Here is a 67,927-nt window from a genome sequence, read left to right on the forward strand (position 1 = left end):
ACAGTTGGGTCCATAAATATTCCATAAATATTTGGACAGAGACAACATTTTGCAATTTTGGTTACCACGGTGAACTTTAAATGAAAAAACTCAGATGCAGTTGAAGTTCAGACTTTTAGCTTTAATTCATTGGGTTAAACAAAAAGCTTGCATACAAATGTGACAACCTAAAGCATTTTCTTAACTTAATCCCTTCATTTTAGGGGCTCTAAAGTCATTGGACAAATTAAATAAGTGAAAATAAAATGTTAATTTCTAATACTTGGTTGAAAACCCTTTGCTGGCCAATGACAGCCAGGAGCTTCGCAGAATAATCTGGGTCCCAAACGCCATCAGCTTCAGGTCCCACAGCTATGTTAGCATAATATAGCCACAGTGAAGTAGGAGGACAAACGCTAACTTTTTTCAACTTGATAAAAATTAAAAATGTATTAATATCAATTAAATTGCATGGGAGGATCCTGTAAACGGACCAAACTTCAGTCAGCAGAACAACTGAGATAATCCATCCACAATACGAGGTTAGTCACTAATATACTGCAACAAACCTGGCCCCACCTTGTCATGTGAATTCCTGAGGTCAGACACATGACAAGGTGGGGCCAGGTTTCACAATGGGCTCACCCGAAACCCTGGCTGATTAGGTCCCACACCCGCTTTCACACCTTGGCGCATGTGATTAGAGGATCACCAGGGGGTCCTTTGTCCCTCCTTGGGGGGATACTCCCACTGGGTTTAAATCTGGGACTCTCGGCCATTTGACCTTAGAACTGAAGAAGCTTCTCGGATGAGAGGTGAAACGTCTTCAAGCAACTTAAAGAAGTACAGACGCTTTTTTCTTTGCAAACTCCTTTGACTACGATGACCTGGATGACTGAGAATCTTCACAGACAACATATGCACTCCAGTGCACAAGGGGAGTTCATTGATCACTAATGTGAAACCATCAAAATTCAAGAGCTGATTAAGAAAATTAAATGCTCCACTGAAATCTTTGTAAAAAGGATTTTAAAACATATCTACATAAAAACATCACAAAAAAGTAGATAATGTGTCAACTTAGAAGTCACTGACATTTCACTGGCTATAGGCCATTCATTTAGGAACAACTGATTGCACTGAGTTTTTTATTTATTTCACAAACATCCATTCATTTATGATATCTAAGAAAGTACAGGGATTTTTTGGAGACATAGAGGAACATTTGGCACTTCACACATCTCACATGTTTCACTTTTGCACCCAAGCATTCTGCACCTGAAAGGCCTTGGGCTGTTAACCATTTCAGGCAAGTGGAGTGCACTATATTTTCTTACACTCTCTTCTGGTTGGGGCTTCCTTTTCTTGATTTCTGGAGAGAACTCTTCATCACTGGTATTATTCAGGTCTTGTTCACATGTTTGTCCCTTGTTTATCAGTTCTTCGGCCAAATGGACCTTGAAATCCACTGGGAGCTCGTTGCATGGCCTCGCTGTCTTGTCGATACTGAAGCCATGAGTTGGTGATGGCCAGATCAATGAAATGAAGTATCGTCCGACAGTCCACTTCTTGGTCCGGCTAAATATTCTATAGAAGCTGAGCATGCGATGACATAGGTCAACCCCTCCCATGTTGATATTATATTTTGCAACCACCGCAGGTCTTGGGACTTGGATTTGTCTCTGTTCTTTCTTTGACCATCTGGAACAGGTATCCTGGGGCTCAATTCCATGAGCAGTTGATGCCATGAAAACAGGCTTGTTCTCCATCCACTTGGTGACTGCTAATTCATCAGGTCTCCGCACAATCATTCCTGACAAAGCTCTTGGTTTTGAGCTCAGGATGTTGTCAGCAGTGAAGTTTCACTCTTTTGGGATTCGATTCTTTTGAATTGTTCCTGTACCTAGAAGGCCCCTTTCTTTAAGAGCATCCACAAGACTGATGGTGGCAAAATACTGGTCAAAATAGACTAATGATCCTCTAGGAAGTGTGTCTGTTAAACGCAGGACTGCATTTCCACTTATTCCCATCTGTTCAACTTGAGTGAAGGTGTTCTTTCCCATGTAGGTTTGAAAATCAAGCACTAAACCATGTGGACTGGCAAGAACAAACACTTTTAATCCTGTTGGATTTGGCTTCCCAGGTACAAACTGATGAACTGGACAACAGACCGTGAATGGAACGATCTGTTCATCAATACAGAACTTTGTTGGCAACCTTGAGGCAACAGATTGAGGCAACCTTGGAGGACTCTCTTTAGAACTGGTCTGACTTTCCACAGGGGATCCTTTTTCTTTTTGCTTTCTGGCACACTGAGGTCGTCAACCACTTTCAGCCAGGACATGATCTTGTAGAAACGATCACGTGTCATGGAATCAGCTACAATTGCGACTCTTGTTTTGGCAGCCCAGTACATTCTAATTCTCGGATATCCAAAGCATGCCATGTAGCAACGTGCTTGCACGTGGGTGAATGGGCTTCAACAGACCTTACATGCTTTACCTCTCTAGTAACTTTTTCAATGTTGTGGGTTGTATGAACACTGTGCTTGTGTATGATAAGGGCCTTGTAAGGTTGAAGAAGAGAAGGTGCATTAAAGGACAAGCACTGTGGAATTCCCAGTACCAGTGTGGTCGTGAGTTTTTCTGACTGTCCTGTTAAGTGTTTCCACTGCTCCTCTCAACCACTGAGTACAACCCACATTACAACACCTTACAATAATATGTTCACTAAAGTCTATTGACCAGTATAAGTAAAGACATTACACATACACAAACACATGGAAACATTGGAAATCTGTTTTTAGTGCAACAGCGGTCCCAGCTGCTCGCCTTTATCTAGACTGGCTCGGCTGCTTATCTCAATATAATCAATGTTTAAAGTTCTCAGTGTTTCTGTGTTGCTTCGTATAGGATCTCCCAGCATCATCACTGTGCTGTCCAATCATTGTGTGCTAGGTTACCCTTATAGTGCAATGTGTGTTTGCACAAAGAGAAGCATGTGTGTCAAATATAAATAAGCACAGAACAGAAAAAGCTGCGAGTTTCTTCTATTTAGAGTCAAGTTAGTGTTTTGTGTCTTTATTTGAGGCCTAATGTCAAGCAGAGGTGTGTGTAACTGGACTGCTCTGTTATATGGGTGAAATGTGTGCTTCAGCATCATCTTCATCACTGCTGATTCCTTTGTGAAATCATTTGTTGAGAAGAGAGAACAGTTATAACGGAGGAGCAACAGGAAGCCCTGAAATCTGCATCCAACAAGGAATGACAAGTGTTGGCTCACCAGTGATCCCAGCAGAGCCCAGTGGTTTGGCTCCGGTTGTTATAGATGGAAGATTCAGTGATGTTGTTCCTACAGATACATGTTAGCATCTTTATTGTAGTAAAGTCTTGTAATGTGAAGATAGAAACAAGGCAGCAAACAGCTCCATGATCTGATCTTAATGATGTTGTTTTGGTTTATTTCTGTCTTTCAGAACTGGATTGGAAACTATCAAAGGTCTAAAAACAGCCTCAACCCTCCCAAAGAGCAAACTTTACACACGTCATCTTTCAGCTACAATCTTTGTTGCAGGGATCTTCTGCCAAACAAGGCTGAGAGAAGATTTCTTACAGCTGTCATGTTGATGCTGTTTCAATCTTTTGGCAAACACACTCATATATTAGGGCTGATATCAGGGCTGCACAAGTTCTTTGTGTTTGTGATCATGAATAATAGAAGTGTGCCTGTTGAAGATCATGTTTGCTACATGATTATATGTCCTGTTATTGTTCTGTATTATATTCAGCTTTCAGCATCCTTTCCCAGCCCCTGTTACACCATCCATACAAAGCCAATCTGACTGTGAGCCAATGTGTTTGATAGTTTGTGTTGGATCAATAGATTTGACAGACTTGGTTCTCATCCAGAGGGAAACAGTCAAAATTCAGATCTAATGAAATGATGGAGGCTGTTTCCTACCACGGTGCTAATGTGTGACTAACAAGGCTCATGGTCTCCAGCAGACAAGCGCCTGGAATGAGGTGAGCTGAGTGTTGCTTTGGTGGGTCTGTGCCCACGTCATGCATCAGGATTCATATTGGCAATAGTTCATATCTCTGTTCTTTAGCCTTCATCACAAAGCTGTGAAGGAAAAACAAACATCTAACAGGATTTGATGGATGCAAAGTCCACTGAGCTCTTTGTCATTTAGAAACTTGTCCAACCAACAAGAGCACAGATGAAAAACACAGTGACAGTTAAAGGATTTTGCCATATATGAGCATAGATTACTTTCATATAGATTTTCAATGCAGGCTTTTGGTGAGCCGCTGGGTTCTGTCTAATAATCATCTCACAATAGAATATCTCTTTATTAGCTCTTCATTTATTGTTATTGCACATGAAACAAGGAAGCTGTGTTTCTCATTGGATGTTAGTTTCATGTTAATCATGATCATTTTCTAAAGAGCTGATATTTAGACCATTTACTGCACTGGCTGCACATTCTGTCTACATTTCTCTGTATGTGCTGTGTTTGTCTTTCATATTTCTCCATATTGACACAAACAGTGAACAGCAGTAGATCTACTCTTCATCTGTTTTAGGCCCAGTGAAAGATCTGAAGCAGAAATGGTGTCATTAGGAGAAGAAGAGAAGAACAAGTCCGGCGAGGAGGCAGCAGCTCTTAAAGATGAAACACAACTCTGTCTACATTTCTCTGTATGTACTGTGCAGTATTGGTCAAGTTACTTGAAAAAAGTAATCAGTAACTAATTACTGATTACTTCCCCCAAAGAGTAATCCCATTACTTTATTGATTACTTATTTTCAAAAGTAATTAATTGCTTAGTTACTTACTTACCTTTTAAAAACATGATTTACAACCTGAATAGGTAATAAAGCAATAGATCTTTTAGCCCAATTCTACTTTTTCTGCATAATCCATCGCACAAAATGTAATCAAATGGAAAAGTCTCTTTTTAAAATTTGTTTTATTAGTTTTAATCTTTTAACTTTATGCATCAAGCAAAAATTAAATTATATGCAACATTCTCTGACTGGAAGAAATTTGTTTAACATTTAAACCTATTTTCTGCACATTCCAGCACATAAATACAGCCTATATTTCATATAAACTCCAATATGCCACCTGCCATCACGTTTTCAGGGTTAATTCAGTGTTGGAAATGTAGGACAAAACAGTAGCACATGTTATCTAAATGTCTGCAGTCATTTTTAAATGAAGCTGATACTACATGAGACATTTTCACTAGGGCTGCAACGATACACAAAATTCACGGTTCGGTTCGGTTCGATAATTTGGTGTCACGGTTCGATATTTTTTCGATACAAAAAAATGTTCATGCCTTTTTAATTTGTCATTTATTAAAATTATAAATATATATTTTAACTCAAAAGTACCGTTTTTAAATTTAATGTTGCTGAAACAACAAAATAATAAAAAAATAAATCTATCTGATCGAGAAATCACTCATCTTTGGAAAAGAGAGTTTATTACAGAGAAATGGCTCTTTCCAAAATAAAAGGTATACTTTACGCTTCTTCTGGGCTATACTCTCAGCAGGTCCCCATAAGGAGAATCATGTGCTAATGGCTGTGTAAATGACTCGGGTAAAGTTTGTAGCATGCGTGCTTGTTGTTTTTGTCTGCTTCCACTTGTCTTTGCGCTAGGATGATGTCGGTGTAAATGTGCAGTCATATTCATTATGTTCCCACTAGTGCTGTCAGCGTTAATCTCGTTAAAATGACATTAACGCCATAACACTGCAAATCTCTGTTAACGAGTTACCGCGGATTGCCCCGTGTGTGGGGCTGGACGGCGTCAACACGTTAACGAGCTAACTGCGCTAACGCACTAGTTCCCACCAATGTAATTGAGCATTGCGTGGCACATCCGACATACTGTTTTACTTTTGTCCATGACGCTTACCTTCAGGGTCATGCTTCACATGAAGACCAAAATAGTTCCAAACGCCAGATATGAATGAGGGTGGGGGAGGTTCAATTTCGGCTAGCGTTTATGGTGTGGTCTGCTGGGGCGGCAGCATCTCTGCTGGGGACAGGAAGAGACTGAACAGGCTGATCCGCAGGGCCAGCTCTGTTCTAGGATGCCCTCTGGACCCAGTGGAGGTGGTGAGTGACAGGAGAATGGTGGCTAAGCTGTCATCCCTGTTGGACAACATCTCCCACCCCATGCATGAGACTGTGACAGCACTAAGCAGCTCCTTCAGTGGGAGACTGCGGCACCCACGGTGTGGGACGGAGAGATTTCGCAGGTCTTTCCTCCCCACTGCTGTCAGACTCCACAACAAAGACTTTAACTGATCAAACACACACATCCACAAATGTGCAATAACACTAATGTGCAATAATCTTTTCTGGCATCGTTGTATTTTTACTCAGTTGTATATAGCATTTGTATTCTATTTTTATCTTATTGTATATTTTATTCTATTTTATTCTACTGTATATAGTATTTTATTTTATTCTGTACAGTTGTGTACTGTATTTATTCTTATTTTATTTTATTCTAATTTTTGCCTCATAACTTTTGCACTGTCCACTTCCTGCTGTGAGAAAACAAATTTCCCACGTGTGGGACTAATAAAGGTTATCTTATTTCTAGCGTTAATTGAACGTCAAAACAGAGCTACCTAGATCACTTAAATTACACAATTGAAAGCATATGTGTATTGTTTGTGTATTTATACACAAGCACATACATATTCAAATAATTTAAAAAAAAAATGTTCATTTACCTGTTACTACCACACACCAAATCCGGTCGTTGGCACTTGCTGGCTTGTGTAGCCACTAGGTAACAAAAGCTCAACATTGCCCCTAGCATCCTGGAACACTTCTGTTGTGTTTTATACGTGTTTTGGAGTTTTTACGTGCTTCTGAGTTTTTATGTGTTTGGGAGTTTGTATGTGCTGCTTTGTCTCTAGGGACCACTGTAAATATACTTTTATTTATTCACTCCACATAAAATGTAATAAATAAATCATATAATACAAAAACCAACTAGTCACAGTTCAACATTTAACTATTTAAATTTTCAGCTTTTTCCTTTTAAACAAATGTAAAGTGAAACAACACAAAACACTGCAAACCACAACACAATTAAATATAAATTAAAATCTGAAAACAAAAAGAAGATGCATATTCTCTGTCATATGGGCCTGCATGAATAAACTTTCTGAATCCTTTATTATCTGCAACTGAAAATAGTTGTGGATGATTACTATACCTTTCTAATGTGACGTTGTTGTCCCTGGCTTTCTTTCTCTCTCTCTCCCTCCCGCTCTGTTCCTGTGCTACTGAGTGTAACTACCGCCCCTCCCCCCTCTGCCCAGCGCAAAGCACAAGGAGTGAAGCGGAAGAAAAGTGCGAGAGAGATAAGGAGCCGGCTCGCGTCGTTCACGTCAAAGATCCGGCTCTAAGAGCCATTTCGTTCACGACCGACACATCACTCCTCCTGTTACAGTCGTGGATTTGCTTGGACAGCCTGATAGCGACTCCCTGTCCGTCTGGAACAAAGCATTTACATTAAAAAAACATTTACAGATTTCAGTCTTACTAAAGAAAGATAAAGATCCTGTACAGTGTAGTTCATACAGGCCAATAAGTCTTCTGTGCTGTGACTATAAGATTTTAACCAAAACTCTTGCACAACGGTTAGACCCTATCATTTCCACCATTATTAATGAGGACCAAACAGGCTTCATTCCTGGACGGCAGTCATTTTTTAATGTGAGAAGACTATTTAATGTGATATTTTCTCCCCATTCAACAATACATCCGGAAGTTATTCTGAGCCTTGACGCTGAAAAGGCATTTGATAGAATCGAATGGTCCTATCTTTTCGCAGTTTTAGAAAAATTCGGCATGGGGCCTACTTTTTGTGGGTGGATCAAACTCCTATATTCAACACCTATGGCTGCAGTCAGGACAAATGGTCTGATTTCGGAATATTTTTCGCTCTACAGGGGAACGAGGCAGGGTTGCTGCCTGTCGCCCTTCCTGTTTGACATTGCAATCGAACCACTGGCAATTGCTATCAGATCTGATGGGAGGATTAAAGGTATATCCAGGGGTGAAATAAACCATAAAACTTTGCTTTATGCTGATGATCTCCTTTTGCAGATATCAGACCCAATTGAGAGTATGCCCTACCTTCTCCACTGGCTACAAGAGTTTAGTAACATATCGGGGTATAAAGTTAATTTGTCAAAATCTTTATTGTTTCCATTAAATAATCTGGCAAAACAGATCACTTATGAAAATTTGCCTTTTAAAATTGAAAATGACAAATTTACATATCTGGGAATAGAAATAGCTGGCTCAATTAAGGCTATTTTCCAGTATAACTACAGGTCTATCTTAGATCGTACCAAAACTGATCTGGATAGGTGGTCAAAAATTCCATTCTCACTGGCAGGACGGATAAATGCAGTGAAGATGACTGTAATGCCCAGGCTTCTTTATTTATTCCAAATGATTCCCATTTTTCTCCCCAAATCCTATTTTGCTCAGCTGGATCGCTTTATCTCTTTGTTCATATGGAACAAAAAACCTGCACGTATAAGGAAAGCAAGCCTGGAGAGAGCTAAATCTGATGGTGGTTTGGGTTTACCCAATTTCTTATTTTACTATTGGGCAGCTAATATTGTCAAGCTGACATATTGGATAACCATGTTTGCAGATAAGGAGGGTCCAGTCTGGACTGATATGGAACTGAGAGCTACACTCCCAGTTTCTCCGATTTCGATCTTAACTGCCCCTCTCCCACTAAATATCAAAGCACCTGAGCTGAACTCCAATTTGGTAGTTCAAAATTCGATTAAGATCTGGTGTCAATTCAGGAAACATTTTAATTTGACAAATACATGTAGCTTCTCTCCAATAATGTTTAATCATCTTTTTGCACCATCTCAAATAGATCATTCATTTGCAGCTTGGCACAGAAGTGGCTTGGTCTTCTTTCGAGATCTCTTCACTGAGGATGGCTTTGTTTCATTTAAATCTTTATGTGAAGACCATAATTTACCTAAGTCTCACTACTTCAGATACCTTCAGGCTCGGAGTTTTGCCTCTAAATGTTTCTCAGGGTACCCATCTCCACCCTCTAAAGACCTACTGTATTTAGTTCTTAATGTGAGTCAACCCACTAAAAGAGCAATATCAAAGATCTATGCATTAATTCTTGATAGCTGCCCTCATACATGGGACAAAATTAAGGCAGCATGGGAAGGGGAGGTCGGAGAAATTATACCAGAAGACACCTGGAAAAATACCATACAGCGTATACACACATCTTCTCTCTGTATTAGACATGGCTTGATTCAATTTAAGGTTGTCCACAGGTTGCATTATTCTAATGACAGACTGTCTAAATTATACCCTAATGTTGCACCAAACTGTCCTAGATGTGATTATTCTCCTGTTTCTTTGGGGCACATGTTTTGGTCATGTCCCTCTTTGTATGGTTTCTGGTCATCAATCTTTCAATCACTGTCAGCTATATCTGGCGAAACACTGCGGCCTGACCCTTTGATAGCTATCTTCGGTGTAGCTCGTGATGAGCTAAAGCTCTCCCACCTCCATAAAAATGCAATAGCCTTTGCCTCGTTGCATGCCCGCCGTCTGATACTGTTGAACTGGAAGGCGACGAATCCTCCTTCCTATGTCCATTGGATTAGAGAGGTGATGTTGGGATTAGCTCTGGAAAAAATTAGGTATACAGTGCACGGCTTGGAGGGTAAATATGACAGAACCTGGTCACAGTTCATAACTCATATCAAGAGTCTGCCTTTTGCCTGACTTATTGTTCTTTATTTGTTGGTAATTTATGCTCTCGCTCTCTTCTCTGACTGCCGTCCCTAGTCTCCTCAATGTCCGTACTTTGACTGTTGGGATTTATTTATTCTTTGTTACTTCTCTCATGTGCCAGAGGTCCGGATGTTGGTGCTATAATGATTGACACAGATTGGTTTGAGTTTTTTTTTTTTTTTTTTTTTTTTTTTTTTTTTGTATTGTGTTTTCTTATTTGTGGGGATGCCACCTGGATGGGGGTGGGGGTGGGGTTCACAACTTTTGTAAGAAATGCTGAACTGTTTTGTTGAAAACTATAAATAAAGTTGTAAAAAAAAAAAAATTAAAAAAAAAAAAAAAAAAAAAAAACATTTACAGAAAATACAAACACCAACAACACATGTCAACATCACATTTTATCATTTATTATATTATATATTATTATCATTTATTCATATTTATTTTTCAATGAAGATGACAGCCAACTGCGGCTTGAATCACTGAATTTACACCAAGCACTGCAGATATATTTTAAGACTTCTATGTTTTATAAATAATGAAAAAAATGCTTTGGTTTGTCAATAGAGACACATTAAACCAAACTTTGCTAGATGACAATAAGCACAGTTAAATCAGTACAATACGTATGGAGCCCTTCCTTCAGAACGTGTCTGTGTAGGTTCTAAGTCATCCAGATCATGGTAGTCTAAGAACCAACCACACCATCATCAGTTTTTCAGCAGTTATGATATCAGGGGCAATCTAGACACGTGTGACAAAACTGAACATGTCACATGACACACCTTAATAAGCATGTGATCCACTCTCAATCTGCACTTTCACTCATTACTTCAGCATGTTAAATGAGCTTTGAAGAAATATTCAGTGAAATAAAGCTTTCATCACAGGATTCATGTGAGCACCAGATGAACTTTACAAAGATTCAGTGGATTTATCTTCTGTTTCAGATCAACTTCGATCACTTAGCGCCAACTAAAGTCCGTTTTTTTTTCTAACTTCTCACTCACTAACATCTCATATGATTTCAGGTACCTGCTGTTCCCCACCTGCCCTGTAGGTGGCCTCAGTGTGCCTCAAACCATTTACAGATGATTACGTGTCGTTCACAGTTCATATTTAAATAGAAGACGTGGGACGTTGAAGCAGTTTAAACACGTCCATCCATCCATGAGCATGTAAGAAATCAAAATAAAGGTTTGCTTCATGTCTAAAATATGTAGAAAATATTCTGGCTATAACAGTTTGGGTCAAAGTGCAGATGTTCTGCAGTCTCTCTGTGTTTCATGTTAACATGTAGATGTTGTACCAAAGTGAAGTTTTTTGATGTGACTGCAGGAATCTGAAGTGTAACTCTGAGCTTTAGAAAATGACACTAAATGGATTTTTTCTCCTTTATTTATAGGAAAGTGTAGGAGAGCAACAGATGAACAAGTATTACTGTAACAGGAAACACAAACATGTCATCAGAGGACCTTTATGTTCACCATCATTACTGTTTCTTTGTTCTGTCACAAACAAACAACACTTCCTGCTCTCTCTTTGATGGCTCTGATTGGCTGTTTCATTCACAGGAGGTCAGGGCGTCGCACAAACAGCTTTAACTGCACAATGACACACTTTAAATCATCTACAGACAAACTTGTGTGTTTGATTTATGAAGAAATAATAAAGAAGTGTTCTACAGCTGTTCATAAAGCAGCTTCTCACACAAACTCTGACACTTCAGTCACTTTAATTCCTGCAAAGCTGCGTAATAAAGAGCTGTGACTGCTGTGAACTGCTTATGATGACTGCATTTAGATTGCTTATTTATGGTTGGTTTACACAGCTTGTGTATGTTTGTGTATGTATGTGTATGCATGTGTAGCAGCATATATCCACATGCATGTGTGTGTGTGTGTGGGTGAATTGTGTTGCTTACATTGTTGAGATATACACTGCTGTGCTTGAGAGTCACCATCTACCGGAACCAAATTCCTTGTATGTGTCTGTGCATATACATGGCCAATAAACGCAATTCTGATTCTGATTCTGATTAAGCTCTCAGCTGAAGTTTCATTCATTTATTTTAATGTTAATGTCGCCTTTTTAAGTCTGTGTGACGATAATTTTATTTTAAATTTTCAAAGTATAACACAGAAACAAACCCCGCAAAAATAATAAATAAATAAAAAAGACGCAAACAGGCTCAGGTGCGTTACAGAAAAACCAATTAATTCAAACAAACTTGCACTTCATAATATATGTATATATACATATATATATACATATACACATACATACACACATCTACATATATATACATACACATACATATACACAAAAAGCTGAAGTTGATGAAAGTTTACAAATCTAGTTTAGCCCAATCTGGCTTTTGCAAAGTGTTCCAAAAAGGGGTTCCAGACATTCAGAAGAGAGTCTTTTGAGTATTTACTAAACCTTTCCATTTGTATTATGGACATCCTGTCTGTTACCCACAACTGAAAGGAAGGAGGGGTGGGGGACTTCCATTCCCTCAGTATTAGTCTCTTGGCAACAATCAGGCCTAGTTCCAGTGGCCTCTGCAGTTTAACCGGGAGTAGCTCTGACGTCGGAGAACATCCAAAAATTACAAGTTCAGGTTCAGGCTGTAAAGGTTTCATATATGCCTTGGAGTACCAGTCAAATATTTTAAACCCAAAGCCTCTTAATGAGGGACAAGACCAAAAGGCATGAAACAAGGTACCTTCCCTTTTAGTTGACCAAATGATGAGAATTTATTATCAATATACATATCTTTAATAGACACTAAACCCTTATCTCTCCAGTCATGATAAGTCTTGTCATGCCAAGGAGGCTTAAAATCATGATTAAAACATATTGGCGTCAGTACAGATGTGTCTGGCAATGCCAAAAATCTTCTAATCTGATTCAAGATTCTAATGGTTTGTTTTAATACAAAACCCAGACGAGTCTAATTTTTCAAACTTGGTAAATAACATAGCCGACAGAGAGGAATTTTTCACTGATTCAGCTTCCAGTCTAACCCATAATGGGAGCGTCGATGCCTGGTTATCCGGAGAGTCCTGCTGCCAGAACACTAATGCTCTGATATTAGCAGCCCAGTAGTAATGTTTAAAAACTGGCAGACCCAGCCCTCCTTCTCTCTTGGTTTTCTGCAAATGCACTTTAGAGATTCTAGCCCTTTTGCCATTCCAAATAAAGGACTGAATGACTGAGTCCAAATGTGGAAAAAGGCTGCTGTAAGATAAATGGGGAGATTTTGACATAAATATAAAAATTTAGGAAGAGAAATCATCTTCATTGAATAAATGTGTCCAATCATTGACAGAGGTAGTGTTTTCCAGTATTCAATGCTTTGCTTTAGACCTGACAGATACTTAGTGAAATTCAATTTAAATATTAATTTGGGATCTCTAGGTATAATCAAGCCAAGATAGTTTAGATGATTCCTAACTACTTTGAATGGAACTTGCTGCAGAAATTCTGGCGAGCTGTTGTTGGAAAGAGGCATAAACTCACTCTTTGACCAATATCCTGATAGTTTACCAAAAGCTGCAATCAGGCTGAGGAGCAGAGGAACTGATTGTTCCGCATCCTGCAAGTACAGTATTACATCATCAGCATACAAGCTAATTAGTGATTCAACACCTCCAACCTGGAGCCCCTTGATATCTCGATGCTCTCTTATAGCCACAGCAAGAGGCTCCAAAACAATGGCAAAGAGTGCTGGGGATAGTGGACAGCCCTGCTGCACCGAACGCAGCAGAAGGAATGGGGCAGATTGGTTGTTATTTGTCAAAACAGAGCACATTGGTTCTGTGTAAATCAGTTTCAACCAAGAAATGAAAGATTCACCAAACCCAAATCTGCGCAGTGACCCAAACATGTAAGGCCACTCGACCTGGTCAAAAGCTTTATGTGCATCCAAAGCCAAAACAGAGGCTCCCTTAGAGTTTTTATAGTCAGAATAGATGGTATTGAGTAATCGCCTAACATTAAAAAAGGAAAGTCTACCAGGGATAAACCCCGTCTGATCAGGATGAATAATGGGTGCCAAGTGTTTATTCAATCTTGTAGCCAGGATTTTTGTAACTATCTTACGGTCAAAATTTTGAAGTGCTATTGGCCTAAAATTAGTAGGGTCAGTCTTATCTTTTCCCTTTTTCAAAATGAGAGTAATATTGGCTTGACATAAAGATTTAGGCAATTTTCCTTCTTCTTTTGCGTTGCGCAGCATCCTAAGCACTAGTGGTGCAAGAATGTCGCAAAATGTCTTATAAAACTCTGGACAGAAACCGTCAGGTCCCGCTGTTTTGCCGTTAGGGAATGATTGTATAACCTGGATAACCTCTTGAAGAGTAAACTCGGAATCAAGATAATCCCGGTTAATTTCCTCAATTTAGGCAATGGGAGAGGGTCAAAGAAGCCGTTAAGATCAGATTGTAACACATTATGCTTAAGAGAATATAACTCACTGTAGACCTCACTAAAGCGACGGTTTATATCAATTGGGTTAGTTAACAGAGTTCCTGTTTTGGATTTGATGCTGTGTATTGCTCTTGCAGCTTGAACACCCTTCAGCTGTCGTGATAACAACATACCAGGTTTATCCCCAAGCTCGAAATGCTTTTGTCGCAATTTCCAAAGTAGATTACTGACTAGGCCACTCATTATATCATTATATTTGTATTTTAATTTCACTATCTGTTTATAATCCACAGGAGATTTAGAAACTTGATACGTTCTTTCCAGGCCAGGAAGAACACTATTGATTTCCGATAGACGTTTCTCTCTTTCTTTTTTAAGAGCTGAAGTGTAAGATATTATTTCGCCCCTCAAAACAGTCTTCAGTGCTTCCTATAAAGTTGAATCGGATACCTCACCATTATCATTTAGTTCTATGTAATTCTACCTGTAATTCTAACTAGACAAAAATGTCATCCTTAAGAAGGTTAGCGTTAAGTCGCCAAGAGTAAACCTGTTTTGGAAGTGAAAGATTTAATGATATTGTTAAGGGACTATGGTCTGATATCAATATATTATGATACTTGGAGTTGATGACTTGAGAAATGAGATGTGAGCTCACTAAAAAATAATCAATCCTGGTATAAGATTTATGAACATGTGAGTAGAACGAGTACTCTCTACCTGTAGGATGTTGAATCCTCCAGATGTCTACCATGTCCCTAGTTTTAAGAAGATTGTTTAAAAGTTTTGAAGATGCTGTTTCTGACACTAATTGTGTAGATGATCTATCTAGGAAGGGGTCAAGATAACAATTAAAATCTCCAGCTACTATTATATTAGAATCATTATCTGGGAGCAGATCAAAAATTCTCTTAAAGAAATTCGGTTCATCTGTGTTTGGGCCACATATATTGAAGAATATTATGGGGTGAGAATTTATGATACCAGAGACCATTATGTATCTACCTAGGGGATCGGTAACCATAGAAGTCATTTGGAATGGGACATTCTTCCCAAAAAGTATTGCGACACCACACGCATGCGAGGTGAATGGTGACTGATATATCTGAGATACCCAGTTGCACTTTAATCTGTCTTGTGTATCTTTTTTAATATGAGTCTCTTGCAGAAAGATAATATCTGCCGATAAGGATTTCAAATGCTTAAAAACTTTGCCCCTCTTTATAGAACTACCTAGCCCCTTCACGTTCCATGAGATCAACTGCAGATTTCCCCCCTCTGCCTTCACACCGCCCTGGACATCAGTCATTATAATTATAAGTGATCAAATTCAGTAGTTTAATCTTGCATAGCATAGAAAGAATAGAATACACGCATCTGAGCCACAAAACAAAAAACAGAACAAAGAAAAACAAACAAACAAACAAAACCCACCCTACCCCATGCGTCTCCCAAACATGACGTGGATCTACCCCCAATAAACAAAACCGAGGCTGCTGGGCAAATTGCGAACCTCACTTGTCAAAGCCACAATGCCCTCCACCGCAACCAGCCGCTTATTTAACTAATATTAATTTTTGAATATTCGAATATATTACAGAGCTGTGACACATTGCCAGATGGTTTTGATAAACTATGTGCTTTTCGAAATAGCCGATTAGCGCCACAATGCATTAATAATTAACATACAAATGAAGAAAACAAAAACGTTATAAAGTCAAATAATAGGAGCAACACAGTGCAGTCTGATAGTCCACAGCGTGACGCACGACACAAACTGAAAGCTCGCTCACCTTATTAAACAGGGAGAAAAAAAAAAGAAAGGATGTGCAATCTCAACCAATACACACATTACTCCTTCTCTGTAGCACTGTGTTTCTTCTGCTGGTGAACCGCCTCTGCTTGTGCTGGGTGATTGAAGACCTCTGGAGCATCCCCACCTTTCCAGTACACACGCAGCTTCGCCGGGTATTGTAGCTGGAATTTTATTCCGTCTTCTCTCAGGGCTTGCATCACGTTCCGGAAGGATGGCGCTGGCTCATTACTTCGCTGGTGTAATCTGGAAAGATCAGAACTTTATTCCCCTTGTACTCCATCATTTGCATCCTGGCGAGGCGTAGAATAAGCTTTTTCGTCTGAAAGTGATGTATACAAGCGATGATGGTACACGGCTTCTCTCCCACTGCTGGCATAGGCCATAGAGATCGATGAGCACGGTCGACCTTAAGTGGATGTGGGAAGTGTTGCTTACCCAGTAGTTCAGGGATGAGATTGGAAATAAACTCTGTCGGTCTCCCTTCTTCTGAGCCCTCTTTGATGCCAACAATTGTTATGTTAAGTCTCCGAGAACGGGCCTCCAAATCTAATAACTTAGGTTGAAACTGGTTGACAAGTTTTGCCAGGTCCTCACATTTGGCTTCAAGCGCTCCCATTCGCTCGTCCATCGCATTAGCCACTAGTTCCTGACCTTCCATGCGGTTCTGTAAGTCGGCCTGTACGGATAGCACCGACTGGAACTTGGCCTCGAAAGCATCAAACCGCTCATCGAGTTTCTCCAGGATTGATTCAGATATTGTCTGACATATTTCCTGGCATATCTTATACATTTCACTCTTGTCATCTGGAGTGACAACTTTAGGCTCAGCCAACGCCCTGCTGGTACAGCTGTCATTAGCATCAAGCTCGCTAACATTGGCGTTGCTAATGTATCCGTCGATAGTCTTATTCTTGCCTAATGAGGCTTTCTACGGTGGTGACATTTTAAATATACAATGCAATAATTAATCCACAAGTACGAGTCGGATTTTTCAGCTCCTAAATGATTTTGTCATGATATCCTGCGTTTTGTACAAAGCTGCGGTGGAGAGCTCTAGCCAACGCATCTACATCGCACACATACGCACTAGCGCCTTTTTTTTTTTTTGTGGGGTTTGTTTCTGTGTTATACTTTGAAAATTTTAAATAAAATTATCAAAAAAAAAAGTCTGTGTGACGATTTTAATGACAGACACTAAAGGAGGTTCTTTGATGACAACCAAATTCATGTTGATTTTCAGCCTGAAATGATAAAAAGATTAATAATTTTGTTTATAATCATCAACCTGGAGACTAATGAAAAGTATAATAGTAATACAAATCCTTTATTATTTGAGTAATGCCTGAATCTGCTCAGAGACAGAGACAACACAGAGCTGTTGATGACAGTTTGATATTAACTGAATTAAAAACAAAGTGCTCTTATTGTGAAAATCCGCCTCCTACTTGCTTCAAATCCTTTTTATTTTTTTTTTTAATGTCACAGTGAAACATTGAGGCATTAAATCTGACACAGTTTCATCAGCAGCTGTGTTTTCACAGACATTTCACTTTGATTTGTTCAGATTGAGCTGAGAGAAGTGGCTCTCTGTGTCCGCACTGCTGATAAAAAGAAGCTAATTTCTGGTCTGTTTCATGAAAACAGTGTTATGGAGGAACAAGAAGTTCAGCTGGCCTCTAAACTCTCAGCATGAGGACTGAGTGAAGAGTTTCAGAGCAGAGAGTTTTGGCTCACAGCTTTTAGCGTCACACAAAGAGTCGATTACGCACTCGTTCTGAGAACATCTCCATCTCCTAAAAACAAACTCTCCTACTAGCAGCTTTCACAACCACAACAGGCAGAAGACTGGATTTCGTCAGGCTCAGATTTCATGCAGTTTGCAGTAAATTGTGTGTCACAGACTTTGTAGTTCACATTTGTGTGACTCATTGTCAGGAGTTTTCCTGTAATGCAACTCAGATTGAAATAAATGACACTCAGACAGGTTTTACAAATTAACGTGCACGGGAGAGAACTGGACAGGCGCCGTTCCGTCGCTTGACCTCAATTGCTCTCCTCCGCTCTCCCGTAACACTGCTCTTTTATTGTGGTTACATGAATATGCATAGTTTCATTAACATATGACGTATACGACGTATATGACGTATACCTTGTGTGTGTATGTGTCTGTATGTGTAAATGTGCATCTGTGTGTGGGGGTCAAACTGTGACCCCAGGAAGACTCCCCAAAGCTGGTGCCAAGAGTCTAGCGGTCCATCTAAACAAAAGGCTCTTAGACTCAAACAGATATACGTGTGTTTGTTATACCATATATCAGCAAGAGAAGATACGGCCTCTCCTAGGAGACGTGTGATCTATGCCAGAACACTCTGAGGAGGAGTGAACACACTCCCCTCTTCATGCTACACAGAGTTGCTACAGACCTCCTAGGATGAGACATTCTTTCAATCTACAAATGATTATATACTTCTAAGCATATATGAGTAAATATTTCTAAGCATAAATGGCAATAAACAATAAGACAAGGTGTGACCTCTCCCATGCTCCCAGGATGTGGGTGTGAAAGTCAGAGAGCTCTGGAATGCACACAAAGCTTGCACAACGTAACTTCTCTAGTAAAAAAGAGCAAACACATCTAGAAAACCTTAAACAAAATGTACTTCTAAACATAAACATAATAAAATCTTTCAACATTCCCTCCTGTTGTTTGATCTTTTCTCCTATATATATACATAGCAACTCACTAACACTGTATCAGTCTATGGCCACTTGTAAAACATTTTTAGCCAGGACATCATTAATTAGTGGGTTTTGTGAGTATGTTATATCCAAATGTCTATCTCATTATCATCTTCTTCATTCTGTGGTAGGGTGATGTAAGCATTAATTGAAGCAGTTACCATTTTTGACACCATGTTCTTCAAACAAGGTATGACGCATGAAGTAGAAAGACACAATAACAATAGTAGAACCAACTAAAACAAGTCCTTTAAACAGCAGGGATTTCCAAGAGCCGCTTAACAACCACGTGGGCCAGTCTTCTGTGTTTGTGACGTAGTCTTGTTGTTGTGCATCCCTGAGTTGTCTAAGTGTGTTCAGAGCATCAGTCATGTTGGATGAGTGCACATTATCTGGAATGTATGTGCAGCATGTGTTGTTAAAGAGTATACAGAGTCCTCCTTTTTCAGCCAGAATCATGTCCAGTGCGACTCGGTGTTGCATCACAGTTATGCGCAGGGCATCAATCTCTTCATTTTGTTGTTTGTTGATTTTGCACGAGGCATTCAGGAACAGTCCAAAGCGGTAGTCCAAAGTTTCAATTCTTAACATGTTCTTTCCGGTGCCCACCCATGGAAAAAGTGAGTGCAGGACCTTTTGTCCGGTGGTCCAAAGCTTAAATTCCTCTGGCACATCACTGCCATAGATGGGGTCATGTGGTTGCACTGCGGAGACGTCTCGTCGTCGTCTTGTATTCTGAGAGCTATTTACAGCTGACATCCTGAAGGTGTGATCTGAAATGAAGATTGGGGCACAGGTGCCCGTCCATCCGGGTGGCAGTATGAAGTAGGCACGTTTGTCCACACACCCAAGCTGTCCCCTGGACCCAATATGTGCCATGCTTAAAAGTCATAGCTGCATCGGCATTGTCCTTCCAGATTAACCAAACTCTTTGTTGAACTTTCCATATAGCAACAATAAGTGTCCAACATTTGAGAGTTGTCTCACATGTGTCAGGTAAGACAAATTGGCTTAGATTTAAAATTGAAGTCACTGCATGGGGCACTTTGATGATTAAAGTGTATCCTAAAACAATGTCAGCTGACTTTTTACTGCCTCTGCTGCAGCTACACCGGCCTGCACACAACAGAGTCTAATTTGCAGAAGTAAAATGCAAGCAGACGTTGTTTTTCTCCAAATGCCTGTGTTAAAACAGCTTTCATGTAACCTGCACTTCCATCTACATGTATGTAGAAAGGCTATTTCCAAGTTACTGAATGCTTCTTCTTCTTTTTTTCTCTGTAGATACAGCACTACATATTTTCTTAAGGCATTTTGGACAATTTCTATTTCGTTTTAAAATAATTCATATATCTCATACATGTTACATATGTCAAACTTCTAAGTTGGGAAAAACTTTGCATTGCTTACAGCTCGTAGCTCACAGCTCTAAAACTAGGCATCAGTAAATCATGTGCCTAATCATTTCGTGTCACTGTGATCCACCAGTATGATCACAAATTTGTTTTTCAAACCAACAAAACAAACAAACAAAAACAAAAACAAGTTGCTGATGGCATGAAGGCTTTACACACGAGTTGGGACACAAAAAGAAAAAGAACTGCTGTCAGAAACAAAGCAGAAGTGTGAGGAAAAAACTGAGCTCACAGACTGCTGCATGTGTGAGCTTTTAATATCATGCAGCTTCTGCTCTGAAAAACAAAAAAATTAATGCAAAATAAAGAGTGTGTAACTTGCTCATTAGCTTGGTAGTGTCCACATATTTAATTCAACTTCTCAGTCTTGTAGCTTTAGCTGTTGTATACAGGGTTTGGCTCATTAGTTGTTAGTATAGGTTTGCTCTTCATCTTAACAAAATCTCATCTAGGATGACAGGTTTACAAGCAGGTCAAGTGTCTCTATACACCTGATTAGATTAGGTATTTTCTTTATTTTCTTCATCTCATATATCATTGTACTGAGTTTGAGCAAACTTTAAGCTTGAATCAGACTATTTTTATCAATCATCCACCTCACATCATAACTGAATAACATGCTTCTTCTTATTAACATCATGTCATTATTAATTTATTATTAATATTCTTATCTCTTAATTATTTTCTCTTATTTCTATATAACATCAATAGTATATTACAAATATACAATAGTATATTAGTTTATATTTTATTATGTATCCATCACGGGTCTGTGTGAATCTGCAGCTTCACACCTTCCCAAGCTGGAGACATTTTCCTTGGCTGAACAATGACACAGCCTTAATATACCTTATAGATCTCTCTTTTTATTTGATATATTTTCGTGTGAATTATCTGGTTTCATGCATTCTATCCATTCTAGGCACGGTCATCCTGCCAACTATGTTTCATTGTTAATACCAGTTTACAGGTTGTTATCCTTCTATTATCAATTTGAATACATTAGATAGGCTCTAATTTAATTTAACCTTTTGTTTATTCCACTTCATTCCTCTTTCCATGCTTTAAAATATTACACCTCTTGTGTACGCTTTGTTTTCTTTTTAGCATCCTTTTCAGTATTTATTTCTGCTTGGAGGGTTTCTTATAATTTAGTTATACATTTTCCCTCCCACGTGGGACATTTAGGTTTTCTTTGGATTTCTCCATCTATATGCACTAATTTGTCCGGCGCCTGGACATTTTTTCTCTAACCACTGCTCGTCAGCAGTGAGTTTTGAAGCTTCGTTACCCATTTTAATCCTTTACAACTACACAACTGCGGCACCTTCTCTGGCACGAGAATCGAGAGAGGTAGTTGACACGGCCTTCTACTTTCAAGCTATTCTTGAAAGCGGTGTCACCTTTACGTGATGAAACACGACCTGTTTCTCTCTTTTCACCAGTACTTGGGTGGCCAACAGCAAACAAATTAATGGAATACTTCAGCCTCCTTATTGTGCTGTAAAATCAACTTATTCCATCAACACAAAAATAAAACAATAAATACCTTTATGCGCGCGCTAACTTTACCCACTACGGGGGAGCTACCAGTCCCAGACGAGCTCTATCTTTATTTTAACGCAACGTGTCTCAGAGTGTCAATATTCACCTGCTTGCTGATTCACTGCCGGTCTCTCAGGTCCGCCTCATCGACCCCCACCGTCGTGGACCACTTCTAAGAACGCTGGCCAGAACCCGAATTCACGTCTCTGGTCTTTTATCCTGTACCTAGACAGGAGCTGTCGACAGACTTCAGCGCGGGCTTCTCACGACGTCAGGACTCGATGAGGTTTTCCCGTGGGATCACACAAAAGTGTTATGTTAAATCCGGCTCGGAGGACCAAGAAATGTCAGGAGTTTTCCAGTAATGCAACTCAGATTGGAATAAGTGACACTCAGACAGGTTTTACAAATTAACGTGCACGGGAGAGAACTGGACAGGCGCCGTTCCGTCGCTTGACCTCAGTTGCTCTCCTCCGCTCTCCCGTAACACTGCTCTTTTATTGTGGTTACATGAATATGCATAGTTTCATTAACATATGACGTATACGACGTATATGACGTATACCTTGTGTGTGTATGTGTCTGTATGTGTAAATGTGCATCTGTGTGTGGGGGTCAAACTGTGACCCCAGGAAGACTCCCCAAAGCTGGTGCCAAGAGTCTAGCGGTCCATCTAAACAAAAGGCTCTTAGACTCAAACAGATATACGTATGTTTGCTATACCATATATCAGCAAGAGAAGATACGACCTCTCCTAGGAGACGTGTGATCTATGCCAGAACACTCTGAGGAGGAGTGAACACACTCCCCTCTTCATGCTACACAGAGTTGCTACAGACCTCCTAGGATGAGACATTCTTTCAATCTATAAATGATTATATACTTCTAAGCATATATGAGTAAATATTTCTAAGCATAAATGGCAATAAACAATAAGACAAGGTGTGACCTCTCCCATGCTCCCAGGATGTGGGTGTGAAAGTCAGAGAGCTCTGGAATGCACACAAAGCTTGCACAACGTAACTTCTCTAGTAAAAAAGAGCAAACACATCTAGAAAACCTTAAACAAAATGTACTTCTAAACATAAACATAATAAAATCTTTCAACACTCATTTAAATCTTCTTCTCCTGAAAGTGAAACTCTTAAAAACATGTAAGGCCACAACCTGCTGCAGGTGATTGATCTAAAGATAGCTGACCTTTAAAGCAGTTTGCCTTTAATTCCTGAAGTACAGATAAATGAACACCATTGGACTTTATCAGAAATGAATGAAATTTACTGGGATCCAGTGTAAAGTGACATGTGGAAGAATGGTTTTGTTTTATAATATTTAAAACACGGTTATCAAATGGAAACACAGCAGAAGCCCAAATGTTGCACTTGAATACAGAGAGTACAGAAATGATGTCGGAATCATTTAGTTCCACTCAGAAATATGAACGTCAGGTTAGTCAGACGATGGACTGAAGATGGACAGAAACTATTTCCATATATAAACACTCTGTTTGTTTTTCTTAATCATTCACTCAAAAAAGAGAAAGTTTGAACAATAATGTTTCTAACATGAACATAATTAAATCATGTCTGTGAAGGTTCTCAGTCATCCAGGTCATCGTAGTCAAAGGAGTTTGCAAAGAAAAGCGTCTGGACTTCTTTAAGTTGCTTGAAGACGTTTCACCTCTCATCCGAGAAGCTTCTTCAGTTCTAAGGTCAAATGGCCGAGAGTCCCAGATTTAAACCCAGTGGGAGTATCCCCCCAAGGAGGGACAAAGGACCCCCTGGTGATCCTCTAATCACATGCGCCAAGGTGTGAAAGCGGGTGATTGTGATGTGTGCATGTGATTAGAGGATCACCAGGGGGTCCTTTGTCCCTCCTTGGGGGGATACTCCCACTGGGTTTAAATCTGGGACTCTCGGCCATTTGACCTTAGAACTGAAGAAGCTTCTCGGATGAGAGGTGAAACATCTTCAAGCAACTTAAAGAAGTCCAGACGCTTTTCTTTGCAAACTCCTTTGACTACGATGACCTGGATGACTGAGAACCTTCACAGACACTCTCTTCGGGAACTCTCTCTGCAGGACGGGAAGATACAGGAGAGGTGGAGGAAGATCTCAGCCTGGGCGTCTATTGTCTTGTGTAGTCTGGAAGATGAGTGGATGATGGGGTGGGTGTAGTTTTCTCTGTGGTGGGGTCGGGTGGACTGTCCCGGGCTCTGTGAGGCCGGCGGCGCTGCTGCACTGGGCCCCGGTCCGGATGGGCCTGGGCCCCCTTTCCCTGGCGGGTTGCAGAGTATTGGGGTGCCTACTGGAGTCAGCGGGGGAGCTGGCCCCAGGGAGGGGTCACTTGCCCCTTCCCTCCCCATCTCCAGCTGCCTCCCTCTTCTCGCTCCACCACAGTCACCCACACATGCAGGGCCTTGGGGTAGGGGTGTGTCACCAGGGTGCAGAGGAGGCATCCCCCCCCCCCCCCTCTGTCCCCTTCTGGCTGCCTCTGCCTCAATTTTATCCCACAACTTAGACATTCACATTACTCACACTCTCATAACACATACATATAGGATCTTGGGGGTGGGCACGCCACACAGAATCCAAATTACCATCAGGGTGTACACCTCACCCCTGGCGTCGTTGCCCACCTCTCAATTTTAAATACACGTAGACATTGAGGGCTAGCAGGAGGGGCTATACGCTTACCTGCTGCTCTCTGGCAGGTAGCTCCATGCCCTCCTGGGTTTTAAATGCACCTTAGAACACACATATATCAACACTACATATGAGCGGGTGGAGGGAGGTTTGGAGTCTTCACACACCCCCATTCTCTGCGGCCTGCTGGAGCGGGGGGGCTAGGAGGAGGAGTTGGACGTCCGACTGGGGTCTGGAATGTGGGGCCTCCCTGCTTCTGCGGAGTCGGGGTGGTCTGCTTCTCCCCACCGCAGGGAAAAGGGTAACACCACCTGGGTTTGGGCGCAGTTTCCCCCTCCAGGGGCAAGGGTACCTAGACCCGGTTCTTAGAGTACGCTTGGGGAGAGTGATTGTGTGTACAGTGTCTCTTTATGTCTGTCTCCACGTTGGTTGAGTGTGGAATAATTGCTTATGAGAGCATGAGGGTGGGAATGGATGTTTGTATCTGTGTGTGCCTGTTTGTCTGTGTCTATATGTCAGGTTGGGTATCAGACGCCACCTCTCTGGGGACATCTCAGGCCCTCCAAGGTTTGGAGGCCTATCTCCCCCCACCACTTCCCCAGCCGGTGGCGGACGCCCTCAGACATCGGTGCGTTGGTGGTTCTCTGTGTCCGGGGGTGGGCGCCCAGGTACACACCGGCTCACTCCTTGGCGGCTGCTTATCGGGGCCTGGAGCCTGGGGCTCGCTCGGGCCACTTCGGAGGCGGGGTGCCCTTGGCCTCTCGGCCCGGGGCTCGGTCACTCAGGCACAGCTGGCTGCCGGCGGAGCTCACGGGCACGTCACTGCAACCCCCCCTGGCTTCTGCTCCGCGGCTGCTGAGTGACCCCTCATCTGGGACTCTCCTCAGCTCTTTCTGGGATAGTGGCGCGGCTGCCCCTCTGTTGGTCTTCCTTGGTCTCTTGTGTTCTGGGGGCCTCTGGACGTCTGGAGTTTTGATCTCCTCCATACCTGCGTCATGTCCTGGAGGATGGGGCAGTGGCCCCCCCACACCCTCTAGCAGATCATTACATGAAGGAACCTTTAAAAAACAAAAACAAGCGCGTCCATGCTCACAGGTGTACACACAGGTGATCACACACAAACTACACCCTTTTTGGCTCTTACCTCAAAGCACACTGTGCGCTGTCGATCTTACGTGCTGCACAATAATGTTTAATATTTAGTATTTACTGTCATATTCCCATATATCATTGTGATGTTGTTTATTACTCTCGTTTTCTTCTGCTTGCTTTCTTCTTTCTTTCTCAACAGGTGATCCAGGTGATCGATATATGTATTTTTTTGTCTGCTTATTCTGTTGGTTTTTGTTTTTTGCCCTTTTTCCCCGTCCCTCTTCCCCGCTGTTTTTCTTTCCCTCTTTCTTTCTCCCCTTTCCTTCCCCCAGTCAAGTCTGTCCCGTATTCAGAAAGTGAAAATAAAATGAACAATAAAAGGTGAATCAAATGGACCATTACGGCAAGGCTGGGATGGTCAGTTTGGTAAAGTAAATCCGTTGGGCATCCATCTTTCTTCGCCTTTAGACAATAATTCTGATGGCAAAAGAACCAAACGGGACAGGTTAAAAAAAAAAAAAAAAAAAAAGGTACAGCTTGCTAACACAGGCTCAGACCTGCTTTGCCTTCAGAGCTGCCTTAAATCTTCATGGCTCAGATTCAACAAGGTGCTGGAAACATGCCTCAGAGTCATGTGATCAGTGACGTCTGCTTCAGCACTGACAGATAGAAAAGTGCATCCACATAAACAGGATATATAATAATGATAATAATCAAAGAATGATTTTCAGCTTTTCACCTTTGTCTGGGTGCTAATCCAGCTGTGTGTGTTTGTGATGACAGTAAATAAATGTCAGACTTACAGCTCCTGTTTTACTGCATTAAAGTGATAAGATGACTTCAGCTCTTTGACATGGATGGTAGTGAAAGCAGGTAATGACAAATGTAGCACAGCAGCAGCGTTTAACACGTCTGAGCTGGAAACAGAAACTCTGCTATGAACATCATTCATAGAACAGCTTCCAGCGTCTTTTGCTCTGTTACAGTTTAGATGAATTTGCATTAAAGAGGCAAAGAGACTAAAATCGTTAGGGTCAGGAGGTCAAAAGTCAGAACTGCTGTAGGTAGGTCTGAGGGCAGCTTCACGCTGGAGAAGGATGAAGGAGTCTGACCTGACCCAGTGTTTGACATGAACACATCAGCACTGCTATCAGTGAGCCCAACGACAGCCGTTAGCATCATTTCAGTGCTTCAATCATTTAAAAACACTTCCTGTCAATGTGGTGGTTACAGTGACATCATGCAGTTTGTGTTTGTGTTTTGACCTCCAGAGGGCGACAAATCAGCACAGACAGAGAGCTCCATTCAAACTTTGCTGCCATCAGTAATAATTCTTCAAATATAATCATCAGTGTTTGAGCAGTTATGATATCAGGGACAATCTAGACATGTGTGACAATACTGAACATGTCACATGACACACCTTAAACTGCACTTTCATTCATGACTTCAACATATTGAAATGAGCTTTGAAGAAACGTCAGTTTACTGCTGAAATATTCAACCGCTGCAGGAAAAAGACCAACAAAGATGTTTGTGTTTCAAACAGGAAAACCAAAAAAAAAAAAAATCACAACCTGTCAGAGATTTGGGAGTTTCCGAGGTTCATCTGAACGCAGCATACAGGGTTTCGATGGACCTGAGTGTCCTCAAACGCCTCTTTGGGTGTTTCTGCTTCTTTCCAAGATTCGTCTTTGCTGAAATTCGTGGAGTGGAGCTTGTTGTTGGTGTTTGTGTTTGAAGAAACTGTAAGTTTGCGTTGTTTCCTCCTTTAACAGCTTGTCTTTAGGAACTTTACTGTTTGTTCAGCTCATGTTTGGTTTCTTCACACAACAAACTGTGTGTGTTTTTATTTCTGTTCTCTCTATTAAAGTCAGTGTGTAACGTGTTCCTAACAGGGACACATCAAACGAGCAACAGCTAATGGGGAGAGTCTGAGCTCTGCTTTTTTATATTCACAGAGACAGCGGGAGATAGTGAACTTATTATTATTATTTTATATCGTTATAGCTTATATTTAGATCACTGACGTTACTTACTCCCTGGCTTAAAACTACTGCGTCATAAACTGTTGGCTCTGTTCCAACAGCCTATTCACTCCAAAGCAAAGACAGGACTGTGGAACAGGTTTTACATTTCAAATGTGACTGACTGGATTATGCTGGGCTTACACTGTGCGTTTTTTGGCTCATTTTGAGCCGATTTTTCAGTCGTGCGACCGTTTCGGTGATCGGCCCGAGTTTCGCCTTCATCATTTCGCCTACCCCACGTGTACTAGCGAGAAGCGATTAACACCTCATGACCAGCTCCCGATCATCAATCGCTTGGTCGTAAATAATCAAACCTGTTTGAAATCCTGTCGGCCGTCATGAGGGTGTCACCGCAGCATCTCACACTGCGCACGCACAAACACAGAAATGAAAGTGGAAAGACGGAGCAGCACGGCAGTGCGGCGTGTGATCTGGACACAAGCGATGGAGGCACAACTTGTAGAACTTTGGCAAGCTCATCCGAGCCTTTTCGATGTGGCCTCACAAAATTATCACGACCACAACAACCGTGAAAATAGTTGGATTTACATTGCTGCTCAATCACAGCTGCCTGATCAATGTTTTTCATTAGCAATTTAGCAAAGTTGATGGTGGTGGTGTGTGTGTGAGTGAGAGACAGAGAGGGAGAGCGAGCAACAGATTTTCTGTTATAACCTTCATGTTATACAGTGTGAGCACTCAGGTCGCATCAGAGCATCGGGCCGTATAGTGTGAGACCCTGCATCGTGACCTACGAACTTATAACCCCTGCGAGTCAATCGTGCAGTTTGAGCAGAAGCTGAATAACGCGACTGAAATAATCGCATAGTGTGAGCCCAGCTTTAGACAAAACAAAAGTTGCTATATTTGACTTAATGTGTTTGGTTAATCACTCAAACTACTTAGAAATGATATGCATATCAGTAATCAGTTTTAATTTTAATAGATGTCACAATAAAGTTTAGCATTTTTTCTTATGGAGAATTATATTTAGAAAATATTTTTACTTTTGAAAATGATATTGTAGAGATGTAAAAGCATTGACTTGTAGAATAATGTTATGGCATTTATTTGAATAGTAAGACTCACCAATAAAAGGCACTTATATCTGTACAAATTAGATATAATTTGGGCCAAAGTACAGATGTTATTCTGTCTGTGTCTTTCAGTGTAAAATAACATTTATTAACATGTAGATTTTTTTGTAAGTTTTTCTTTATCTCACTGTAAAAATGTGAACTGTACATTGAAATTTGGGGAATTAAACTGAATTGAGTTCTGTCCTTTTTTCATAGGACAGATATATTTTTGTTCAAACAGAACAGATTAACAACAGTTACTGTAACCGAAAAATAAAATAAATGCAAACAATTAATTTGGGCATTACATTTTGTTTTTTCACCTCTTATGGTCTTGCATTTACTTAATTCAGAATAGATCCATTGTTTCTAATCTTGATCATGAATGTTAAAAAATAAGAATGCAAGCTCTGTTTGAATGGCGGAGTGACGCAGATGGTTGGATCAAGTTGTGCTGAACATTCTTTATCCACTGCGTGATAATGCTGACAGTATGGACAGGCATGTATATCTCTGTATTTTTACAATTCTGGTGGTTTCATTGTATGTAACAAAAAAGCTGAGAAATTGCACTTTAAGCTCATGGTCACTGTAAAACTGTAACATAAATATAGTTTGGCTAAATAGCTGAACTATTAAAAACTGTGTGAAATACGTGAATTGATCTAAATTTTGCGGTATTGGTCAAATGTATTAAGCTCTAAGCTGCATTTTAATGTTAATATCACCCAATAGTTTCCCATGTGAGTACATGTAGTTAATACTAGTTTAAAATAAGGACTTTGACTTAAAATACTGTGATCAGTGTTTCTACAGCAGCTCTGAGAACCTTTTTTTCTAAATCCTCTAAATTCCAGATCTCAGTCATCTTTATGTAGGCCTGTTGTACTGTTCATGGTCTCAGTAAAGTTTATTTGAAAATAAAAGAGACTGAAGTCATGCAGAAAACTGAAGAGGCGAAAGTCCCTCTGTGTGCTGTATTCAGGAGCAACACTCCTAGATTAATTCAGAAATTAATCTAATCTAAAATCTCCTCCTCCCACCTGTCCTGCTTTAGGTGGAGTCCTGCCTCCTTCCAGGAAGCCGCTCACCTGTGTGTCCGTGTTTAGTGTCCAGGTGTGGAGTGGAGCTTGTTGTTGGTGTGTGTGTTTGAAGAAATTGTAAGTTTGCGTTGTTTCCTCCTTTAACAGCTTGTCTTTAGGAACTTTACTGTTTGTTCAGCTCATGTTTGGTTTCTTCACACAACAAACTGTGTGTGTTTTTATTTCTGTTCTCTCTGTTAAAGTCAGTGTGTAACGTGTTCCTAACAGGGACACATCAAACGAGCAACAGCTAATGGGGAGAGTCTGAGCTCTGCTTTTTTATATTCACAGAGACAGCGGGAGATAGTGAACTTATTATTATTATTTTATATCGTTATAGCTTATATTTAGATCACTGACGTTACTTACTCACTGGCTTAAAACTGCTGCGTCATAAACTGTTGGCTCTGTTCCAACAGCCTATTCACTCCAAAGCAAAGACAGGACTGTGGAACAGGTTTTACATTTCAAATGTGACTGACTGGATTATGCTGGGCTTACACTGTCGACATTTTTTCTGCTTCAGTTGGAGACACTTTTACTCTGTGTTTGATGGAGTGTTTGTTGTTTCTGAATCATGAGCTGCAGTAAAGATGACTTTTGTTTATCGCATTCATTGTTCACATGTTGTTCAATGAACTTGACTCTTGCTTTAGGAAGGAATGCTTCTATTTTCCTATTTGTCTTTTTACTTCCTCTGTGAAAATCTGCCTCCTCTCCTCCCTGTCTCTTTTTTCATTAAGGTTGAGCTGTGACTCCTGATAGTAGCTCTCCTGTTTTTCAGTAACAAGTATAGTAAGTTTGGAGTTTCATACTTGTTTGTAGATACCTGAATTTCAGTCAGCAGTACGCATTACTGAGGATGGGAAGATGTTGAATTCTGAAAATGTGACAAAGCTCAGCTCCATCGTATTACATACAGGACTAATTACAGTATTTTCATCCATCTATCCATGCTACAATAGGGCGAGAGGCAAAGTATTTGCTAGATACACTGTCGTGTGCTGGTATCAAATTGTAACCTTCATTATCTTTATATTAATCTTCTACACACAGTCCACACACCTCCTGCCTTTGCTCTCATTTCTAACTTCAGGAGAACTTTATGATCTCTGTCATGGTGTCTGTTTAACAACAACAGTCACTACATGAGAGAGACACAAACTTTATCTGTCTCTTCATACATACAGTATACATATTTACAGAAGTCAGAGCTCATCAAACACAGAGAAACAGAAACCTTCTCAGTATCAGCAAGCAGCTGAACAAACAGGTCAATCAGGAAAAGATCAAAAGGAAACCAATAGGGAGGACAAGAGTCCACAAATGAAGAGACAGTTCTGGGGGGGTGTCCAACAATGGTGCAAGACCAGGAGAGAGAGGCCAGCAACAGAGTGAAGCAATTCAGGGGACTTGGTATGGGAACAGCATTGGCTGAGGAGATGGGACTCCCTGGGAGAAAGAGGAGGGAGCCAGCTGCAGACCCGTTCAGGGGACTGACCAGAGGCCAGTAATGAAGTGCCTCGTTTACTGAGGAGGTGGCCAGTCAAGACAGCAGTGATGGAACACTTCTGGTGGTTTGACTGGACACTGGTAATGCAGGCAACTGAAACCATCTGGAGGGTGATGGAAGTGACTCTGAGAGGGCAGAAAGCTCGTGTGTGGGGCTGTTCAGCAATATACACAATCTCACCCTAACTGCAGGGTACTCAGTCTTGGTGGAGACACCCAGTGGCTGATAGTCTCTTGGGGGACCCTGGGCAGAGCAACAGTATCTTGGAAAGCAAGCACAGGTCTACAACTGGCAGTCTGTGAGTCAGCTGGCTCAGGAACACAATAAGAGGTTTCTGGGACCCAACCAAAAGACAAAACGTTATGCAGGCCCAGACACAGGCTCTAGCTGCAGTGTGTAAAACCGACAACACGAGCCCCACTTTCACCTGGAAGAGATAGCTTGGGGCCCAGTGGTGGCAGGCTCTATATTCTCAGTCCACATCTCCACCAAAAACTAAGCTGTTGAGGAGCACACTGGGGAGCACTGGACCTCTAAGGCTGGTGAAGAGCCAGCAGGCTAAGGGAATGAAGGAGGGAGGTGGCCAGTGAAAAGCTGAGCAAACCCGTACAATCATAGAGGGCTCAGATGAAGACAATCAGGCTCACAGGAGGAAAAAAAGGTCCTAGTAAACTTCAAATCAAATCTGCTGAAAAAAGGTCAACATTTGTTCAATAGCTGGGAAGTTACAACATTTTATTTAACATGTCTGTGCTTGTGTTATTTTATAAACAATTTTCCAAATGCTTTGTGGGACAAAAAACAAAACAAAACAAAAAAGAGTGGACCCAGAATGCAGGACTCACAGATAAAAGTAAACCCAAAATCAAAGTTTTATTGGCTGACAAAAGGTAGAACAAACAAAACCTTAATAATAACAAGGCGAGGCAGTGCATGTCAAAAAACCAACTTGCAAACAGATGGATGGACACTCTCACACCATAAAGGAGGACGAAGCAAAACACACTGGGGGGACTTGGCACACTTGGGGAACACAGTAGAACAGAACAGAACTGACACACACAAGACAAGGGATTGTCAAAAGAGGAAGTGAGTAACACACAGAGGCCAGGAATAAGATATATGAACTTGACATTGACAGAAAGGTAAACAAACATAGAGACATGACTGACTGTGGAAACATGATGAACTATAGAGGCAGGCACAAAAGTAACCAGACAAACCTAGAAACATGACAGGAAAGGTAACAACACATGGGGGAAAGGCTGACTTCCACAGGAAACTGACGACAGGACACAAAGATAAGATGAGGACAAACTAGACACAAAAGGGAACCAAGATCATAACAGCATGGAGAACAAAACTCACAAGTAGCAGGGAACAATATAATACTCAAATAACAACAATATATTGAACTAAAACATGAGTCATCTCAAATCCAATTTCCTGTTAGTGTGACACAACAACAGCCGCACGAGAGACTCAGAGGTCCACTTGTGTTAAGGAGAAAGCAGGAGATATTATTTTTATTATTGTTATTATTATTATTGTTATTAGAGATTTAGCTTAGATATAGATTAAACATGTAGGCCTGATTTAAAATACTGCGTCACAAACTAACTTCGTCTAAATAGAAACTCATGTCACAAAACACGGTTGTTGCTACACTTTTTGCATGTTGTTAAATAAAACTGACTGGATAACGCTGGTTTTAAAACAGTTTGTTTTGTGAAATGTTATATGATAAACCACATTGCTTGGCTGAATGTTTCGGTGTTGAGCATACAGGAGGACTTCGGTTTACATGGAACTTTATGAAGTATTATTTAAAACAGATGTAGCACTGATTGAGCGTGCATCACAAAGTCGTTGCCTGTGCTCCAACAAAGGGTTTTCACAAGGAAAGGTGGCTGGTGCGTTAGGTGTTGCATTTCTTATGTAATATTCACTGCATGAGACTGAAGAAAACTTATGGTCAGCCTCTAATCGTTAAACCATTTAAAAATGGCTACATATCACTGAATTAAAATAAGTCAGATGTTAAACTGCAACATGCAAAAACTAATTTTATTTAGCTCTCAGGATTTCAGTTTGAAACAGGAAAAATTGGGAAAAATGCACTGAAATACAAATTACAAATTCAGCTGACAAAGAAATAAAGTTGCTGATATTTTTAGAAAATGAGGATTTTAGTTGATGTGCACATGAATGATTTGTGTTTCCTCTGCAGGTGCAGGTAGAAAGTGTGTGTGAGCTGAATTGAGCAGCATGGATCAGTGTGAGGACAGAGAGGAGGGAGTCCCTCCCTCTAAAAGCACTCTGTGTGGGGAACATGAGAGCCAGACCAAAGCTCAGAGGTGAGATGACCATCTCTAACTGTCCATGACTCTTCTCCATGTCACAGCTCAGCACTCACATCACTGCTCCATCATTATTCACAGGAAGAGACGAGGAACTAAACGCAAACATGAACCTGAACCCAGCTGTGTCTCCTTAAAGAGTGACCAGTCTAAATATGACCCTATTGATTTTAAAGTCCAGCCTGTGTCTGCTGCAGAGAGGTGAGCTGTTAATAACATGAACTCTTTGAGAGCTGATGTAACTGCTTGATGTTGTTTGATTGTTACACAAAAAGAAAAAAGTGGAAGGGGTTTTAAGCAGGAATAAGATTTCATTATTCATCCAAGAACTGGTTACTTATTAGAGGGACAAAATGTTTTTCCCACTCAAAATGTAACATTTAGATTAACAGAATGTAAAGAAACAACTGTGTCTGACTTTAATTGTGAGATGAGTTATTTCTTACATGAAATAAAACCATTACTGTTTTTAAGAAATCCCTCAAATAGCTGCTACTCATCAAACTGTTTAATTTCAGTTAAACCGTTAGTGATAGGGTTTAAATAGTTTAAATAGTTTCTTGGGAAAGACTGATTAGCTCTACTGTTAAAGGCCAGTCCCACCAAATCGTAGAGCCAGATTGAGGCAGGATTTGTATATATAGACTGAGGACCAGAGGGGGAGTCTATGAGATGTGTCCCACTCCTGAAATGCAGATCAATTATCTCCACTCAAAGGAAGTCACTGAGCGAGGAATTTATTTATTCTATAAAACTTATCCAACATGTACATTCATTAATATTCCTGCACAGTGTAAATGACTGTGTTAACCTCTGGGTGGCGCTCTGTTCTTACACTGCCAACACTAGTTTGGAGTTTCATTCTGCTCATGCTCAGCCTGAAAACCTGTTTCTCTGTGGGATGATGAAGATATTCTAATTCTTCATCAGCTTCTCTGGTTGCAAATGAAAAACACAAATTTTCCTCTCCAGCAGGATCAAGGAGAGAACTGCTGGACTTGAACCTGGACCCAGCTGTGTGTCCTTAAAGAGTGACCAGTCTAAATATGACCCTATTGATTTTAAAGGACTGCAGTCGTCTGCTGCAGAGAGGTGAGCTGTTAGTAACATAAACAATTTGAGAGGTGATTAACTGCTTGATGTAGTTGGAAATGTTGGATGTTGTCTTTGCTGGAGAGACTTTCCTATTTCTGATGTAAGTATAAGATGCCAGGTTTTCGGCTAATAACCCTTTGGGATCACCTTGTTGGCATGAAAATACCATTTTATATGTTTTTGTGTTTTATGTGTATTTAAAACAGGGTGCTTGTAACAAAATTCTCAGAGATACAAGTTAAAATTGGTTCTTTGTGTACGCACAACACTTGTTCATCCATTGAGTTTGGTGCCTTTTTTAAACGGTCATTGTTAAGTAGCTTAACCATCCCCGATGTGTTCAAGGACTGAACGGAAACTTAAAAAGAAAAGTCAGAAAGGCCTTCTAAAAGCCAAAGTTATAATAAAGAAGCAAAATAAAAGCTTCCATATCAGCTTCCATATCAAGCATCTTGTCACACACATGTTCATACACTGACTGTGAGCTGAGCTAAAACACAGGTGACCTACACTAAATGGTGCACTTGAATGCATTCTTTGTGAACCACAGTTCTGCACTGCCCAGTACACAGCTACTAATGTAGAGCTTTGTGTTAATTGATAGTTTTATGAATATTTCCAGATTCGGCAAAGGAAAAAAAACTAAACAAAAAAACAACTGACATGGCTCTTTCTCACTCACAGTGCCTTGTAGAAGTAGTCATACCCTTGAACCTTTCCATATTGTACAAACACAAACTTAAGTATATTTCACTGGGATTTTATGTTGTAGATCAACAGAAATCAATGTAATGTATATGTAAATTGTAAATAAAATCCATTTTTATACAAGTAAAAATCTAAAAAGTGTAGAATGCATACAGGATGTATGCAGCCCCCCATGCCTGAATCAGTACTTTTATTGAACCACCCTTGATTTGCAGTTAAAGCAAATCAAAGCTACAAAAGCTGTTGCGATAAATCTCTACAAGCTTTGCACACCTGGAGACCATCCGTTCTCTCCCGCTTAACCTTATCAGATGCTGATCCTTTTCTATGTGTTTTTGTTGTCTGTCAATAACACTAAAAAGTTTGAGCATACTTTTTAGTGTTATTGACAGAAACTGATACTAGGTTGTTTTAATTTCACATTTAGCATGTTAAGTTTTTCTTGCATCCTTAGTGTAGTTTATGAGGTAACTTATTTAATTAAAGGTACAATCCCACGAGGAGGAGAAACACCTGGCTCATACCTGAGGAGAAAGGATTTACTTCAATAAACTTTAAATACCCAAGCAAACCATTACAACAGTGCAAACTGACAAAACAAGAACTGAAAACTATGAGAGCATAAAAATTCTTAAGCAAGCACTGACAGTTCTTAATTGTCAGTCCAATTTCGCTGCAGGTAACTGCAAGTGAATAAAATAAAAGGGCTTCATCAATTAGTGAGCTAAAATTACAAACTTATTTTGAAACAAGAAATCATGGGTACAAGATGAGCCTGATATCAAAATGTACGTAAAAATGGCACTTGAGATATCTTCTAACCTGTTTTGAGCATCAACTTGTCCCATGTAGTGGTATGGCCGTTTTTAAAGTTTACCCAGAGTGCATTTCATGAAGTTTTTTTCCAGTTAATTATCAGAAAAACAGGTCAAACATCCAGGATACCAATACATGTTTCTGCCCTTCTTCATCTTAGACATTAAATTGGTGGAGTTCATTGGAACTGTAGTATACTACTGAATACTAATACTGGATAAAAATAAGTGTTCAGTCCAGGTTTAAATAATTCTTTGACAGTGTTTTATCAGATATATGGCTAGTACGTTGAATGTTTTAGTGACTATTGTATACAATGCAGGTTGGAAAGTGACTTTAATTGTGAGATGAGTTATTTTTTACATGGAATAAAACCATTACTGCTTTGAAGAAATCCCTCAAATAGCTGCTACTCATCAAACTGTTTAATTTCAGTTAAACCGTTAGTGATAGGGTTTAAATAGTTTAAATAGTTTCTTGGGAAAGGCTGATGAGCTCTACTGTTAAAGGCCAGTCCCACCAAATCGTAGAGCCAGATTGAGGCAGGATTTGTATATATAGACTGAGGACCAGAGGGGGAGTCTATGAGATGTGTCCCACTCCTGAAATGCAGATCAATTATCTCCACTCAAAGGAAGTCACTGAGCGAGGAATTTATTTATTCTATAAAACTTATCCAACATGTACATTCCTCAATATTCCTGCACAGTGTAAATGACTGTGTTAACCTCTGGGTGGCGCTCTGTTCTTACACTGCCAACACTAGTTTGGAGTTTCCTTCTGCTCATGCTCAGCCTGAAAACCTGTTTCTCTTTGGGATGATGAAGATATTCTAATTCTTCATCAGCTTCTCTGGCTGCAAATGAAAAACACAAATTTTCCTCTCCAGCAGGATCAAGGAGAGAACTGCTGGACTTGAACCTGGACCCAGCTGTGTGTCCTTAAAGAGTGACCAGTCTAAATATGACCCTATTGATTTTAAAGGACTGCAGTCGTCTGCTGCAGAGAGGTGAGCTGTTAGTAACATAAACAATTTGAGAGGTGATTAACTGCTTGATGTAGTTGGAAATGTTGGATGTTGTCTTTGCTGGAGAGACTTTCCTATTTCTGATGTAAGTATAAGATGCCAGGTTTTCGGCTAATAACCCTTTGGGATCACCTTGTTGGCATGAAAATACCATTTTATATGTTTTTGTGTTTTATGTGTATTTAAATCAGGGTGCTAGTAACAAAATTCTCAGAGATACAAGTTAAAATTGGTTCTTTGTGTACGCACAACACTTTTTCATCCATTGAGTTTGGCGCCTTTTTTAATAGGTCAGTGTTAAGTAGCTAATACTGGATAAAAATAAGTGTTCAGTCCAGGTTTAAATAATTCTTTGACAGTGTTTTATCAGATATATGGCTAGTACGTTGAATGTTTTAGTGACTATTGTATACAATGCAGGTTGGTTAGTGAAAGCTGGAAACCTGAAACACTCCTGGAATCCATCTTTGTCCGTGAACAGTGACCAGACAGCAAAATATACTTTCCGTTCAAGGAAGTGTCAGCCTATTGGACATAAGTAAGGAATTCAAACACCCTGATTAAAGCTATCTGATATTTTAAAAGTGAGATACAGTTTAAACCCTGAAATACTTCCACTGACTGAGATTAATTTCTCCGAGTGCTGACCCTAAAACTCAAAACTGCAGCCATTTAGTCTCACAGAAAAACACTAAGCTGAGCTGTTAATTCGGTTAATTGGCAGGACCATTAAATTTTGACATCTCCAGGGAAATTCAGGCTTGACCTAATTCTTCATGATTCCTCCACAGAGTGGACCAGCAGAGCTCAGAGTTTCCCACTGGTCAGTCTGCCCAGCAGCATCAAACACACCTGGACTCCATTTTTATGGTCTGTACATGTACAACAACTACTTTTACATCTATTCTGTTCACAGTCATCTCCATGCGGCTCTTTGTAGACCAGTGGATTGTCAGTGTGTTCAACATGGATCTGATGTTTGGCGCCATGATTTCAGTCTGATTGGGTCATTCATAAAGTATTCTCTTCCAGCTGCTGGAGGACAACATCATCACTTTTGTGAAGAACGAGCTGAAGAAGATCCAGAAGGTTCTGAGTCCAGATTACCCAGAATGGTTACAGAGTCAGACAGAGGATGATGAGCAGAGGAAGAGCAACAGAGAGGCATTTATGAAGATCACACTTAACTTCCTGAGGAGAATGAAGGAGGAGGAGCTGGCTGACTGTCTGCAGAGCAGTAAGAAGTTTTCTCTAAAGATTTGGTGCCAGATTTACTAAATGGGGCAAAATAGTACATGACCGCAGTCCCCAAACAGTGATGGTGTAGTTAGTTTTGCAGATGACCAAGATGTATTCAGTCCGTCTTGACAGAAATCAAATTATCCTGTGCACTTCATTGATGCTTTTTATTTCTTTATTCTTTTAGGAACTTTGAGTGGAATTTGTCAATCTACACTTAAATCTAATCTGAAGAAGAAGTTCCAGTGTGTGTTTGAGGGGATCGCTAAAGCAGGAAACCCAACCCTTCTGAATCAGATCTACACAGAGCTTTACATCACAGAGGGAGGGACTGCAGAAATCAATGATGAACATGAGGTCAGACAGATTGAAAAAGCATTCAGGAAAACAGGCAGATCAGAAACAGCAATCAGACAAGAAGACATCTTTAAAGCCTCACCTGGAAGAGATGAACCAATCAGAACAGTGCTGACAAAGGGAGTGGCTGGCATTGGGAAAACAGTCTTAACACAGAAATACACCCTGGACTGGGCTGAAGACAAAGCCAACCAGGACATCCAGTTCATATTTCCATTCACTTTCAGAGAGCTGAATGTGCTGAAAGAGGAAAAGTTCAGCTTGGTGGAACTTGTTCATCGCTTCTTTACTGAAATCAAAGAAGCAGGAATCTGCAGCTTTGAAGACTTCCAGGTTGTGTTCATCTTTGATGGTCTGGATGAGTGTCGTCTTCCTCTGGACTTCCAGAAAACTACATTCCTAACTGACCCTAGAAAGTCCACCTCAGTGGATGTGCTGCTGGTAAACATCATCAGGGGGAAACTGCTTCCCTCTGCTCGTCTCTGGATAACCACACGACCTGCAGCAGCCAATCAGATCCCTCTTGCATATATTGACATGGTAACAGAGGTCAGAGGGTTCACTGACCCACAGATGGAGGAGTACTTCCTGAAGAGATTCAGCAATGAGATGAAGGCCAGCAGGATCATCTCCCACATCAAGACATCTCAAAGCCTCCACATCATGTGTCACATCCCAGTCTTCTGCTTGATCACGGCTACAGTTCTGGAGGATGTGCTGAAAACCAAAGAGGGTGGAAAGTTTACCCTGACCTTGACTGACATGTACAGCCACTTCCTGGCGGTTCAGGCCAAAGTGAAGAAGGTCAAGTATGATGGAGGCACTGAGACAGATTCACACTGGAGTCCAGAGAGCAGGAAGATGATTGAGTCACTGGGAAAACTGGCTTTTGATCAGCTGCAGAAAGGAAACCTGATCTTCTATGAATCAGACCTGACAGAGTGTGGCATTGATATCAGAGCAGCCTCAGTGTACTCGGGAGTGTTCACACAGATCTTTAAAGAGGAGAGAGGACTGTACCAGGACAAGGTGTTCTGCTTCATCCATCTGAGTGTTCAGGAGTTTCTGGCTGCTCTTCATGTCCATCTGACCTTCATCAACTCTGGACTCAATCTGTTGGAAGAGGAACAACAAACAATTTTTCAGATGTCTGAAACAAGAGACTCTGCAGTGAAACACTTCTACCAGAGTGCTGTGGACAAGGCCTTACAGAGTCTAAATGGACACCTAGACTTGTTCCTCCGTTTCCTCCTGGGTCTTTCACTGCAGACCAATCAGACTCTCCTACAAGGCCTGCTGATACAGGCAGGAAGTATCTCACAGACCAATCAGGAAACAGTCCAGTACATCAAGAAGAAGCTCAGTGAGAATCTGTCCGCAGAGAAAAGCATCAATCTGTTCCACTGCCTGAATGAACTGGATGATCGTTCTCTAGTAGAGGAGATCCAACAGTCCCTGAGATCAGGAAGTCTCTGCACAGATGAACTGTCTCCTGCTCAGTGGTCAGCTCTGGTCTTCATCTTACTGTCATCAGAAAAAGATCTGGATGTGTTTGACCTGAAGAAATACTCTGCTTCAGAGGAGGCTCTTCTGAGGCTGCTGCCAGTTGTCCAAGCCTCCAACAAAGCTCTGTAATTAAATGTGTACTTATACCTTTCTATATATATAAATAATGATTTAACTGGCAATCGAACTTGGAGAGATCCATCGATTAATTGAATCAGCGATTTTATTCAGCCATAGGGCTATATCTTCACACATTTGTCCATTTTGATTTGTCAGGTGATATAAAATGTAACCAGTATGCACAATTTTGGTATGATTTTATCTAGGTCATTGTCAACCACCCTTGGGTGCAATTTGGATTTCAGCCTTGGAAATTCTAGGCTCTACTCCCGACAGGTGTTCCTGTATACTTTGCTGGCCACTTGGTTATGGCTTCCCATGTATGGTAAAATCCTCCATGCATGTTACGAAGCTTTCTTGTTTTGATTCCAGTGACTTACTCTCTGCAGGTATTTGGTGATTGCAGCTTTCTTAGTGACCCCTCACTTCCCCCACCCCGGAGAGTACACCCTAGATGGTTAAGTGGAGAATATTTGATCAAATTTGATTTATTCTCCTGGCTTCAATATCTCTGATATACTTCTTCAAGTGGTTAACCAAAGCTTTTGGTCTTTGCTTGGCATTTTCTAAGGTCTGAGATATAGACAGCTTGTTGTGCTTATTAGCTGCTTCCTTTTCTTTGTCACACTTTTCTACAGTTCTAATAGTTGGCTAACTTTCCTCCAGTCATCTTGGCCTTTAGTCTCCTTGACATGGAGGGTACTGCTTCTTGTGTCAGGAGCAGTGTTGGTCAAGTTACTTAAAAAAAGTAATCAGTAACTAATTGCTGATTACTTCTGGAAAAAAGTAATCCCGTTAATTTACTGATTACTTATTTTCAAAAGTAATTAGTTACTTAGTTACTTTTTAAAAACATGATTTACAACCTGAATAGGTAATAAAGTGATAGATCTTTCAGCTCAATTCTACTTTTTCTGCATAATCCATCATATAAAATATAATCAAATGAAAAAGTCTCTTTTTAAAACTTGTTTTATTAGTTTTAATCTTTTAACTTTATGCATCAAGCAAAAATTTAATTATATGCAACATTCTCTGACTGCATATAAAATGAAATAGGTTTTTGTGTTTACACTGACTCTTTCAAATAGATGCAAGTAAAACACAGCAGAAAATAAATAAAATCACAGACTCAGTGGTCCTGTTGCTCTGTTTTCACCTGTATAGCAGGAATGGGGCAGGCGGAGGTTTGCCCTGGTGCGGGTGTGCCGCAGCAGTCAGTGGAAGAATCTGGCAGTTTCTCTGTGAAGTTCACATTCCCGTGGCAGTGTATTTAGTGCTTGCTCTGAAGTTTAGGGGGTTTTTTCGCTGTAAAAAGACTTTTACTTCCCATGCAGTGAACAGCGGACACTAATGTTTTTGTCACTTTATACGGAATCAAACTCAAAGTAAGGTCAGTACTTCCACGCTTTAAACGCTGCACAGTCATATGCTCTCCTGCACTCGATATATTATCCATTGTTGATCTGCACACAGCTTTTGCCACGAACGTCGCACTCGCTTACGTCATTGTCATGAGACACTCGTGCAAAAAAATCATGGTTTTAGTAATGCAGTAACGCAGCGTGCTTTCGGGAAAGTAACAGTAATCCCCTTTATTGCAATAGTAATCCCTTACTTTACTCGTTACTTGAAAAATGTAATCGGGTTACAGTAACACGTTACTTGTAACGTTGTAACATGTTACTTGTAATGTTACTTGTAATGCGTTACTGCCCATCTCTGGTCAGGATGATCACTTTTGTTGTAGTATACATCAGCTGGTTGGTTTCAGTGATGGTCACAGTAGGGATTGTCCCTGATGCTGCATTCACATCTTCTAGTAGACTTTAAGAGGATATTTCACACATTGTCCCTTTTCATTAGTACGTACTCGGCTCGACTCAATGCAACTTGACTTGGCACAGTTTTAGTTGTTTTCCATTACAAATAAGTATAACTTCATGTGCTTGGGTCGATATAGCAACGCGGCTGAAAATCCTGTATCATTATTGGTATCAGACGCAAATAATACAACAAAGGAGGATGTTGAAGGCATGGTGTGCCTGCTGCTCGATGTTTGCCATTTTGTCAGACTCTAAGATCACGATGTTAGGTTTTTTGCAACCATTTCGCTTGTTATCAGGTTTCAAAAATGTGGGGTTTGATTTTTGTGAAGGAGACACTCTTGTGACTCATTGAGTGATGCCACTCACTGGCCACTGTGTGCCATGCAGTCTGTTCCATCCATCCGTTGTTCGGGCATCCTTGTCAGATGCCTGAACCACCCCAACTGGCTCCTTTCGATGTGGAGGAGCAGCGGCTCTACTTTGAGCCCCTCCCGGATGGTTGAACTTCTCACCCTATCTCTAAGGGAGAGGCCAGCCACCCTTCGGTGGAAGCTCATTTCCGCCGCTTGTATCCGCGATCTCGGTCTTTGGGTCACTACCCACAGCTCATGACCGTAGGTGAGGGTAGGGACATAGATCGACTGGTAAACTGAGAACTTCACTTTTACACTCAGCTCTCTCTTCACCACGATGGACCGGTACAGGGTCCGCATCACTGCAGCCACAGCACCAATCCGTCTGTCGATCTCCAGCTCCCTTCTCCCGTCACTCATGAACAAGACCCCAAGATACTTAAACTCCTCCACTTGGGGAAGGAACTCCTCCCCGACCCAGAGTGGGCACTCCACCCTTTTCCGGCTGAGAACTATGGGCTCAGATTTGGAGGTGCTGATCCTCATTCCCACCGCTTTACACTTGGCTCTGAATCATTCCAGTGCAAGCTGGAGGCCATCACCCGATGAAGCCAACAGAACCCCATCATCCACAAAAAGCAGAGATGAGATTCTGAGACCACCCAAGTTAAAGCCCTCCGCCACTTGGCTGCACCTAGAAATCCTGTCCATAAAAGTTATGAACAGAATCAGTGACAAAGGGCAGTCCTGGCGGAGCCCATTACCCACCGAGAACGAGTTCGACTTATTGCCGGCTATGTGTACCAAGCTCTTGCAACGGTTGTATAGGGATCGAATGGCCCGTAGCAATGGGCCAGACACCCCATACTCCTGCAACATCTCCCACATGACACCCCGAGGGACACGGTCGAATGCCTTCTCCAAGTCCACAAAACACATGTAGACTGGTTGGACAAACTGCCATGTGCCCTCAAGTATCCTCAAGAGGATAAAGAGCTGGTCCAGTGTTCCACGACAGGACGAAAACCGCATTGTTCCTCCTGTATCTAAGGTTCGACTAACGGACGGACTCTCCTCTCCAGCACCCTGGCATAGACTTTCCCAGGGAGGCTGAGGAGTGTGAGCCCCCTGTAGTTGGAACACACCCTCCGGTCCCCCTTTTAAAAAATGGGGACCAACACCCTGGTCTGCCAGTCCAGGTGTACTGCCCCTGATCTCCACGCAACATTGCAGAGGCGTGTCAGCCAGGACAGCCCTACAACATCCAGAACCTTCAGGAACTCGGGGCAGACCTCATGCACACCTGGGGCTCTGCCACCAAGGAATTGTTTAACTGCCTCAGTGCCCCTAGACAACATCCCTGGGACACACAAACCCCTCCACCATGATAAGGTAGCGATTCGCGGAGGGGAATCTGCAGTCTGTTGATGGCACATTTTTGGATGGCCTCAAATCGCTTGAAACCCTGGCCAAGTACGCAGTAACCTCGTACTAATAAAGTACCTGGTACTAGATACAGACACTTAATGGAAAACCCTAAAAACAAGTTGAACCATGCAGACCCCACCCTAACCAACCAGAGTAAGTATTGTTGAAAAAGGGCTAATACTAATTGGCCATGGGAGGTCCAGGCCCAGCCATGATCTTCACTTTTAGGTCAGCTATTGTGGTATTCAATTTAGCAGTTGTTCTTGGGGCTTTGTATCCAATCTTGGGGTGTGGGGATGATGACATCTCCCCGTAACTTGATGTCCTTGCTCCCTCTTGTGATATCATTTGTGTTGTACTTCATTATTCTCCAGTTGTGATAGCAGTTGTTTCTTGCAGATGTCAGAACACTGAGCTATTAGTTGTTTCAATGTTAATGTAGATGTTCAGTGTCGAAGAATCCATAGGTCTCAGAGGTCCCACAACCTCTTGATGAGAAGAATATGTTCCAGTCTATATTTATATTTAACCTGTGATTACTGTTGACTAGTAACAGAATAAGTTAGTGACCAGTAGTAATATCATTGTTTTGTTTTGGGGTTTTTTTTTTTTTCAGATTGAGTGGCTGTAACCTTTCCGAGAGAAGCTGTGAAGCTCTGTCCTCAGTTCTCAGATCCCAGTCCTCTAATGTGAGAGAGCTGAACCTGAACAATAATAACCTGCAAGATTCAGGAGTGAAGTTTCTGTCTCTTGGAGTGGAGATTCCACATTGTAAACTGGAATCTCTCAGGTCAGATCAAGTCGTATTTTGTTTTTCAACAAGCAACAACAATAAACAGTAATAATTGTTACTAATTAAATGTGCTAATTAAATTGACTTCTTCCACAAAATGCTACCTTTGAATTTTTAGTAATGGAGTAGAAGTCACTGTTTAATATTATATCTGTAAGAATTCCAGCCAGTCCTGCTATTAGCTGAAATACTGGCTAATGTCAGATCTTGTCTCTGAAACATGAATACACTTTATCACCAGGTTTTTTTTTTTGTCTTCTTGTTTATGTTTGTTTGTTTTTCCTTAGACTTAGAGGTTGTAACCTTTCTGAAAGAAGTTGTGAAGCTTTGTCCCCAGTTCTCAAATCCGACTGCTCTAGTCTCAAAGAGCTGGACCTGAGTGACAACAATCTGCAGGACACAGGTGTGAAGCTTCTGTCGCTTGCAGCAAAGAGTCCACACTGTAAACTACAGACTCTAAGGTCAGATCAAGTGTTTGTTCTCTCTTAAAAAATAAGAACTGCCAATAGTTAAGTGAACTTCACCCACATGTTGTTTTGTCTTTGAATTCTTATATTTTAGTATAAATTACAGTAAACTACTGCATTTGTCATGTTGTGAGGTCTAGGTTTGAGCCACCAGTGTACACTCAGGTGGTGATTTGCACAAAAAAATATTCGTTTTTTAGGTTGGATAAACAATCTAAGAAAATCTAAGAGCAGTGAACACAAAATTTAAAACATTAAACTCTAGCCCATCTATCCATAGGGAAAATACCACAAATCTAACATACGGTAGAAAGGGCAGAGCTAAAAAACAAAGTAAGATATTCAACAGGGGTGAACACATGAGTGTGAAAAGACACAGCTGAAACCAAGGATAAATACTAAATGCAAGACATGGGAAATGAAGTAATTGAGCTCTAGCAGTCTGGAAAACTCTATAAAGTCATTTTTAAAGCTGTGGGACTCCTGTGAACCACAGTGAGAACCATTATCCACAAATGGGAAAAACATGGAACAGTTCACCACTGTTCCATGCGATGACTCATCCAAGAGGTCACAAAGGACCCCAGAATAACATCCAAAGAACTACAGGCCTCACTTGCCTCAGTTAAGGCCTGTGTTCATGACTCCACCATAAGAAAGAGACTGGGCAAAAATGGCTCACATGGCAGAGTTCCAAGCTGCAAACCATAAAGGAACATAAAGGCTTGCCTCAGTTATGCCAGCATGCATTTTGATGATCCCCAATACTTTTGTGAAAATACTCTGTGGACTGATGAGACAAAAGTTGAACTTTTTGGACATTGTGTATTCCATTACATCTGGTGTAAAAGTAACACAGCATTTCATAAAAGAAACATCACACCAGCAGTTAAATATGGTGGTGGTAGTGTGATGATCTGAGGCTGCTTTGCTGCCTCAGGACCTGGAAGACTTGCTGTGGTAAATGGAACCATGAATTTTGCTGTGTACCAAAACATCCTGAAGGAGAATGTCCAGCCATCTGTTAGTGATCTCTTGCTGAGGCGTACTTGAGTTCTGTAACAGGACAATAATCCAAAACGCAGCAATTCCGCCTTTAAATGGCTTAAGAAAAACAAAATGAAGACTTTGGAGTGAACTAGTCCAAGTCCTGACCTGAATCTGTTTGAGATGCTGTGGCATGACCTTAAAAAGGCAGTTCATGCTTGGAAGCCTACCAATATTGTTTAATTAAAACAATTCTGGACAGATGAGTGGGCCACAGTTCCTCCACAGTGCTGTTAAAGACTCATTGCCAGTTTTTGCAAATGTTTGATTGCATTTGTTGCTGCTAAGGGTAGTACAACCTGCATTTAGAAACTGCTTTTTGTGTTTACTTGTGTCATCTTTTTCTAATATTTAAATTTGTTTGATGATCTGAAACATTTAAGTGTGACAAATGTACAAAAAAAAGGACATCGGTTAGGGACCAAATGTTTTCACACCACTGTATGTGTTTCTCTAATCTTTGGATTTCTTTAGGTCCGGTTTTATTTTAGTGCTCTTTTGTCTCCTGTGTCTTGCATTTAGTCATTACCCTCCAGCTTTACATTAAAGGATAGTACAAGTACAAGACAGAGTGGCAGGTTCTGTACAATCTTGCATTGTGTGTGCTTTAAGGTTATCGCTTCAGATGATGCAAAACGATTGGTATTACCTGGAACATGCTTTTTACACAGTTGAAGTTTGTTATTATGCTTCTTTGTTGGGTTTTAATTCCTCAGATGACTCCTTTCAACAATGTCCTTGTCTTTTAAAGCCATAGGATATATACATTGGCATGTCATCTTAGGTAACGCCGCTTGACATATGCATTTGTGAATTTGTCTTTTGTCTTGCTCATAGTCCTAACATGCTGGTCCGTACAGCTGCAGTAGCCAAAACATGTTGATATCTGCTGCCCACTGCTCCTCCTGCTTGTGTGTCAACCCTAATATGATATTGCTCTAGCACTATTCAAACCACATGATTCATTTGCTGCTGGGCTCTTCTAAATGTGACAGTTTTTGTTTTAGTCTGGTAAATGGTATGGTAAAGCTATGGTAAAGCTTTAAGGACTCCAGTCGGTCGTAAAATAGGATAAAATATTGCCAAATCAAGTAACTCTTCAATGAAGCATAAAAACTCTTGAACTCTAGTGTTTTTTGTCGTCTTAAAAATTTGAATGGAATTTAACTGAATTATTGTTTATAATTTTTTAGAGTGAGTCATGGTAATCTCACAGAGGGAAGTTGTGAAGCTCTGTCCTTGGTTCTCAACTGCCAGTCCTCTAGTCTGAGAGTGTTGAACCTGAGTAACAACAACCTGCAGGATTCAGGCGTAAAGCTTCTGTCTGCTGGACTGAAGAGTCCACACTGTAAACTAGAAGTTCTTGTGTGAGTTGAAGTGGTAATGTGTTTATCTGTTTACGTAAATATTTATGTCCCATATTTAATATTTTAATGTTTTACAGATTTTAAAAAATATATTTTTTGATGAGTTTAAGACAATGGCTAGCTCTATTTCTATACTAGCATTAAATATTGCAAAATCTAGTAGCTCCCTTAGCAAGCATGATTCAGCTTTAACACCTGTGTTATTTGTCTTCCTAATTTTTCAGACTGAGTGACTGTGACCTCTCAGAAAGAAGTTGTGAAGATCTGTCCACACTTTTCAGTTCGGACTCATCTAGTCTGACTGAGCTGGACATGAGTAGCAATAACTTTCAGGATACAGGAATGAAGCATCTCTGTATTGCACTGCACAGTCCACACTGTACACTCAAAATTCTCAGGTCAGACCAACTGATATTGCTTATTTGTTTATTTTTGTTTTTGTGTTTTTATCAATTGAAAAAAAAATACATTACAAAATGTTGCTAAGTTGATTTCATTCACACTTTGTTTTATATTTGTATTTTAAGCATTTGAATTTAATTTTTGATTTGTTTAACATAAAATAAAGGATTCAGTCAGTAATTAAACAAGATTACATATTTACAAATCTAGATTAAGGAGCTGTAATCTCTCAGAGAGAAGCTGTGAAGATTTGTCCTCAGTTTTTAGCACCCAGTCCTCCAGTCTGAGAGAGGTAGACCTGAGTAACAACAACCTGCAGGATTCAGGAGTGAAGCTTCTTTCTGTTGGCGTGAAGAGTTCAACTGAGATGAAAACTCTCAGGTCAGATAAAGTGATATCCTTTTGATAAAATTACAAAAATACATTTTAACTATTTTAGGTAATTATATGAACTATATGAATGCTATTATTGTTTCTTTGTATTTTTTTCTAAGTCATAGTAAACGGCACCATTTTTGACTTGTTTAACACAAGGGACTGCTTTCGTTATTTCCAAATCTAGTAATCTCTCACTAAGGTAGGAATACTCATTAACACCAGTATTTCTTTTTCCTGTCTTCTTCCTAATAAATTTTAGACTGAGTGGCTGTAAACTCTCTGAGATAAGCTGTGAAGCTCTGTCCTCAGTTCTCACCTCCCAGCCCTCTAGTCTGAGAGAGCTGGACCTAAGTGACAATGACCTGCGGGATTCAGGAGTTAAGCTGCTGTCTTCCGGAGTGAAGAGTACACTCTGTAAACTGGAAATTCTCACGTAAGGATTTAGACTTTTCAATAAAGATCATTTATTGCATGAATAAATGGTCATTTAGATGATAACTCATTTATAATTGTATCTGTAAATATGTATTGGCATGTTACCATTTCTCTAAATCTTCCAAATTCTACCCATTAAAACATATTAATGCTAGTGGCTAGTATCATATGTTAATAATAACTGGTCCACAAAATCTAGTGTGCACCAAACCTACTGCTGCACACTGAACTTGGTGGTGAAACTTTGCAGTAATGACTTGGAATTTGTCTGTGAGTTCAGATCTAGGGGAAAATGCTTGCGCAGTTCTAGGATACCCAAAACTTTGCACTGAAGCTGTGACAACTGTCAAGAGAGGTGGGACTGAAAGAGATTGAAGTCTGTCACTTCACATTACAGCTGAACAATGGTACAAGGGTTCAAAATCCAGCCTTTTGTTTTTAAAATGTTAGAGTGCTATAAAAGTTTGTCTGTCTATTCATTTGCTGATGGTAAATAGTTTTAATTATTAATTACAAATACAATTAAAGTATTAAAAGGATGAATGGGAAATACAGTTTGATTAGTGAACTTGTTCCAATATCTGACTTGTGACTGATTCAGTTTGTATGTGTGTGCCTCTGTGCTGGGATTTTTAAATAAGCAGAAATATAAGCATGGCACACAGCCAAGAGCTTGTCTGGGATCTATAGTGCTTGGACAGAGTGACTAAACATACATTTATAGAACATTTTATCTAACCATGAAGTACTTAATTAAAGAAACTATCTTGAAGTATATTGTGATTGGTGAGCTAAGAGTTTCTAGAGGAAAAAGTGAGAGAAAATATCCCTATGTTTTTGAATTAAACATGGATGTATGATGATGATAGCTGGATAACAGGTGATTACGCCAGAGTAGCAACCACTACCCAAAATCTTTGGACCCAAAAATCGGTTTTGGACTTTTGGACTTTTTTTCTGTTCATTTTTGCCATGCTAGATTATAAATTCAGGAAAATTTGTCACAAGTCAGTCAATGTGGTTGTGTTGGTTATTCTGGCACAAACACCATGCTGATCCAACAAGTGTTCAACGGGGTTGAGGTCTGGAGTGCAGCCAAGCTATTCCATCCCCCCACTCAGAAATTCTGAAGGTAGTCTCTGAAGAGACTACCTCCTTGTTTTTCCAGTGACCGCGAGGCCCCTCCACACAAGTCACATTGCCTCTACCAAATGCTGTTACTCTATCAGTGCACTAATCAGGATAGATAAAATAAGAGTCAAAAGGAGAATAAGCAATTTGGCACTGGCAGAAATGATTTGAGAAGTTTGGTTAGTTTGTTTGGTTGTTTTTTTTTAATTTTATTATGGGCAGCACGGTGGCACGGTGGTTAGCAATGTTGCCGAGCAGGAAGAAGGTCCTGAGTTCAATTCCACCATCAGGCCGGGGTCTTTCTGTGTGGAGTTTGCATGTTCTCCCCGTGTTTGCGTGGGTTCCCTCCGGGTACTCTGGCTTCCTCCCACCGTCCAAAGACATGCAGTTAGTGGGGATAGGTTAATTGGTTAAACCAAATTGCACATAGGTGTGAATGTGAGTGCGAATGGTTGTCTGTCCCTGTGTGTTAGCCCTGCGACAGACTGGCGACCTGTCCTGGGTGTACCCCGCCTCTCGCCCTATGGCAGCTGGGATAGGCTCCCAGAACGCTACTCCAACGCTACTCCAACAGAGGTCGATCATCTTGTTAATAATTTTACCTCCTCACTACGTACGACTCTGGATACTGTAGCTCCGGTGAAAACTAAGGCCTCAAATCCGAAGTACCTGACTCCGTGGTATAATTCTCAAACACGTAGCCTAAAGCAGATAACTCGTAAGCTGGAGAGGAAATGGCGTGTCACAAATTTAGAGGATCATCATTTAGCCTGGAGAAATAGTTTGCTGCTTTATAAGAAAGCCCTCCGCAAAGCCAGAACATCTTACTATTCGTCACTGATTGAAGAAAATAAGAACAACCCCAGGTTTCTCTTCAGCACTGTAGCCAGGCTGACAAAAAGTCAGAGCTCTACTGAGCCAACAATCCCTTTAACGTTAACTAGTAATGACTTCATGAACTTCTTTACTAATAAAATTCTTATCATTAGAGAAAAAATTACCAATAATCATCCCACAGATGTAATATTATCTACAGCTACTTTTAGTACCATTGATGTTAAGTTAGACTCTTTTTCTCCAATTGATCTTTCTGAGTTAACTTCAATAATTAATTCCTCCAAACCATCAACGTGTCTTTTAGACCCCATTCCTACAAAACTGCTCAAAGAAGTCCTGCCATTAATTAATTCTTCGATCTTAAATATGATCAACCTATCTCTAATAATCGGCTATGTACCACAGGCCTTCAAGGTGGCTGTAGTTAAACCCTTACTTAAAAAGCCATCTCTAGACCCAGCAGTCTTAGCTAATTATAGGCCAATCTCCAACCTTCCTTTCATATCAAAAATCCTTGAAAGAGTAGTTGTCAAACAGCTAACAGATCATCTGCAGAGGAATGGCTTATTTGAAGAGTTTCAGTCAGGTTTCAGAGCTCATCACAGCACAGAAACAGCTTTAGTGAAGGTTACAAATGATCTTCTTATGGCCTCTGACAGTGGACTCATCTCTGTGCTTGTCCTGCTAGACCTTAGTGCGGCGTTCGATACTGTTGACCATAATATCCTATTAGAGCGATTAGAACATGCTGTAGGTATTACAGGTACTGTGCTGCAGTGGTTTGTATCATATCTATCTAATAGACTCCAATTTGTTCAAGTAAATGGAGAGTCCTCTTTACACACTAAGGTCAATTATGGTGTTCCACAGGGTTCAGTGCTAGGACCAATTCTATTTACATTATACATGCTTCCCTTAGGCAGTATCATTAGAAGACATAGCATAAATTTTCACTGCTATGCAGATGACACGCAGCTCTATCTGTCCATGAAGCCAGGTAACACACACCAATTAGTTAAACTGCAGGAATGTCTTAAAGACATAAAGACCTGGATGGCCGCTAACTTTCTGCTTCTTAATTCAGATAAAACTGAGGTTATTGTACTCGGCCCTGAAAATCTTAGAAATATGTTATCTAACCAGATTCTTACTCTGGATGGCATTACCTTGGCCTCCAGTAATGCTGTGAGGAACCTTGGAGTCATTTTTGACCAGGACATGTCCTTCAATGCACATATTAAACAAATATGTAAGACCGCTTTCTTCCATTTGCGCAATATCTCTAAAATTAGAAATATCCTGTCTCAGAGTGACGCTGAAAAACTAGTTTATGCATTTATTACTTCCAGGCTGGACTACTGTAATTCTTTATTATCAGGATGTCCTAAAAACTCGCTGAAAAGCCTTCAGCTAATCCAAAATGCTGCAGCAAGAGTACTGACAGGGACTAGAAAGAGAGAGCATATTTCTCCTGTGTTGGCTTCCCTTCATTGGCTTCCTGTTAAATCCAGAATTGAATTCAAAATCCTGCTCCTCACATACAAGGTCTTAAATAATCAGGCTCCATCTTATCTTAATGACCTTGTAGTACCATATCACCCTATTAGAGCACTTCGCTCTTGCTCTGCAGGCCTACTTGCTGTTCCTAGAGTGTTTAAAAGTAGAATGGGAGGGAGAGCCTTCAGTTTTCAGGCCCCTCTTCTGTGGAACCAGCTTCCAGTTTGGATTCGGGAGACAGACACTATCTCTACTTTCAAGATTAGGCTTAAAACTTTCCTTTTTGCTAAAGCATATAGTTAGGGCTGGACCAGGTGACCATGAATCCTCCCTTAGTTATGCTGCAATAGACGTAGGCTGCCGGGGATTCCCATGATGCATTGAGTTTTTCCTTTCCAGTCACCTTTCTCACTCACTATGTGTTAATAGACCTCTCTGCATCGAATCATATCTGTTATTAACCTCTGTCTCTCTTCCACAGCATGTCTTTCTGCTGTTTTCCTTCTTTCACCCCAACCGGTCGCAGCAGATGGCCGCCCCTCCCTGAGCCTGGTTCTGCCGGAGGTTTCTTCCTGTTAAAAGGGAGTTTTTCCTTCCCACTGTCGCCAAAGTGCTTGCTCATAGGGGGTCATATGATTGTTGGGTTTTTCTCTGTATTTATTATTGTGCGATCTATTGTACAATATAAAGCGCCTTGAGGCGACATTTGTTGTGATTTGGCGCTATATAAATAAAATTGAATTGAATTGAATTGAATAGGCTCCAGCGTCCCCCACGACCCTGAAAAGGATAAGCGGAAGCGAATGGATGGATGGATTATGGGCACAACCCACATACTCGACTCTGCTGCTCAACCCACAGAAGTTCTCCTTAGCACTATTCAGTGATTCAAAACTCCCTAGATCCACCAGGAGAGTCCATTTCGACCCTGTCCTGAAAAGTAGAACAGTCAAAGTTTATCTCATTCACATCTGCCTCTGATCATCCAACACCCACCTTGTCTGCAGCTTCACCTCCTCAGCTCTCCTGGTCAGGCCTGAAACCTGTCCAATTCAACTCTGGATTCTCTTTATTTGCTCTGCTTAATTCTCCACACTCTGGAATCTCTGCTCAATTCAGTTAGACTAAGGAGCTTGGAAAGAAAAGCGTCTGGACTTCTTGAGTTGCTTGAAGATGTTTCACCTCTCATCCGAGAAGCTTCTTCAGTTCTAAGGATCAGTTACTATTCCCATGCTGCTCTAAACCAGTTGTATTGCTATTTTGTGTGTCTGCAGACTGTCAGGATGTCTGATCACAGATCAGGGCTGTGATTCTCTGGCTTCAGCTCTGGAGTCCAACCCCTCCCATCTTAGAGAGCTGGACCTGAGCTACAATCATCCAGGAGACACAGGAATGAAGCTGCTCTTGGCTGGACTGAAGGATCCAGGCTGGAGACTGGACACCCTCAGGTATGGAGAGAATGTCTGATAGAGGAGGAAGAGCTGAGTCCTCTACTACAAAGCAAGGGCAACATAGATGAATTTTCTTTTACTGACCTGGTTTCACTCACATTAACATCAGAAATGGGGACAAGCAGTCACACGAAGCTAGTTATCAAACTGATAAGTAAACCTATGGTTTATCAATTTAGTTACAAGTGTATTTATATGAAAGGAGTGGCACTACCAGCATCTGACAAAACATGAATAAGTGTACTAGTAGCAGAGCAAAGATTTTACAAAAGATTAAAAAAAAATATACAATGGGAAACTAGGAAGAAGTTAAACACAGACTGCAAAGGCCCTTTCACATAGGAGGTGGTGGTATACTCTGTGCTGACAGCTAACTAGAACACAGGACACAACATTTGTGCTGCGCTGGCCACTCTGTTGTGCTTGTACATAATGGTTTGGTTTTTTTTGTTTTTTTACGATACTGACGGATTAGATGCGCCTGCTCCTTGTCATTTCAAAACATTTTTCTCTCTGACTTTGTATCCTCTACCAGAGTTTGTGTTGTATTATGTTCACAGCTTATGTTTTTCACTTTCTATCATAGAAATCTTTTTTTTTTTAATTACTAGTTAAAAAAAACAAACAAGCAACCAGACAACAACAACAACAAACAAAAAGACAGTCTGGGCCATAAGCTACCAGAACTACACATTTATTTCTTACAATTTAATTCCAAAGAGTCCTGCTGACAGATCTTTCTTTGTCACAGCAGCTTTATCTTTAACATGCAGAAAAAGAGTTAAATATTTGACTTCTCTACACTGACAGAAAGGGGAGTTTCAGTGGTTCAGCCTGCTTAAGATCAAAGTGGGCTGTATGTGGCCCACAGTGTAAAATGAGTTTGATAACCCTGGTCTAGATTAACGGATGAATAGAATACATTTTCTGGGATTTCCTTTCCTGCATGAGTGATCATGCATTAAGACATATTTATATGGAACTGAGAATGGTATGAAATAAGATTTTACCTCTTTATATATACACCTATACTGTACCTATGTTATTGATTTAACTTCATAATGTTTTTCAGTGCATTTTAAATTCAACATCTATCTTACCATCTCACTCAGCAAAAAAAAAGGAACCGTTTAAATATGACAGAAAAACTGATTTTATTTATATAAAATTGTATTTAAAATATACAAATATGTTCCCATATTGCCCAGCTTGAAGTGTATTTGTGAAAATGTTGGACTGTTCCTTTATCAGTGTCTAACAGTATGTGTATGAGAGCCATGTAATGTCCATGTGTGCATGCTGAAAGAGACTGTGCTAGTCTGACCCCCATCCTCCTTTCAGGGTGGAGCCTACTGGAGTCCGATGGTTGAGACCAGGTCTGAGGAAGTGTAAGTGTGTTTTTAATGTGATTCATGAAAACAAAGCAGCACACATTCAACCATCTTCAAACTGTCACATCACTCATTCACATCTCTGATGTCAGGAGTCATCATCAAAGTGTCAATCAATGAACAGATGATGGATCAATAACTGCAGCTGGATTGTGTTTGTTCTCTCCATCAGATTCCTGTCAACTCACAATTGACACAAACACGGTGAACAGAGAACTCAAACTGTCTGACGACAACAGGAAGGTGACACGTGCGGAGGAGTATCAGTCATATCCTGATCATCCAGACAGATTTGATTGGTATCAGCTGCTGTGTAGAAATGGTCTGACTGGTCGCTGTTACTGGGAGGTCGAGTGGAGAGGAAAAGTTGATATATCAGTGAGTTACAAAAGAATCAGAAGGAAAGGAGAGCTACTAGATATTAATTACTGTTTGTTTGGGTGTAATGATCAGTCCTGGAGTCTGGAGTGCTCTGCTGGTGGTCCTCATTGTGTCTGGCACAATAAGAAGCAAATTCTTATTCCCATCTCCTCCTCCTCCTCCTCCTCCTCCTCTGTCTCTAACAGAGTAGCAGTGTATGTGGACTGTCCTGCTGGCACTCTGTCCTTCTACAGAGTCTCCTCTGACACTCTGATCCACCTCCACACCTTCAACACCACCTTCACTGAACCTCTTTATCCTGGGTTTCGATTAGGGTACAGCTACACTGGTTACCTCTTTTCTGGTTCGTCAGTGCGTCTGTGCCGAGTCGAGTGTAAAGAGCGTCCTCCTGTTAGAGAAACAGTCTGACTGTTGAACAGATAGTTCAGTCTGTTCATGTTTGTTTCTTACACTCAGAAACACGTTTTCAGATTCGTGAATTCAATCAGTTGATGTTTTAAACTGTTCTAAATGATTACTTGTAAACTTCTTCCTCTTCAGTCCTTTAAAGATGGAAGCTACCACTATTCCAGGATCCACATGTTGTTTTTCTGTCTTTTTCCACTCAAAGCTTCACAGTGAATATCAGTATGTTGTGTTTCACTGAAGCTCAGTTCACAACCAGCTCCTCTGCATTTTCAACAAGTCTAAGCTCACTATCATGTAATGATTTTTCTTGATTATACTAGGTATGGGTTAATTGGCTTTAAGACATGCTGCTTTATTCAATTTATACACATGTCAACGTTTTAACTGAAATTAGGTCTGAGAGGGTTGATTTTCTGCATGTCAAAGTTGCCCATCAGTGTTGGTCAAGTTACTTGAAAAATGTAATTAGTTACTAATTACTTGTCCAAGAAAGTAATCACGGAAGAAATTTGCTTAACATTTAAATTTATTTTCTGCATATTCCAGCATATAAAATAAAATAATATTTTGTTTTTACACTCACTGTTTCAAATAGATGCAAGTTAAACACAGCAAAAAATAAATAAAATCAAAGATTCAGCGGCACTAAGTCCTGTCGCTCTTAAATCTATTTTCACATGTTTAGCATGAGTGGGGCTGGTGGAGGTTTGCCCGGTGTTGCAGCGGTCATTTCAGTGGGGGGATCCGGGGGTTTCTCTGTGAATTTCATATTCCCGTGGCAGCGTGCTAGGTGCTTGCTCAGATTTGAAGTTAAATTTTTTGCTGTAGAAAGAACAGTGTACAGCAGATGCTAATGTGGAAGCCACCCGTAGGTAATTGTGTTATGAGACTTGAGATATTTGTAGGCATGTGAAAGCCGAAGGTATGGTTTAGAAATAAAAATAAAAGACCAACAACGTCTGTCAGGTGTGCACCTATACAGAGTCGATTCACTCTAATCAGCCGAAGGTGGACTCTTGGTTGTTTTGCTATTTGTTGTGCATTCAGCTGTTTAAAACTAAAAAATGAGTGATACTGTGGGGTGAAAGTGGACTATTAAGCGTGTCGTTAGCAGTCTAATAAACTTTTAAAATGATGGCTGTTTAGAGTGAAGAGTCAGTTCATTGAAGTTAGACTCTTAGGCTACGTTCACACTGCAGGCGAAAGTGCATCAAATCCGACTTTTTTGACCCTATGCGACCAATATCCGATCATGGTATGACAGTGTGAACAGCACAAATCCGATATTTTCAAATCCAATCTGGGTCACTTTCGTATGTGGTACTGAATGTGAGTGTGAATGGTTGTCTGTCCCTGTGTGTTAGCCCTGCGACAGACTGGCGACCTGTCCTGGGTGTACCCCGCCTCTCGCTCTATGACTGCTGGGATAGGCTCCAGCACCCCCCGCGACCCTGAAAAGGATAAGCGGAAGCGAATGGATGGATGGAGTCTGGACTTCATTTTTCTCACGGAATCTTGGCAGCGGGAGAATGAATTTATCCACCTTAATGAGCTCTGCCTGGTCGGCTGTCGCTTCATCGGGACTCCGCGTTTGGACAGTCGTGGTGGTGGTCTGGTAACTGTTCACCGAGACAATTTCGCTTGCAAGGCTATGGACTCTGAGTTTTTCCCTTCCTTTGAGTCACAACTTCTTAAGGTTGGTTCATCAGATATATTTTATTGTGTTTTAATTTACCGCCCTCCCGGCCCTGCTGGTGTTTTTATTCAAGATTTTACGGACTTTTTATCTTCCATTATTAACCCTTTAAAGCCGGTCGGAGTGGGCACGCTCCGTTTTGCGTAACTATTTTTAAATCCCGGTAGAACTGGAACCACATAAGCTAGCGCAATAATTTTTTTTTGCATATGAAACCGGAGGAGTTGTACTTACATCTTATGCCATCAGCTTGTCCTAGGTCACGGTTTCCTTCCACATGTAGCTTTGCAAAGATTGCATAAAAAGCACTTGCAGCAACAAAAACATAATATTCCAGAAACAGCCTTTGTCGATCCAATCAGCTGTTCGTAACACTTCCTACGTTGGAATAGACGTCAGCGCGAACTCTCGCATGTCCGCCATTACCTGCCCAAAAACGGAAGTGACGTCATTTCGCAGAAAATGTAGGGTTTTTTACATATAGGCCTTATAAGCCTATACTGGTGTTTTTAAAAATCATGTTTGACTTCATGCTTTTCTGAATCGTTTCTGGGATGCTTAGAACTCAAATTAAATAAGTATAGTTTAGTTTATATAGTTTATTTCCAGCAACCGTGGTTCAGGGGGTTGAGAAGCTCATCTGTAACCGAAAGGTTGCCGGTTCGATCCCCAGCTCTCTCTGTCCTTGTGGTTGTGTCCTTGGGCAAGACACTTTACCCTACCGCCTACTGGTGTTGGCCAGAGGGGCCGATGGCGCATTATTACAGCCTCGCTTCTGTAAGTCTGCCCCAGGGCAGCTGTGGCTACAACTGTGGTTTGCCTGCACCAGTGTGTGAATGTGAGAGTGAATGAATAGTGTAATTGCAATCCATTATTATTTTGATGCACATGCTGTTTTGTTTTGGGTTTTTTTTTTTCAAATTTGCATTGTACTATTTCTTTTCTTTTTTCCTGCTGTATATAAAAATTGGTGTATCTCAAAAATAAAACTATGAAGACACAAATTTCCTGTTATTGGAAACTATTTTGTGCATTTTTTTTGTATTTACAGTTTTGAGGGATAAACCTCTTACATTTCTCTAACTATAAATATATGTAAAAAAAAAACCCACAACTTTTAACATTTTTAATTTTTTTGTAGTTTATTGCACTTTTTTGCAATTTATGTAGTTACTATGGACTGAATGCATGCATATTATTAAAATTTGGGCTATAATGGTTGTATTGATATAGGAACTTGAAATGCTCCCAACAATGGCACTACAGCATGCAAAAATATAAAGATAAGTCAGTGCCCTGACCCACTGGTGTCAAGACAACCATCTTACCCTCAGCGTCGCAGAGGGTAAGATGACACACACACACACACACACACACACACACACACACAGATATACATATTTAGTATACACATTCAGTAATGCACATACACTCTTATGTTGTACATATATTTATTCATATAATTCTCAGATTTACCCATTCTTATATTTTTCTTGTTCTTATGTTATTGTATTTTTACACACCTCTGTTGCTTGTGCAGCTTGCACACAAGAATTTCACTCGCAATTTCACAGTGTACCTGCACATGTGATGTGACAATAAAAGTGATTTGATTTTGATTCAATTTGATAAGCTCTGGTGGACTTGGTTCTATGTAGGTCTTAAAGGGTTAAATAAAATATCTGTTTGTTGCAAACAACATCAAATTAAAACTCATTTGACCTTTTTTCTTTACAACTGTTACATTTTTTCAAACAGGTGCGTACCTACGGGGGGACTGTCTCCCTGCTGTACAGTCCGCAGGGGAGGTTGCACCACTTAAGTGGTGCTGTATGAATAAAGCTGAACACATATAAAGAGGGTGTTCCTGAAATGTAGCTTTATTAGAACAGGACGGATGGATGAGCACAGCCCTCTCAGCACAGGGCTGACAGGATGTTTTTACACCAAACTTCAAGATCAAAGTACATTTACTGGATTTGTTGCTTTTCAAAGACAGTTAAGAGCAAAGTCAAAGTTCCACTAATGTAACCTTATTGTTTTATTGACATATTGGATTTGTATATGGTGTGTTTGGATAAATGATGTATCACACTGTGAGATGTCCTGCAAAACAAACTAACACACTAACTTTGTGTTCTTCAAATACTGAGGAGTTTTTGTTGGGTTACCAGGTTAGCTTGTGTTGGCTTTTTTGTATGAGAGAGAAGACAAATATGCTCCAATGATACGTTTTCACACTTTATGATCAAACAGAATTTCAGATGAGTTTTCCACAGCTCCATGGGCCTCCATCTCTCTGGCTCAGAGACAAAGTCTGCCTCACCCAGGCAGGAAACACTTTTATTGCATGTGGTAAAAACTGATCGTTAAAGTGATCGCTCAACAGCTGGAGGAAAGCCTTTAGACCCATGTACGGCTCACGTTTCATCTCCTGCACCTTTCCCACATCTCCCTACATGGAGATGTCGCTTCTCACATCACCATGGCAACTGTCTCTGGTCCTCTGGTCAGGCCTGTAGAGTTAGAGAAGGGGGCGTGTCCTAACAGCAGAATTTATAGGCCTGTTTTTCTCTGGGAGAGTCAGTCTCAAAGGTTTGGACCTTCTGGTGTCATCACGAGTCCAGGCAGACCATCTTCAGAGAAGACAGCTTCTCTTTTTTTCTGTCTGTTAGTATCTGAGTGTAGCAGTCCAAAACCTAAAACTATACTACGATGCACATCTGTGGACAACAAAACACAAATATGTGACACAAACCACGAGACAGCTGTGCAATATAAAATAATGGGGCTACATGAGCCTTAAAGTGTTTAGTAAAGCGCTGTGCTGGACTGGTGCTCATGGCCAGAGTTAAGTTACATCAAGTGTAGCAGAGATTTAGATGCATTTCAGCTGATAATGCTTAGATTGATTCACTTAGTTCAATCTATATACCAACGTTCTCCTGTCTAGTATAAAGATTTGATAGTGTGCTGTCAGCGTAAGGGATGGAAATAAGCCAACGTAGCTGTGAAACATCTGTTTCCATCTTGTTGAGTTCAGCTGTTTAAATCAACAAAGAGCAGCAGGTCAGCTGATCACAGCCTGTACTGAAGCTCACATTAGAAATCATTGTGAGCTGTGATTCTGTTCTCCATGCTGAGCCACTACAAAAGGTCTGAGGGTTTCCCCCAACTTCCAAACCCTTTACCATGTAAGCAACAGGAAAGAGTTCTGTTTAAACTTCTCTTTCACTGCTTGTGTCCTATAGAACGGTTTCAAGTGAACAACTAGGATTTACATTAGAACAACATTTTGATTCTCATTTAATTATATTATATTATATTATTAATGTTAAGGTTACAATAGGTTACAATTGTCCTACTATGAGCTACTTTTTACTTTCTTATTTTCAATACATTTTGAGAAGAGATATTTTACTGTTATTTTATCATTGCATCAGAATCATATAATAAGCATTTATTGAAGCTATTGACATTACATTAAAGTTTGGATGACAGTGATTGTTATAACCTCAGGTTAATCTTCTATTTACAGGTGTTAGTATAATCATATAATCTTTCATTGCAGGTGTAACCTGGATCATCTTTATACATATTGCCGCTTGGTGCTTATTATGGAGTTGTGCTCAAGTCAGTAAGGGTTAAAAGCTACAGTCAGCGGGATGTCTGACTGATCTATTGAGGGAAGAGGCTCAATGCATAGAAGGCCGCACATGCTTACATGACACTTACATCATGTTGTTTTATGATCTTTTATTTAGTTATATCTTTTGTTAACCTCTAAGTAGTGTGTATTGGCAATAATTACTCATTACTTTATTTACTTATCATCATTAATTGTTATTGCATTAGAGAATTTCTTTAGGCTGTCGGCCTTATGTTGCAACTTGTATTACAGGTATCGTCATAATCCCATATTAACATTTTCTATTACAGGTGCAGTGATAATCATTTTCATATACATGCATTGTATTTTTGTGCTTGCCAATGAGGGGTCATTTTGAGCTCTGCGCTTAGTTTTGCACACAACACTGTCTGATGCACAATGCAGTGTAAGGTTCTCATCTGAGGTGCACCAGCCAACCAACGCGCTGCCAAACCACTCACTTTTACTGCCATGGATGGAGCCCCATGCATCACAAGCATACAGACACGCTTCATATCCAAACCACTGTCCTAAAAAAAAGCTGAAATCTTCTCAAACGTTATTTCTCCAGCTTTGTGTCTCTCTAATGGCAGTAAGCTGAGCAATTTGCGATTTGAATAGGGTTGTTGTCAGTGATGGGAATAACGGCGTTACAAGTAACGGCGTTACTAACGGCGTTACTTTTTTCAGTAACGAGTAATCTAACTAATTACTATTCCTATCGTTACAACGGCGTTACAGTTACTAACAAGGAAACGCGGTCCGTTACTATTTTTCAACAAACAGACGGTTGACGCTGTGTTCAGCTTACCGCATCTTATATCAGCTGCACGGAAGTAGCTGTAAGTAATCTGGGCGCTACAGCTTTAAGCAGCTGCGCGCTCCCGCGGACAGCAATCACGGTCACTGTCTAGCACAACACCTGGAGCTCAGGGGGCAAAACAATCGCATGAGTGCTGCTGTTTGACTGAGGAAGAATAAAGTAGTCGTGGTAAGTCAATCACATGACCACTTAAAGACAAAGCAACAAGGTGATATATACCAGTTTTTAAATTGTGTCGATAGGCCACGTAAAACCAGAGTCATGATAAACAATATATACGCGGCGTTTTTTCCTCAATAGTTTCGCCACGTTAGTGCTAGCAAGCACTCTCTGCTTAGGAGCAAAAAAACAAAACAAAGCAGGGGAAGTTTTAGGAGTGACGGCGAGAGAGAGAGAGAGAGAGAGAGAACAGAAAAAGAGAGAGAGAGTTTTGAGATGTGAGATTTGTGACGTTTAGCGTGTTTGGAGTGTGTAGTTAATGTGTTGTCTTGTGTAGTTAGTGTGTAGTGTTGTGGATAGTTTTGTGTTGTGTGTCAGAACAATGAGGCGACTGCTGTCTCCAGGTAGAAACAGGAGTGATACACCTGCTGCTGTCAGACCTGCAGGTATCAGGCTGTGATGTTCTCCTTTATAGTGGACAGAAATTATTCTTTTGGAGTGGCACAAATAATTTGTGGCATCTTATTGAAGAACAGCTGATTGTTCTGTAAATAGTTTGAAATGGTTATTTTTAAAAAAAGGTAAAAGGTAAATGGATGCAAATAACTTTGTTGTCTGCAAAACTTGTGCATAGGATTTTAAAATTGACAATTAATATTTGCATTTGAAGTTATGAAATATGATTCATTAAACATGTTTATGATTGTTACAGTAAAAATATAACTTTTTCTACTCTGATTTTATGTTTTTTGTCTGATTTTAGATCAATTCTGGTTATACAGTATGACAAAATGAGAACATAACTGTAAATTCAGGCACGTGAGGTTGTGCTAAAAAGAATGATACCAAACAAGGCAAAGTAAATAGTTTTTAAAGGTAATATGTGGAGGGAAAATCAAGAGTAGTAAAAAAATGGCCAATTATACCCTGGACCCCAGAGGGTTAAACGTTCTTTGTTTTTTTTTAAAGTAAAGCAATAGTTACTTTTCCAAGTAATTAATTACTTTTAGAATATTGTAACTCAGTTACTAACTCAGTTACTTTTTTGAAGAAGTAACTAGTAACTATAATTGAATTACTTTGTCAAAGTAACTTGCCCAACACTGGTTGTTGTAGGGTGTACCTTACAATATAAAGTGCCTAAAAGCAACTGTTGTGATTTGGCGCTGTATAAATAAAATTGAATTGAATTGTTGAAAGTAATATGGTAACAATGGTAGCATTACTGCATGTAGCCCCAGCCAGCACTCGTTAAAGATCATGTTAGTCTATGAAAATATTACGTCCCATGACAATGTTTAGTCTCCATAATGGTGGAGACAAAATATGAGGAGGAAAAATGAGGTAGATGTCTATGTTAATGAATCTCAGACTATCAGATAGTCTGAGATTCATTAACATAGACATCTACCTGGGTGTAAGCAGCCATTAACATTCAGTTTGAACTGACATGTTACAGAACAATAACACAGAAATTGTATTTGAAGGAAAAACACATGAAGCGGAGGACACAACACAGTGAAACACATATATTAAGGTGAATGTAGTTCTTGTTTTTGCTGCCATCCACATACTGGTAACAATAAGAGCTGTCTCACAAATACTGCACTTAACATGACCTGTAATAACTCTGCCTGTTTGGCTGTTTTTGACCAGCAGGGGGGTTTGTGTACACATGAAGCCTCCACATGTGAACCTCTGTGAGGCAGTTAGCCTGAAGGCTTCAAAGCCTGATGAAACTTTATCTCACTATCACAGGAAGAAACACAAACTCACACACAATGAACACAGTGTTTTCTTTCCAATGTAATCTGATTACTTTTCTGTGAGTATTAGTATTTTTGAGTCTGCTAAATGGCTTTAATAAAATCTCCTGCAGGTAAATTGTGGACGTTCCCTTTGAACACTTTGTGAAACAGTAAAGGGATGAATGTGAGTTGTAATGAGTTTTAGTGTAAATGGCTCTTACAGGTGACTCCAGCCTTTCAAAGTAAGAGTCCCTCAGGGCGACTGTCCAGGCCTCTAAAACCATCCCAGGTAACAAGTTGGTAAGTCCATTTAAAGCTGTAAATGACAGCCATTAATATGAGCTTCTTTGATCAGCACCAGATTGCTGTTGATTTTCAGAATAAAATAATAAATCCTTTAATACGATGGCTGATAATTACCAGTTTGATTATTTCAATCAGAGCTGAATCTGCTCAGAGAAACAGGAAAGAAGACGTGACACCAAGTTACTTTAATTCTGTCAGCACAAAGTTAAACAATCACAAACCGTCAGTGTGACGTTACATTAGTGACAGAGTGCTCTTATTGCGAAAGTCTGCCTGTGCTCAGGTGAAGCCCTGGCTTTCCAGGAAGCAGATGAACTATAAGGAAGTAAGTGGAGCTTGTTGTTAGTGTGTGTGAAGAAACTGTAAGTTTGCTTTGTTTCCTCCTTTAACAGTTTGTCTTTAGAAACTCTACTGTTTGTTCAGCTCATGTTTGATTTCTTCACACAACAAACTGTGTGGGTTTGTATTAAAGTCAGTGTGTAATGTGTTCCTGGCTAACATCAGCTGTGTGCAGCTTAGTTCCTGCACAAACAGCACAAATCTGCCGCTCCATAGTTCACAGTAACGGACTCACAGCTGGACCAACGAGGCCGAGTGTGTCCACCACTCTGAGCTACATTTGTGTTTGTGTACTTGTAGTTTGTACTTTGTGAGTTCACTCAGAGTCCACAGAGGACGTGATGACGTCACAGCCCTTTACCTCCTTTACTGTCACTGTGATTAATATTTACACAAGAGACACCTGCAGAGCTCTGACGCTAAGCTAGCCACACAGCATGCTAACGTCAAGCTAACACTCAGAGCTCTTACAGACAGGAGTTAAAAAGCTGCTTTTAGTGTGTGATCAGAATCCAGGACTGAGAACAGCAGCAGAGTTGATGGATGATGAATTACTGGATGGAAGAAGCATCTCATTAGCAGTAAATCAGTGTGTGTGCAGTTCTCTGCAAACTCAGCAGGAATAATTAGTGTGAAGCTTTTAACTCTGCTGATCCTCTTTGAATCATGGATCAGCTGAAATGTTTAAAATGTTGTTCACACGTGTTGAACTGACTGAAGCTTCCAGTCACAGTGAATCAGTGTGTGTCAGTGAATGCATCGTGTGTGCTTCATGGCTCCATCTAGTGGACTGCTAGTAGAAGTAGAGCAGCTGATGGCAGCTTCCTCTGCCTCACACTGCTGTCTGACTGCATTCAGCTGACACTGAGATGAAGCAGGAAAGAAGCAGCTGATATTTGGACAGCACAATGATGGAAAGGAGGATTTCAGTTGATGTGCACATGAATGATTTGTGTTTCCTCTGCAGGTGAAGGTAGAAAGTGTGTGTGAACTGATGTGAATCGAGCAGCATGGATCAGTGTGAGGACAGAGAGGAGGGAGTCCCTCCCTCTAAAAGCACTCTGTGTGGGGAACATGAGAGCCAGACCAAAGCTCAGAGGTGAGATGACCATCTCTAACTGTCCATGACTCTTCTCCATGTCACAGCTCAGCACTCACATCACTGCTCCATCATTATTCACAGGAACCCACCTGAACCTCCACCCAGCTGTGTGTCCTTACAGAGTGACGAGTCTAAAGATGCTGAAATTAACTTTAAATCAGTCGTGTGTCCTCCTGCAGAGAGGTAATGTGTGTGTAAATGTTGTTGTGTCTCAGTGTTTGTGAATAAATCCTGCCTCATGTTTAATGTCAGCTCAGCTCTTTTTCACAAACATTTCTATCTTCATATGTGAAGCGGTGTGTGTTGGAGTGTTTCCACAAACACAGCGGTCAGAGTGTAAAGAGTGGATGTTGTAGGAGGTGTTTCTGTAGTGAAGAGGCTGAGTGTCTGTAGGACTCCAGCTTCTCCAGCAGGTGTCTCCTTTGTGCTTTGCTTCAAACACAGTGTAGGGAGGAACTTCCACTCAGTGTTTCAGGTGGATGGACGTGGACGAATAGTTTAATGAGCGTGAGACATTTCCATCTGAAACCAGAAGAAAGATGTTAGGAGTTCTTGGGATTTGTGTGAAAATTGTGTGTTTGTGTTTTTGAGCGAGTGATCAGCTTCAGCCTGTGAGTGCAGCCCTTAGTGGCCTAAGTTTAAGCTCAGCTGGTACTTGTGTTTGTCTGCTCTGACAGAGGAGAACTAGCTCATTAGATTCAACAGGAACCTGAGAATATCTCCAAGGACTAGAGTTAACCCATCATCAGATAATTATATTGTAAGTGTTTTTATAATGAATTCCTTGGTACCAGATTCCTGATTTAGAAACCTCATGTTAAACAGGCTCAAGTATAACTCTTAATAAGGCTAATTTGAGTGGGAGTCTTCTGCTTTTATTTTCTTTATTTGAATTCATATTACATTTTTTATACACTCAGCTGATTTTAAACAGTTTTCTAAAGTCTGTAAGCTCTCTTTGTATTCTGTTGACGCTTTGATCAGTTCAATCAGTTTTTATTTTATTTACATTTTAACAGCAGTGTTAGAGTTGAAGTTACATGTCACACTTAGTTCTGCACAATTCTCTTTTAATGATCCTTTGGTGTTTGGGGGTCAGTTCTTATTGTATCATGTCTTATTGTTGATTCCTTATCATGCAGTTTGTGATGTTATTCCCATCACAGAGGAATCCATCCAGAAAAAAAATCAATCCTAAGTAAATCTTAATTAATCCAGATCAAACATGTAATCTGCTGTGAAATATAGTAAATTAGTAAAAAGTAGATGTGATAGAAACTGTGACTGTTCACATGATTTCATGTTTAACAGATCAAAGATGGAGAAGCCCTCACCAGTGCAGCTGCTGGAAATGTTGAAGAATTTAGGAGAAGAGGAGCTGAAGCTTTTCCACTTTTACCTGCATTATGAACCTGGAGCTGACTTCCCTAAAATCTATAAATGCCAGCTGGAGAACGCAGACAGACTGAAAACAGTAGAAGTGATGGTGCAGGTGTATTCAGACCATGTGATGGAGGTGGCAAAGTTGATTTTAGGAAGGCTGACAGATGGTCAGTAAGAGAAAAAAGAAACATTAAACACTTCTGACACAATCAGAATCAGAAAGGGTTTTATTACCAAATGGTGAGCAGGTTAACAACATTAGGAAATTGCTGCAGCACTTAGTGCAAAACATACTGTAAGACAAACACTTAAATAAAAATTTAAATTAAAAGTGCTGAGCAGATTGATATATACATGTACACAGGTGATGATCTGTGCAAAAATAGAACAGATGGAGAGAACACAGTATAGGTCATGTGTTTGTGGTGTGAACAGTCATGTGGTTATTGTTCATGAGTCCAACAGCAGAGGGGAAGAAACTGTTCTTATGGTGAAAGGTTTTGGTCCAAATGGACCGGAGCCTCCTGCCTGAGGGGAGTAGGTCGAACAGACTGTGTCCAGGGTGAGAAGGTCAGCTGTGATCCGAGCTGCACACCACAGCGTCCTGGAGGTGTACAGGTCCAGCAGAGATGGGAGTCTGCAGCCAATCACGTTCTCAGCAGAGCGCACAAAATGCTGCAGTATCTATTTGTCCCT

General features: G+C 40.5%; 1 protein-coding gene and 1 long non-coding RNA gene across 2 annotated transcripts; both read left to right on the forward strand.

Moving 5' to 3' along the window:
• The first annotated feature begins 27,166 nt into the window (after positions 1-27,166).
• On the forward strand, positions 27,167-33,490 carry LOC109201649 (uncharacterized). The gene is made up of 3 exons (XR_002061713.2): positions 27,167-27,247; positions 29,666-29,768; positions 33,434-33,490. It is a non-coding gene; the product is annotated as an uncharacterized LOC109201649 (long non-coding RNA).
• Positions 33,491-39,207: 5,717 nt separating this feature from the next.
• On the forward strand, positions 39,208-56,122 carry LOC100691580 (NACHT, LRR and PYD domains-containing protein 12). The gene is made up of 10 exons (XM_025904967.1): positions 39,208-40,436; positions 44,658-44,831; positions 45,122-45,295; positions 47,542-47,715; positions 47,940-48,113; positions 48,328-48,498; positions 48,755-48,928; positions 53,670-53,843; positions 55,188-55,234; positions 55,410-56,122. Exons 1-10 carry the CDS (start codon positions 39,343-39,345, stop codon positions 56,024-56,026), a joined length of 2,973 nt encoding a protein of 990 aa, XP_025760752.1. The 5' UTR covers positions 39,208-39,342; the 3' UTR covers positions 56,027-56,122.
• The last annotated feature ends 11,805 nt before the right edge of the window (positions 56,123-67,927 follow it).

The sequence above is a fragment of the Oreochromis niloticus genome, unplaced genomic scaffold (assembly GCF_001858045.2).
Source record: "Oreochromis niloticus isolate F11D_XX unplaced genomic scaffold, O_niloticus_UMD_NMBU tig00007851_pilon, whole genome shotgun sequence".
Taxonomy (NCBI): Eukaryota; Metazoa; Chordata; class Actinopteri; order Cichliformes; family Cichlidae; genus Oreochromis; species Oreochromis niloticus.

What these genes read in the sequence shown, in the direction of transcription:
- LOC100691580 (XM_025904967.1), top strand. Translation starts at nt 39,343, where the DNA reads ATGGTAACAGAGGTCAGAGGGTTCACTGACCCACAGATGGAGGAGTAC. An exon ending in CAAGCCTCCAACAAAGCTCT is followed by an intron (nt 40,437 to 44,657) that starts GTAATTAAATGT and finishes TTTTTTTTTCAG; the next exon opens with ATTGAGTGGCTGTAACCTTT. An exon ending in TGGAGACTGGACACCCTCAG is followed by an intron (nt 53,844 to 55,187) that starts GTATGGAGAGAA and finishes TCCTCCTTTCAG; the next exon opens with GGTGGAGCCTACTGGAGTCC.